Raw genomic sequence first — 72,089 nt, 5'->3', positions numbered from 1 at the left:
AACAAATTGGGGAAGGACCTGCGAACCTTCATAAAGTTGGCCATCCTTGCCCTTAATAGAAGAAATTAGCTTTTGTTTGCCTCTGAGTCGTTCTTTGTGAATTTGCACGATGTTAGCTTGTTCCGTGTCATCGGCCTGGACAAGTTTGCTTCTAACAAAAAAACCGCGCATGCGTTGTTTATGCAACGACAATAAATGGGCTTTGATTTCTTGAATTTGAGGCCTGACCGGACGGCCTCGTAATTGTTCTTGCATGTATTCTTTGAGAAGACTAGAGTAATAGTTGTATTGAGTATTGTATGCCTGGGTCCGTTGAATACAATATTGTTTACTTATGGATCGAAATCTAGGTTTAATTCTCTTGTCCCAAAAATACATAAGTTTGCCCTGATAGCGTGATATTAACGGAAACAAGATCCGCCATTCCTCTCGAATTAAATGCTGATACTCAGGGTCCATAAGGATAGAGGTGTTAAAATACCAAAGGGGACTACTTCTCAAAAATTTGGATACTGGTAGGGTTATTCTCATAATTAGAGCATAGTGATCACTGAAACAAACAGGTTCGAGCTTAATATTGCGCACTTGTGCAACAAGTGAGCGGCTTATGTAAAAACGGTCCAAGCGACTAGATGATTGTGAAGTATGAAATGAGTGACCCGGGTCAGCGGGTCGAAAATGACGCCACACATCCACTAAATCATACGTATTTACTATGCGCTGGAGTTCGGGAGAAAAGTTAAAGTTCGGAGTCTGGTCAATGGGTTGTAAAACGGAATTAAAATCTCCACCTAATATACAAGGGTAAGTACCATTAAATAGAGCCTGAGCAAGGTCAGTATTGAAGAAATCTTGGCGCTCTCTCTTGTTATGAGAACCAGAGGGGACATAAATATTGCATAATTTGATGCTTTCAAGCATACCAAGGGAGATTCGTTCATTTGGGTAATCATTAATTGTCTTAAAAGCTAGATCACTACGATAGATAATTGCTGTACCTAGCCCATTCTCTGTAAAACGAGAATAGCATGTATGATTGGAAAGAGAACCATATTCTGGAAGGGCCACTTCTTGAGCGAACAACACATCAATATCTGCTTTGTAAATAAAATCTCTTAACGCTTCTTGTTTAACAGGAGAAGTAAATCCATTTAGGTTAATGGTGGCAAAACTAAAACTATACATAAACAAAAATAAAGTGAAACGAAGTGGTAAACACTGCATAAAGGGCTGAAAATGATACCACAATAATACAAAGAAAATAATTATAAATCTTCCCCAACAGGGGTACCAGCTTTCAACTTTTTCAAGGTGGCCCGTGTTCGTGCACCTGAAACAGGTGTAACATCTGAAGAACGACCTCCTTTAGAAGTTTTTGAAACTCCAGTAACAGTTGCCTTTAATTTGGAAAGTTTACGTTTTTCATATACAGGGGCACTAAGATCGGATTCACTGGCGGAATCACTTGTGAGTGATTGCACATTCCGGTCACGGGTGGTATTCGATTCGGCTACCAATGGCACAACAGACTGATTATCGTGGTCCAAGGGAGCACTAGAATCCATTTGTAAGTCCTTTACTGACTGTTGGTCACCTACCTGAGCTAGTTGTCCTTCCTTGAGAATTTCTTGGGCCTTACATTCAGGAGTAGACTGAGGTACTGCAGTAGATTCCAGAGGGGCAATAACTTCCGGGTCAGTAGTACGATCTTCTTCCATTTGTAGGTCGGGGCGAATGACGGGATCGTGGGATGTTTCAGGTGCTGGAACGTCAGGACTTGAAGAAATACCAGGGTGAGCAGAAGTGAGCAGAGGAAATTCCGTATAGTTATCAGTATGCAGAGACACCTTTTCATGTGGGAGATTATAAGGGGTACGAAGCGGTGGCAGTGGAGAGCTGCGAACTGGAGGGTGAACTTTGAAGGGCGGACCTTTTTTTCGGGGGCACTCTTGAACAAAATGGTCCTGTGAATTGCACAACGCGCAAGTTTGTATTTGACCGGAATAACTACAGAAGAGGCGCAAACCACACACAGTAATAAATGAAGGAATATTTTGTTTAACCCTCATTTTAATTAATTTACGTCCAGTACGGGTGACATAGACATGATCCGCAGAATACTGTTCGTCTAGGATTGACTGTATTTCACCATACTGAGAAAACACTCGTGTTAACTGTTGATTACTAAGTTCCATGGGGCACAAAGACACCTTAACGACGGTAATACTGTTGTCAGCGAGATCAATAGGAAGTAAATATTCCTTGTCACTATCGGTAAATTTGACTTCACCATGAGTAGAAGATAGAATTCGTTCACACAGAACCTTGTTGACTAACTTAATATACAGTTGTTTCTTGATATAGTCCAGTTCAATGCTGTGGATTTGATCTATGGTTAATTTAAACGTGTTTCGGATCCATTCATGGACAAAAATTGTAGAAGGCTTTTGACTTACTTGACCAAAATTTATGCGTAAGGTATTTTCACGTAAACAACTCATGTCGAAATTTCGTCGTAGAACGACCACAAAATCACTCGAAGAAATAAAGATATAAAGAGCTAGAAGACACTAATAAATTCAATATCCCACTAAGATAATCGCACAGTACACAAACTTAAATCGACTCGTCGTGTGTTACAACACTAACAGTGAGCGAGAGACGATGTGAATAGCACGAAGTCTCACGAACGTATATGACAGCGAAAAATACGAAGAGGGGACTACCTGTAGCGTAAAGAAGAAATATTTTCTCTCAAATGGATAAAAAACCAAGCCGAGATTGATTCGAACTCGCATGGACGGCGCGAAAAGCCAGTGCTTTGTCCACTTTTTTTTTTTTTTTAACTGACTCACCGAACGTGTTTCAGTAACTTACTTATTGCTAATTTTACTTGCTTCACTCGTTTAACTTGCTTTTTCTAATAACTTATAACGACAGGGACACGAACACGGAAACATCGAGAACAGTTAAAAATGTAAGATGCTCTCCCGCCGGGAATCGAACCCGGGACTCCATACACCAAAGGCGCACGTGCTAGCGACTAGACCAGCGGGAAGGGCACCGTTCTCTCCCTGTGTCGTTAGGGATTACGACCACTGTATTGCCAGCTATTACTTCTGTGGGTTGTATACTATGATCACATGTTTCTTCTTTGCTGGAAGAGTAAAACCTACATTATATGTAAGACATGAGGTATTTAGACCTACATGCTCTTCATATAATGTAATAAAAGGGTCATGCTGGGAATAAGAAAAAGAACATTCCTTGGACAAAACGGAAACTATTGGCATCAGAAATATTTATCTACGAGGCATGCGCAGTAGTATATTTCAGAATAGTTTCTGTTTTGTTCAGTAAACGAAGAAAGGGGTATTAAAAAGCAAATATGTCGCGTCAACGAGATCGACCAGATTTGACAGGGGCGAAAGCAGATGTATAGTAATACAACAACTTCGCTCAGTTGATACGAGCCGAGCCGGTTGATATCACTACCCGAGTTGGTCTTCTGCTTGGGCTCAAGAATTCGACCGTGCAGGTCTCAGCCTTAATTTTAAGAACTACAGTATAATTTTAAGTACTACAAGAAAAATACCTTTGACTCGACTCGGATTGAACTCGAGTCGAGTCGAATTTTGGCTCGACTCCTGCTCATCCCTATTCGTATTTGTATTTTGTTTCCACTTCAACAATTTATACTCTTTTTTTCTTCGTTTACCTATTGTTTCTGGATTTCTCTGTCGGTGTCGTTTTTTATTAACACTATGCACTATTCTTATTCCCAGCTTGTGACCCGCTTCAATGTCTTATTCAGTTTAGGCTTTTCTCCTTACATTGACTTCACATGTGATTGATTTAATTCTCACTTTCCGCGCACGACCGATGAAAATGTTTTATTATTATTATTATTATTATTATTATTATTATTATTATTATTATTATTATTATTATTATTATTATTATTATTATTATTATTATTATTATTATACTATTGAACTTGCACGGCGAAATTACTGTATAATACGATATCATTTCAGTAATTTTATTCCATTATATGTTATTTAATTTATTAATGGGCACTAAATTGTCTCCAGATCAACGAATAAATTAACTACGGCATGCACTTTGGTGGAAATATCATTACATGAACATGTTTGGAACGAACCAATAATCTTATTGCAACGATATTTCCACCAAAGTGCATGCCGTTTTAATTTATTCGTTGATCTGGAGACAATTTAGTGCCCATTAATAAACTAAATAACATACAATGGAGTAAAATTACAGAAATGATATCGTATTATACAGTAATTTCGCCGTGCAAGTTCAATAGTATAATAATAATAATAATAATAATAATAATAATAATAATAATAATAATAATAATAATAATAATAATAATAATAATAATAATAATAATAATAATACATTTTCATCGGTCGTGCGCGGAAAGTGAGAATTAAATCAATCACATGTGAAGTCAATGGAAGAAGAAAAGCCTAAACTGAATAAGACATTGAAGCGGGTCACAAGCTGGGAATAAGAATAGTGCACGGTGTAAATAAAGGACGACACCGAAAGAGAAATCCACAAACATCAGGTAAAAGGAGAAAAAAGAGTAGACATTGTTTAAGTGGAAACATAAAATACAAACACGAATAGGGATGAGCACAAGTCGAGCCAAAATTCAATTCAACTCCAGTACAATTTGAGTCGAGTCAAAGGTAATTTTCTTGAATTGAGTTCCGAGCCAAGTCGCTGTTTTCGAGGTCTAGTTTCGAGTTGAGTTGAGTTTGATAATGGCTCTCTCGCTCGTTCAGCTCGTTTTAACTCGTTTTGAAATATTGGCCTGATCAGACTGGAAAGCAAAAGCCATGAGAAATGTAAGCAGTAATGTGGAATACTTTTAGTGTTGCTCATGACAGAGGTGCGTCTCATCTCGTAATTTTAGTGCATCTCATGGGGCAATTTTAGTGTATCTCGTCTCGTCTAGATAACGAGAAGACAAGAGTTTATTATTATTATTATTATTATTATTATTATTATTATTATTATTATTATTATTATTATTATTATTACGAGACAGCCTCAAATGTCGTAATCACCAATATAAGTATATACTGTAGTTCTTAAAATCAAGGCTGAGATCTGCACGGTCGAATTCTTGAGCCCAAGCAGAAGACCAACTCGGGTAGTGATATCAACCGGCTCGGCTCGTATCAACTGAGCGAACAGCTCGAGTCGGCTCGGTTGGGATGAGCCGATGACCCGAGCCGGCTTAGTTGGAACAAGCCATCGACTCAGCTCAATTGAGCCGATGGCTCGAGCTTTCTCGGTTGGGATGGGTCACCTACTCGGCTCATGTGAACCGGTTCGAGCCAGCTAAGTTGAAACTAGTTCATCAGCACGTTTCGACTCAGCTCAACTAAGCCGATGGCTCAAATCGGCTCGGTGTGGTGAGCTGTTGGCTCGGCTCACTTCTCGATTCGGTTCGATATTGAATGAGCTGTAAGCCGAGCAGCTCGAGCCGTTGAAAAGCCCAAACCCGGTCCCAGCTGTTTTGAATATGTTTGGATGAAGCCTATAACTTTTAACAATTTTTTGCTCGAGCCCGAATACTTGCCCCTTCGGAACTCAAACCCAGAACGTGACCGATGTCCTTGCCTCCTGAAGACTTCCAGACGACCGAGATCGACAGTCAATTAGCTTTTACTATTCAGATACAAACCGTATATCTTTTAAAGATTATACATGGAGTTGATATAATAATAATAATAATAATAATAATAATAATAATAATAATAATAATAATAATAATAATAATAATAATAATAATAATAATAACAATAATAATAATAATAATAATAATAATAATAATAATAATAATAATAATAATAATAAAAATAATAATAATAATAATAGTTTTAAACTTGCCCTGAAATTTGGCAAAACTTACTTAAAAGTAGAGATTTCGGGGAAAGGGTTCCGTACCTTCAAGACACACCTCTGCAACTACCAACATTTTAAACTAGAACCTTTTATTGAAGTTTCATGTAGAAAGTATGTTTTGAGGAAAATAACTGTAATAAATATAACTGAATATCACGCGACAGTAAGGCATATAATAAACTAATTTTTAGAATATGCAGAGGTAAATATAAAAGCTTTGCTACAAAAATACCTACACAGAGCATAATTCAATGAGCTCTGAAATACAATGTAACGAAATAGCCTACGAGATTCAGTCTACAGAGCAATTGTTACTTAAAGAATGGACATACACTATTTCGAGAATCGAGACAAGACGGGAAATGTTTACGATACTTTTCGTCTCGTCTCGATTCTCATCTCCAAAGAGAGACGAAAATTTTGATTTAGCCCTGACCCGTCTCGAATGTAAAATATTAATTCTCATGTTATTTTATTTGTTTTAGAAACGAGATGAGAAACTCCTCTTCTCGTGAGCAACATTAAACCAAACCGAAATATTCTTTCCAAATGTCACGTTTCTCCTTGTAATGGTATGACCTGAGCGATAATTTAGCTTCTAGCTTTTAATCTTCTACGAGATAATAATTATTATTATTATTACTATTATTATTCCTGAAGATTTGATAGTTCAAGTATTGAAACATCCGAGTATTCAAATATCTGAATATAATAAAACGTATGTTATCGCTGATCAATCGCCATCAAAAATTCTAAAGTAAGAAAAAAAAATTGCAACGTGCATTCGCAGAAGCACCTTGACCACTGAACCGCGATCGCTACGCGGTAAACGATCCGTCTTTAGTCTGGTTACGTTAGGTTTCTTTGTCTCCGCTTTGCAAACTTGTATGTTATATTTTTCGATTCAAAATGTCTTTCGTATTTCTTTTATGAAGTCGGCAAAGTTTATATTAATAACTTGAGTTTTTCTTAAACCACTGGTTCACAAGTTCGTTCTTTCTCCACACGAAACTACAAATATGACAGATTGAATTCTCATACTCCCCATTTCTTTCAAAGCAGTCGCCATTACCTGGTCAAAGACTTATTTCCGCCACGATTCATATTAACCAAAATAAATTCATTTTTCGGAAGCGGAACTTTCACTTTCCGGATTTCGCAAAATTATGGAATTCAGTTATACTCCGGAATTCAGAATAATTTCGGAACTCGGAAAGAATCCAGAATTTAGAAAATTCCGGAGTTGAGAAAAACTCCGACTTTCGAAAAAATCCGGATTTTCCGAATTCCGGAATGTTAACGAAATCAGAAATTTCTAAATTCCGGATTTTTCCGAATTCCGAAATTATTACAAAATTGGAATTTTCCGAATTCCGGAATTTGTCCGGCTTTACTTTCGGGAGTCCGAAAACTAATAATTCCGGAACGGGCTATCCCCAGTTTATACACAACCTTTCAGAACACTAAGCTAGTAGCTGTCTACAAACAAACAAGTAATGCAAAGCATGTTGTATACTGCAATACGTCATGTATTAAAATCCGACACCATGACCCTTTTATTACATTATATGAAGAGCATGTAGGTCTAAATACCTCATGTATTACATATAATGTAGGTTTTACTCTTCCGGCAAAGAAGAAACATGTGATCATAGTATACAACCCACAGAAGTGATAGCTGGCAATACAGTGGTCGTAATCCCTAACGACACAGGAAGTGAGCGTTGCCATCGCCGCTGGTCTAGAGGCTAGCACGTGAGCCTTGTGTGTATGGAATCTCGGGTTCGATTCTCGGCGGGAGAGCATCTATCATTTTTAACTGTTCTCGATGTTTCTGTGTTCGTGTCCCTGTCGTTATAAGTTATTAGAAAAAGCAAGTTAAACGAGTGAAGCAAGTAAAATTAGCAATAAGTAAGTTACTGAAACGCGTTCGGTGAGTCAGTTAAAAAAATAGTGGAGAAAAGCACTGGCTTTTCGCGCCGTCCATGCGAGTTCGAATCAATCTCGGCTTGATATTTTATCCATTTGAGAGAAAGTATTGTTTCTTTTCGCTACAGGATGGATTTTCTCTTTGGTTTCATGTCAAACATGCTCACGTAATGAAAAGACGCTGTAGATGATAATAATAATAATAATAATAATAATAATAATAATAATAATAATAATAATAATAATAATAATAATAATAATAATAATATGAAATATTAGTAGCTAACTCGTGTGTGTATTTCGACAATATAATTTTATATTATTATGTGGAAATAAGTAAGGCTGGCTGGCGCCCGCCTCCCTAATTTTTTCGATGCGCCTTATGGGTCCACGGTGTCCAACGTTGGTCCCATCCCAGTATCACCTCCTGTTTTCTCGATATAAGCTATCGACATTTTGCCTAAAGAGGTCTCTGCCGTGGCCCCATGAGTACCCATGACAATGACTCTTCGTTCATTTTGCATTGAAATCGCTTACTTTTCTGAGTACTATGAGTGCATACTGTCCAACGTTGGTCCCATCGCTCTACAGTTTCCCGTTCTCTCGATATAAATTGCTAATATTTTGTTTGTAAGGGAGATATGGCGTTACAATCATTACGTTTGAAGAAGAACTGAGAAAGATATTGCCTTGCCACAAACAACACCTATTATTATTATTATTATTATTATTATTATTATTATTATTATTATTATTATTATTATTATTGTTGTTGTTGTTCTTTTTTTACTTACCACTAATGTTGCCTACCTTTATTTGCAATGCAATGTGTTACTAAAAAGCAAATCAAATAACACTCCTCGCTATTCAGGCTCCCGAACTCGAAATACATGAGTTCTCTGTGTTAGAGCAATGCACATTTATTATATTATTCTTTCAAATAACACGTTACACAAGTTACTTCACTTTCAATGTGTAATTTCATATCATCAGTAACAATCATCTTGTTCCAATAGGAAGATAACCCCCTCCTGCAAAAAAAAAAAAAAAAAAAAAAAAACTGACCGTAGCGAAAGGGCGTGAACCTTCTTTAGGCGATTAATCGGGTCCAATATTTCAATAAGTTTCTGCACACAAATATTTCAGTAAAAGAGGAAAATTTATTCAAACTTTCTGAATACCTATTTATGGGCGAAATTTGGTTCCCTTGGAACTTTTTAAGAGTTTGAAGGGTCACCATTTTGAACATTTTCATCTCATTATTCTGGTTAACGAACTCATCAAGATATTTCAACAATTAATGTTTGTGCCAAGTTTCGTCTCAATCCGCTGAAAATTAGGGTGGTTATGGCATTCACAAATAGCGTTATATATATACAAATAGATAGATAAATAGACACACAGAGGGAGAGAGAAAAAGTGTTTTTCTCCCTTCTCGCACCTGTGGTGCGTCAGAGCTAAACCGGGCCCCTTTGCAAAACGTATTGACGAGCCTAACCTAAACACAAGCCTCTTACTTGCTAACGTAGAAACGTGGTCGGGAGGTGTAAGGCATGTAGAAATTGTATTTTTAATAACCATGAGTATGGTCGACTTCCATGTTTTTCTTTTTACTTTTTGCAGCTACTTCGGAACGTTCAATTTGTATTCTTTACTAATTGCAAATGGCGTTTACATTCAAAATATGAGGAATTTTGGTGTAATTTGTTCGGATATTCTTCTCTTTCGAAATGAAGACAAGAACAAAAGCAATACGCAAAGACAAAAAGTATTATCAGTACTAAACATTACCAATAATAATTGCTACGAAAAACTAAATACGACCTCTTTTACTATCTCTCATGAGTTGTATGTATTATTAACAAAAATTTTTAAAATGTCCTTGCAGAGGATTCGAACTTGCGTCCTTTGCATCTGTAAGCCAGCACCTTAACCACTACACCAAGATCATGGCATGGTGATCGTTTAGTTGTCGGCGTATTTGTTGTATTTGTGTTTTATGTTCCCACTTCGACAATTTTTACTCTTTTTTTGTAAGTTTAACAGCTGTTTCTGGCTTTCTCTTTCGGTGTCGTCCTTTATTTACACAATGCACTATTCGTATTCACAGCATGTGCCCCACTGCAATGTCTTATTCAGATTAAGCTTTTCTTTTTGTCCCTCAGTAAACATTTGATTGATTTAATTCTCATACTCTCCACGGATGGAGCGCAGGAATGCCAGACTCGAAAAATAGGTGTACATTTACTTTCCTGACAGATCATACATACAACATATTCGAAAACACTCGGAAGTACTCGAATCTTTGAGACAACGATCAGAATTTTTCCAGAACATGCTCTAGTTCTGCTACTCGCTACTAGATGGCGCTGTACTAACTGAGCTTAATTGAAGTTTAGCATAATTCCGTCGTTTCCTATAAAGGGTGCTGGCGCTACAATATATTGGTATTATGAGCTAGTTATGTCTTGATCATTAGGACTTACTTTTTAGTGGAAAAGTCAATGTAGTCAATTAGGCTAAAAAGTTTGGAGAGTCCTGCCCATAGATGTTCATTTTACTTCGACCTCACTCACCCTCGCCCTCGCAGTAGCAGTTGGCCCTCACCCTCGTTCACCCTCGCCCTCGCGAATGGAATTGTCCATCGCCCTCGCGCGCCCTCACCCTCGCTGTCGAAACTTGTCCTCGCCCTCGCGCACCCTCGCCCTCGCCGTCGAAGCTTTTCCTCGCTCTCTCGCACCCTCACCCTCGCCATCGAAGCTTGTCCTCGCCCTCGCGCACCCTCACCCTCACCATTGAAGCTTGTCCTCGCCCTCGCGCACCCTCGCCCTCATATCATTGAGGGCGAGGGTAATTGAGGGTGAGGAGACCTCGAGAGGGCCTCCTTCGTGAGGATCAGAGCATCAATTATTCAACCTATTTGTTGAATTATTTCCTTATCGTCAGTGGCGGATCCAGGGGGGGCGATCGCTCCCCCCCAGAAGAGGAAACTTCTTTATTTTATATATACAAATAAAACGCATCCCAGAGTTTGGAGCTCTTAAAAGTAGCTCTAAGTAGCAGTATTACAATCCACCACCCCCACCAGAAGTCCGTTCTGGATCCGCCCTTGCTTAACATACGTCCTAAAGAAAGGAAACTAAACATATCATCGTATAACTTACTGTGGAACACCTAAAATGGAACAACTGTTACAATGGAGATCTCGGTCGATAGTGACGTTTACATCATTTATCAACAGTATCCAATGCCTTTACTTCAAAATGTTCCTTGAACTACGATGCAAGCATAAGTATTCAGCCACACAAGGGCGGCTCTCATGAGGGTGAGGGTGAAATCAAGGTTTGATGAGTGGCGGTAGAGTGACTGCTGCGGACTATCTGTCAGAATTTGACAGTCAACACGTTGGCCATCCCTGATGTATGTAGCGTAACTGAGGAATTTGAACAAATTCAAAGGGAAAGATCTAAAGAGCTTAATTTTGAAACTTCGTCAGCAAACAAATAAAATACTTCAGAACACTATTGTTGAATTATCACTCGGAAATATATACCCACTCTAACCTATAACATGAATGACTTCATTGATTTGAATATGAATCTAAGTTAATTGGTATTTTAAAATATAAACTGAAATGTGTCAACGTGCTTGTAAGGTTAATTTCGATGCTCAATTATTGTTAATATTCACCACTAATAGAGATACATTTGTCCTACCTTAACAATGTTAAAATTTTGAATTTTTTTTCAATAATTGCCATAAATATGAAACTTTGTCTTAAGAAACTACCCTAGGGACCAATTTGTGCACTTTATCACTTTGGTCTTGATTCATTTTTGGCAGCTATCATTGTTGGAAAGTTTATTTTCAGTAATTCCCACAATTATGAAATGATATCTTTCAAACGTTGTCTCAAGGATTCCTTACACTACAAATACGTAAAGGCAAATGAATAATGAAATCTTTAGTTTAAGATCCCACGATTATGCAAGCTAAATGCTAAAGGAGACAGAAGTGAATGATGAAAGAAATAGTTGAATGAGAATGTGGTAGGAAACTGGAGAATCCCCAGAAAACCCACGAACACGATGTTCTCCCCACGAACTTACTTGGACGGGAATCGAACATGCTACCCTTCGAACAAAGGTAATTTCTTTATCGCTGAGCCACCGTTCCTCCCTAAATGGCACGCTCAGAGCTTAGCGCCTCCAGGGGCCTTGGAAAGATTATCGAGCCTAAAATGATTTAGCACTGACTTTTATAAATCCACCAATTCAACAATTAATAATGTCGTGCAAACTTTAATACGTGCAAACTTTAAGATTGTAGTAATGAAAGAAAAGATTAAATCTTTAGTTTAGCGCCCCAGAGTTATGTAACTGCTAAAGGAGATGGATGAAATTGCAAGTGAATGATGATGAAAGAAATGGTGGAACGGGAAAGTAAGAGAACAAACCTTTATTTTCTTTAGCACAAATAATTAAATGTGTAGATTAATTGATTTCCAGAAATTTTATTATAATTAGCAATTAAAAACTGAAAGGGCGATCACAAACTTTTCTTGCCTAGGACCTCGCAACAATTTGTTACACGCTGCCATACGGTACATCATTAAAACAGGAGTAGAGTGACTGAATTGTTTTGCTCTGTGGTTGAAAAGTAATAATGCAAAACAGACAATTATTGACTTGAAGAGATAGGATAGTTTAAAAATTCTGACTGGGGAATAAAATCTTCATTTTTACGTCCTACGATTATCGCAGGCTTGTAGCCAACCTGAAACGAAAGAGATTCAGCCCACTGAAGATTCTTTGCGAATATCATTTCAATGTGAATTTCGAACAGAGATCTAAGCTTATCTTCATGCTTACGTTACGTCAAACAACTAACATATAAGGTGGAAATTATTCAACTTTTTTCATAAGATGTAATCCAGCTGACTAATTAAAATTTTATAAGCTTTATGTGTTATATGTTGATTGATTAAATGTTGCACCTGATAATATGTAGTCGTTACTGCTTGTTACATAGTATTAGCGTGTGTAATGGTTGTATGGGGGAGAGGAGTATTTAAACGCTAATATTCTAAAGTGAAATATTTACATAAAAATTAGGATAATTAAACATTATCAATAACTCCCTCTTAGACTTCGACTCTGGTTATAGGTCGATTACCGGTGATTACTGAAAGTTAATGATATTGAAATATACAAAGGAAGTTAGTATAGTGTCTAGCAAGCATGTCTGCTTTGCAGCAAAAGTCTCAGGTTCGATTCCCTTGAGTGAAGTTTGAACGCATTATGGTGGTTCGGATCCTACAATAAACTATAGATTCACGTGCCATTTAGCATCGGCATCGGTGATGAATTATAAAGGGACATTAACTCTAATACGTCAAAATACAGACAGATCGACTGATTCCCAGATATTAATTTCCAAAACAGCAAATTACGTTAGTAGAGTGCTATTTTTTTCTAAATATAGATCATGAACGGTTTGAAATTGTTTATTCTGTTGTGTGAGAACGTTTCTCTATAGTTAGAATTGAGGACATCCTCGAAAGTTCCCCTTCGGGAGGATGAACACTAAGAATCATGAAATTATAGGTGTAAACCTGAATGCAGTTTTACCCACTTATCTCAATAGTAATCTATGTAAATGTAAGGTCACTTGACCAAAGGCTTAGATAATGTCCCCACAACCTCCACGATGCGGGGCCACCAACTCCAGGGATGTAAAATATATAGAAAATGTTTAGAAAGTAGAGGCGAATAACTAGGGGCTGCAGCGGGCAGGGGCTGTGTTGCAATAATAGACTATCAAAAACTTCCTGCTCAAGTTCTAAAATTTCACACGGCGTACACTATAGTCTTAAAATTTTCACAGAGTATACGCTAGTCTTAAAAATTTCACAGGTTATATATGCTAGTTTTGAATATAGTACTACACGCCTTGAAGCAGAAAGTATGCGCAAATGACTAAGATTGAGCAATACACCTTCGTATACTCTCGACTACACCCCTGAATATATGCTTTTATTGTCTTAGTTTGCTTACATACGTGTGACGAAAATCTGGGAGGAACGCGACCACCCAAGCCCCTCGTTACGACGCCCATGATTAGATGAACCATAGCCGAATACTTCAGGTAGTTTTGCTTCTTTATTTCTAAGTTTTCCTATGCTTTGCTGACTAAATATCGGTTGTCAGGGAGCTTTAAAACTTGCGATATAGAACCAAATCATTCTATTTTAATATACTATTTTGCAAAAAAAAAATAATAATAAATAAATAAATAAATAAATAAATAAAATAAAATAAAAAATAAAAATAATAATAATAGTAATAAAAACGTCGATAATGAAGGGTAACAGATCACAGAAAGAAGCCTACTGGACGCCCAAAATAGTCTCCCTTTTCAAGACTGTACGCTGCATATTCTTACACTATATTAAAAACGCTTTCAGAGATACCAATCTTAAAAAAATAAAATAAAATAAAATAAAATAAAATAAAATAAATCTTTAGTTTAACATCCAACGGTTATGCCTTCGATGGCTAAAGAAGACTGATGGAATTGCAAGTGAATGATGATGAAAGAATAGGTGGAATGAGAAAACGGGAGGAAACGGGTAAATCCCGAGAAAACCCAAGTATACGCTATCGTCCTCCACGAACTCACTTGGCCTGGGATCGAACGAGTGACCCCTGAAACCAGAGATTGGCTGTAGCACTGAGCCAACGTGCTCCCGTCCAATAATACCAATCGTGTTAATCGTTTAATTGCAATAAATATTTTCGTTTTTAGTTTTCAGTATTGACTTAATAGTTTTGCAACTGGGTACTTGGAAAACGGATAGGATTTCAATTAAAAACAGTTTGTGGGCTGGTCTAGATAGTTGCGATTTACACTTAACGTAATTATCTTAGAATGAGATTTTATTTACAAAATTGACAATTCAATTAAACCATTAACAGTAGTGATTTATAAGATAATCCTAATTTAAGATCAATTAAAATTATTGATCAACTAATAACTGACTTCGATGAAGTGGATTACACTAAGTGTTATCAATTTACGGTGTCTACATTTAATTAATTTAAAAAGTTCGTTATTGAATTCTTCGCCCTCGCGCCTTCGCTTTTCCTCGCCCTCGCGCACCCTCACCCCCGCCATCGAAGCTTGTCCTCGCCCTCGCGGATCCTCACCCTCGCTGCCGAAACTGGTCCTCGCCTTCGCGCACCCTCGCCCTCTTCGTCGAAGCTTTTCCTCGCCCTCGCGCACCCTCACCCTCGCCATCGAAGCTTGTCCTCGCCCTCGCGGATCCTCACCCTCGCTGCCGAAACTTGTCCTCGCCCTCGCGCACCCTCGCCCTCTTCGTCGAAGGTTTTCCTCGCCCTCGCGCACCCTCACCCTCGCCATCGAATCTTGTCCTCGCCCTCGCGCACCCTCACCCTCGCGGCCGAAACTTGTCCTCGCCCTCGCGCACCCTCACCCTCGCTGTCGAAGCTTTTCCTCGCCCTCGTGCACCCTCACCCTCGCCATCGAAGCTTGTCCTCGCCCTCGCGCACCCTCGCCCTCGCGGCCAAAACTTGTCCTCGCCCTCGCGCACCCTCGCCCTCGCGGCCAAATCTTGTCCTCGCCCTCGCGCTCCCTCGCCCTCGCGTCACTGTGGGCGAGGGAACTTGAGGGTGAGGATGCCCTCGAGAGGGTCACTCTCGCGAGGGTGAACATCTCTGGTCCTGCCACATAGCAACGGTTTTCAATCTTTTGGAGCCTAGCTTTCCCTTGGGTGAATACGATTAGATGTCCTGAGTGTCCTCTGTTATCTTAACCCAATCTACCCATGCACAAAGTTCAACGTACGACTTGGACGAAGAAAAGCAGACTAGGAATCAGAAAAAGCTTTAATTCTTAAAATCAACCTTAAAGAATATTTATATCTGTATGTGAGGACTATGAAGTACTCATACTTAAGAGTCTTCATACCGGCGAAATTAAAATACCGCTAATTTTACAGTAATTATGCGATATCTTCAAATAGATAAAAGATAAATGAAATATGGAACAAGAGCGCCTTAGACAATATTATTTTGCGTGAGGTACCGTTATCACAAGTCAACTAGTGGCTTTCCGTTTTCAGCTGTTTAGAAACGCGAAAATAAATGCCGATTTTCAAAATGGCTCGAAATCGAAAGCAGATAAGTGAGTCGTGATAACAGTTTCTCATGTAAAATAATATTGTCTAGGGCGCTCTTGTTCCACATTTCGATTATCTTTTATCTATTTGAAGATATCACATAATTACTGTAAAATTAGCGGTATTTTAATTTCGCCGGGATGAAGACTCTTAATAGGTGAATAAAATTACACGGAATGAAATTAGAAGCACGAGGGATTTCAGATTCAACAATACTGTTGCTTTGTTGACTTCACAGCACACCGCTCTATTATCTACCCACTTTTCTATTGTTCTGAAGGAGGTGTCATTTCCTCTCCTGATATATTCTTACAGAAACACTAAAGACAACATTGCAGCAACAGCAATACCAATTGCTCATTATTGAAAAGTACTAACTCACCTGGCTTTTTCCTATTTCTCAGAATCATTAAATCTTTAACTGCTAATTCGAAAATACTGCTACTACCAATAATAATAATTTGTAAAAACTAAACTTTTGATAATTTGTAAAATACACAATGGCTTTCTCCCAATAGTGAGAAAAATCTAACAGGTCATGGTATCTCAAACATCTAAATAGTCTATCGCCCACCAATTTCCCCTTTTTGTTTCAGCGCCCTCTTTGGAAACGAGAGTGCCCCCGAGTGGGCGTTAAGCCCACGTTGAGAACCGCTGCTATATAGGGCGAGTTTTACAGTTTAAATTGGAATTTCATCCACCGATAATTGAATTCTAGTCCCAGTTCAGCAGAAGCATGCGCGCTACACTAGGAAGTAAGGCGCCTATGATGTGAATAGTTCTGAGTTTGGTTAACTGTGAACGCGTTGACTAGATATTAATCTTAGAGCAGATATCTTAGGCGTTAAACCTATTCCACTTGTTTAGTGCCTAGCCAGTGCGTCTTTGCTACACGTAAGCTCGATGGCAGCGTATAAAAATTTGAATGTATTACGGTCCCAACCGAATAAAAGTAGAAACCGCTATAAAGAAATTAAAGAAACTCAAATCTCAGGGTGTAGACGAAATTCCAGCTGAGTTAATTTTAGCTGGAGGCGAAAAATTGTGAAACAAGATACACAAACGCATTCTCCTTATCTGGAACAAGGAAGAATTGCCACAAGAGTGGAAAGAATCAATCATAAGAATGTTCCAATTCATAAGAAAGGCGACAAAACTGACTGTAATAATTATCGAGGCATTTCTCTTCTGTCAACATCCTTTAAAATCCTTCCAAATATTCTATTAGCAAGACTGACACTATACGCAGATGGAATTATTGGAGATCATCAGTGCGGATTTAGACGAAATCGATCAATTATCGACCAAATATTTACAATTCGCCAAATACTCGAAAAGAAGTGGGAATACAATACCCCGGTACATTAATTATTTATTGATTTTAGAAAGGCTTACGACTCGGTTAGAAGAGAAACATTAGACAACGTGAAAGCTAATTAGATAAATTAAGATACTGTATGTTTAAATGAATCCCAAACTTAAAGTCAGGGTAGGAAATTTTTTGTCCACGAGCTTTCACGTCAAAACTGTCCTGAAACAAGGAGATGCGTTGTCGCCATTATTATTCAACTTTGTTCTGGAATACACTATAAGGAAAATCAAAGATAAGGAAAGACTGACACTATACGCAGATGGAATTATTGGAGATCATCAGTGCGGATTTAGACGAAATCGATCAATTATCGACCAAATATTTACAATTCGCCAAATACTCGAAAAGAAGTGGGAATACAATACCCCGGTACATTAATTATTTATTGATTTTAGAAAGGCATACGACTCGGTTAGAAGAGAAACATTAGACAATGTTCTTACAGAACTTGAAATACCGAGAAAGCTAATTAGATAAATTAAGATACTGTATGTTTAAATGAATCCCAAAGTAAAGTCAGGGTAGGAAATTTTTTGTCCACGAACTTTCACGACAAAACTGTCCTGAAACAAGGAGACGCGTTGTCGCCATTATTATTCAACTTTGTTCTGGAATACACTATAAGGAAAATCAAAGATAGCAACCAGGCCTACAGTTGAACGGTATTCACCAGGTTATGACATATGCTGATGATGTAAATTTAATAGGTGATGATAGGAGAACAATAGAAGGAAATGCCGAGATCTTATTAAACGCTTGAAGGGACATGGGTTTAGAAGTAAATGCAGAGAAAACTAAATAAATACATGGAAGTGCGTCGGAACCGTAATACGGCAAATTATGGATGTGTTAAAATATTAAATAATACCGTTGATAAAGTGGATACTTTCAAATATCTAGGATCAATATTAACAGACGAAAATCATATTCACGAAGAAATTAAATGTCGACTAAAAGCAGGGAATTCGTGTTATTATTCAGTTCAAAATCTCTTGTCGTCGCGAATTCCGTCGAGGAATTTCAAGCTTAAAATATATAAAATGATAATCATGCCTATTGTTCTATATGGTTGCGAAATATGGTCGCTTACTCTGTGAGAAGAACGTAAACTGAAAGTATTTAAGAACAAGATCCTGAGAGGAATATTCGGACCCAAGAGGAACGGGAATGGGGAATGGCGGAAAGTTCATAACGAGGAACTACATAATTTATATGGCTTACCAAACATTGTTAGGGTCATCAAGTCTAGGAGGACAGGTCATGTAGCTAGGATGAAAGAAAGTAGAAACGCTTTCAAAGTCTTGTCTGGAAGACCAATCGGAAAACGACCTTAGGAAGACCTAGACGCAAATGGGAGGACAATATTAAGATGAATCTCGCAGAGATAGGAATACAAAGTAGAAACTAGATCCAGTTGGCTAAGGATAGAAGTCAGTGGAGAGCTTTTGTGAACGTGGCATTGAACCTCCAGGTTCCATAAGCCATAGAGTTATTTAGTTAGTTACTTAGTTAGTTTAGTTATTACGGTAGTTCGTTTTCCACCGTAGACTGCAGGTCCAACGTCTCACATAGCTTTGGTGCTGGCAAAATATGCTAATCTTCAATAAATAAACAAACAAACAAACATAGGTGAAAGGATCAATAGTAGCAATCTCACACAACACATGGTACATAATAAGCAATTAAGTAAGAATACATTGTAAAAAGAAGCAAATAACAGTACACTTAGTTTTTAACATAATACATCTACTGTATTTCACAAATATTTCAGCTACCAGTAATAGGCTACGTCAGAATGCCGCAAAGTTTGACAGACAATAATTGGCCGCCCTTCTTTTTCTTCTTCTTTAATAGTATTTATGTCAGCAAAGGAAATAATGCCCGTTTGCTTTCGTTTTACTCGATGGAATTTAGCACATTTTTGAGACACAAAATGGAGTTCTTTTTATGGAAAATTATATCAAATTACCAAGTCGAGAATACCATGGAGTGACATGTTATGCATTGAAAGAGTTGCTCAACAGGTGTTGCTGAGCGTGTAATAACATTTAGAAGGCTTTCTCGTAATTTTACAGTCCACGCTTTTGAAATGCTCGTACGTAAAAAGCTTGAAAAATTGAAGGCAGCGAAATGTGTGCTCCTTGTGGAAAGAAATGACAGTAATTATTTATTTGATACTATATAATTTAAGAAGCATATCGACTTAAATTATGTAATATGATATGAGATTGCGACATTGACACGCATCCAAAATTTTACAATAACAAATGAAGTTTATATCTCTCAACAAATAAATATTAATCAAGAATAAATCATCACTTCTTAGGACTATTTCCCCTTTTTTCTCATTTCCTAGGTCCCACCCCATCTCCGGCGATCGGGTTCCCTGGTTCGATCTTAGCCTATGTGAGTACTGGTTTGTAGTGGACAACATAGAATCCATGGATTTTCTCGTTTTCTCCCGCGTTTTCATTCCGCCATTGACTTTCATTAATTATCCGTCTTCTTTAGCCTAAAGAGGGGACGTTAAACTAAAGACTTTCTCTTTCTAGTTCCCATCTTCATTCTTTCCTTAGAGAGCAGAGATCGTAACCAGAGTCGGATTTAATGTTTTGCAATGATAAATTTCTAAGGAAAGGCAACAGATCCAAGCTCGAAGGGAACTTAATATCTTCGTGTTCAGTATTATAAAAGTTTAGTTGTATAAATCTTATTTTCTAGCTACAGTGGCATACGCCAACGGGAAGACTGTTCCCCTCATTTTTCTTCTAAACTTATTTGTTTTTTGTGACACACAAAGCCCCTCTTAACAAATAAGTTCTCGGTGGGAGCACTTGGTCGGAAAAGTGTAAAAGCTTTTTCAGGCCAACCATCTGAATGAGGTTTTCCTCATTCACACCAGACAAATGCCGGGATGGTACCTATCTATACAGGTCCCAGGCCGCTTCCTTCCCTCCCCAATCCTTTGTTCCTTCCCTTTTCTCGGATAGTGTGATCGCCGAAAGACGTCGTTCCTCGTATGTGATGTGCTAACATGGCCTTAGATGCTAAAGCCCAGAAATCTATTTTCTAGTTCTAATTCTCAACTAATAAGTTATTAGATTAATAGGGTTCCCTACAAACGATAGAGGTGTTGACTTTGATAAAAGTTTTTGAATTTACTAATATTTCACCACCACTTTATTGTGTTTTGAAGTAAAATTCCGTATTTTGAGCCTATATTCATTTTCCAAGGGGTAACGCACCCCTTCCAATCGACCCTTTAGGATCTTCTAATATGTCGATTATCTTACAAGGGACGTATGTGAACCGTGACCATTAGATATTTATGAAAATTAGTATACTGAGTAATTATTGATCGCTAATTATCGTAATGATAGTCACTTGATACGGAAATGCCTTGTTTACCCGCTACGTATAATACATATACCAAGCAGTAAGCGGTTGAGGCTGTGCCGAGTTATACCCCCAAAAACGCTAGAAAAAGGCAGAAAATGAAAAATATATGAAGGTAAGCTGATACCCACGGGAGCGGGATGCATGACCAAGAATACGGTAGTAGTATCACACAAAGTGTTGCCATCCCAATACAAATTTATAGTTTTTCAGATAGAATGTATACCATTTCATGGCATTAAAACAATGAGCATAAAACGTGAAAGAAAATAAGCAAAAAGTGGGTTATCAGTATTGCCAAATAAGGGAGATATAAGGCTCTAAAGTTGAGGAAGTATGGGGTCCGTACAGAGAAATGAACAATGTACAAGAAAAAGAAGGCTGCAGAAGGACCAAATGTACAGTAGAGAGTAAACTACAGCTGTACAGCATCCAGGACTAAAGGGCTTGATACAGGATTCTCCCGAAAAGGGCACATGGTAGAGTTGCTGTAGAAAGAAGAAGTTCCATGAGGCATTACGCGGAAATGAGAACAACAAGTCTTCCTGTAGTGCAGCAACTCTAACAGTGTTTGTGTGGAATCAATATCTCGAAACGTTCAAGAGAGCTGTAAAACGAACTATCTTGGGGGTGCAACACTGTATAAAATCCTGCATACCTTCCAAACCACAGAAACAAAGGCGTAGCGTCTGAAAAGAGTACAGAAAACCTGTGGGATGAAAGGTACCATATCTACGTACACTTCTCGTCCTATGCACACTCGACGTATCAAGCCCGTTAGTTATTGGATGCTGTGCATGCTGTGTTTTACTCCCTACTGTACATTTGGTCCTTCTGCAGTCTTGTTGTTGTTTTACATTTATTCGTTTCACTGTATGGACCCCATAATTCCTCAACTTTAGAGCCTTATATTTCCCTTATTTGGCAACAGTGATAATCCAATTTTTGCTTATTTTCTTTCACGTTTTATGCTAATTGTTTTAATGCCATAAAATAATATACGTTCTATTTGAAAAACTATAAGTTTGTATTGGGATGGCAATACTGCTTGCATGTTCTTGGTCGCGTATCTCCCTCCCTGTTTGGTATCAGATTACCTGCATACATTTTTCATTTTCTGCGTTTTTCTGGCGTTTTTGGGGTATAACTCGACACAGCCTCACCCGCTCACTACTTGGTATATGAATTATACGTAGCGGATAAACAAGGCATTTCCACACCAAGTGAATATCACCACGATGATAAGCGATCCACAATTAGTCAGGGTATCAATTTTCATAAATATTTAGCTGTCATGTTTCGCACACGTCCTTTGTTAGTATATTTTTTGTGAAATATCTGCTAGTATATTTTTGTGAAATCTAAAAAATGTCATTATTTTTAAAATCTGTCATATCGTAACACTAGTCGCATGTAGACTAAATTAAATATGTTACTAATATTTGTAATGCTCAATTAACTATCGGTATTTCACTCACTTTAATAAAGGCTTTGATAGTTCTACGAGTAAATAGATACATACGGAATATCCGCTACTTTTTCAGAGGAAAAGAGACAAAAAAAATTGCCTTCATCATTTTTTTTTGTTTTTCTTTTTTTAATAAACAAACGCTCGTTGGACATGAGAATGTTGGGCATCGCCCTTTTTGAAATGTCCCATTATTCTCTTCTCTCTTTCTCTGTCTTTGGTTCACGCTGTTAAAAAAAAAAAATCTCGGTCGGCTAGGTAACCACGTTGCATCTCTCAAGCAGAAAATTATCGTTGAGTATGTTGTGCACGCGGGAATAAAGAAAAAGAGTTCACGGTGGGTCACACCCCACGTTCTGTTCGGACGTGAACTGAATTGCTAAATCTCAGTCGCTGACTAACAACACAACAACAAAATGTGATCACCTACCATGTTGAAGCTTAGGTCTAATGTTTTTTGTTACCTGCTTGTGTTTTGCAATATCATTTCAAAATCTGCTGCCAGTTTTCAAAGTTAGTACAAATTGTCGATAGTATTAAAAGCATTAATTCTTCCCACAAGCTTTTGGCTCGTCTGCAAATTGCCTGCACGCTAGCGTCAGGTAGGAGGCAGCACAGCTAGCGACAGCTATTAGGCTGACTGTGAATTATTAAGAATTAGCGTGACTGTCAATTATTAAGAATTCGCGTGACTGTGAATTATTAGGAATTAGCGTGACTGACAAACTGAGACATCTTGGATTTATGATAAGAATTAAGAATATCGCAATATTATTGCCTAGATGCTTATGCAGCCCGTTCAGCTCTTAAATACTTTGCATATTATTAGTGTTATAGTCAGATTTTTTTGTGTTATAAACATAATAGGATTAGTGCAGGTTTGGTAAAGTTATTCTTTCTGTACAGATGATATGGCTATTATAGTTAGAAAAGAAGAAGGAGTACAGGAGATGATTGACAAAATAGTTGACATTGGGAAACTATATGAAATGGAAATCAACATCAAAAAATTGAAAGTCATGAGAATATCCCGTGGAAATGCGCCCTTACGGGTCAGAGTAGAACAAAAAGTACTTGAAGAGGTCGACCATTTCAAATATTCTGTATTTTCATCAGAGTATTCATTGAAGTATTTTGACGTAAGGGCGCGTACTACACCAGAGAGATCAGGTCGAGAATTGCTATAGCCAAAGAAACATTCAAAAACTAAAGATCACTCTTAACTAGCAGCCTTAATATTGGACTAAAGAAGAAATTGGTCAAGTGCTATATATGGAGTTTTAGACTTTATAGTTCAGAGACTTGGACATTACGGAAGTTAGAGAAGAAATATTTAGAGAGCTTCGAAATGTGGCGTTGGAGAAAGATGGAGAAGATAAAATGGATAGAAAGAGAAACAAACGAAGACGTTTTAAAACGGATAGGAGAGAAGAGGACGCTTCTAGTCACCATCCTTCGTAGAAACGTCAATTGGATTGAACATATCTTGCGAAGAAATTGTCTTCTTCATGCCGCCCTAGAAGGAAAGATGGAAGGAAAGCGAGGAATAGGAAGAAGAACACAAGTGATCGATTATTTGAAAAATAGAAGGAAATATTGAGAGTTAAAAGAGGAAGCTGAAGATCGAGAAACATGGAAGAAACATTTCCAGGCCTAAACTGAAAATTAAGAAAGTAAAAAAAAAAAGAAAAGAAAAAAGAAAAAAAAGAAAGAAACTCATTAGTCCCAGGACCTGCCAAAAGACAGATTACTTAATAATGATACAGTACGCAGCAATGAAAGTGTTACAAAAAGTTTAAGTCCAAATTACTAACAAACTCTTGCGCCGTGTGCTTATGCAATTAGAAACACACGTCTCGATCAACTAAATGCTCCTGATGTTCAATCCAACTCGCCCTCCTCCTTTGCTTGTCTAAAGCAGTCTGTGTGACTTAATATAGCCTACTTTTTCCATTTAGGCGAAAAAAACAGGAACCATGTTTACAAGCATTGTAGCTCTAAGACCGCCTCTTTCATTCGTTTGATGTGAAATGCCTTTTTAGAGCCTGAATTAGAAAAAAAATAATAAAATATTCCCATAGCTTCATAAACGTCTTTATTTGCATTATTTCCCTTCTTTAAAGATTGCACATCACGTCAAGCTAGGAAGATGCTCCTTGTGAAATCTATGGAGATCGTCAATCACGGCAGTAGGTTTTATGCTTCTCGAAGTCTGTAATGCGGGCGCAGAGCTCTAAAACCTACTGACGGAAATGAGTGTTATTCAATGATTAATTTCATTTTGTTTCTCAGTAATTGCAAGCAAATGTTCCAAGGACATCGTTTGGGCAGGACAGGAGGATGTAATTCCCTCTTCCTTGAGTGATAAACACATAGTGTTTAGTCAAAGGTAAGGTAAAACACTGATACAAAATGTAAAACTCTTAGGTCGACAAAGAATCCTCTCCCCCGCCTCGGGCCTGAACAAAATCTAAAATGACGCTGCTTTTAGTAGAGATACGATAGCACATTGTTAGAGCGCTTACATTTGGTTTCAGGAGTCGAAGGTTTGATCCCAAGCCATATGCGTTTATAGTGGGCGACATTGAGAGAGAAAGATACAAATGGAAACAAAGAGGGATGATTTACACATGCAAGTTTAGAATTGGAGAAAAATTCGTTGTTAACTTCACGAACGTGTTTTTAATACGGAAGTTTGCACCAAGCATTAATCAAGCTCTTAATACGTACAGCGCTAAAAACGACTGTGCATAGGGCCCAATAATTCCTGTTCCTCACCTAATATCTGACGTCAGTAAGCCTCCACTTAAAACAGTACCAAAAAGATGAAGCTTTTAATATGTCAAAATAACACATTAAACCTGTTTTGTTTGTATGAATTTCACTAAATATAACCGATTCACTGTTTCTTTCCTGTAAATTTTACATATTTTTCATAATTTTGGACTTAATCTCCTTCACATAACCCCTAAAATTTCACAACACTCCAGTAGGGAAATATGAGTTACAGGAAGGAAAAGATGATATTTGTTATGATATTTAGAATTGTTTTTATGCCAAGGAATAGCGCTGTTAGCAGATGAAAAGGGCTGTGATGTTGCCACGTCTTGTTATAGCTCAGAACGAAATGTATCTACCTGCTCCTTCTGAAGTTCGTCTTCTTAGCCACACACCTTTACCTCATGACAACGTCGCATCACGGCCTTCGTTTCGTTTGTCTAGCCGACACGCTTTCGACTGTGTCCCATGGTTTAATTATACTGTACTGTTCAGGCATTTACCACTTTCCTGACTACATTGTATGCATATTTTCTTATCCTTTTCTTAACATATAGGACCTCGGAAGAGCCAGGACCACTATTACCGACTAATATCGCACCATGCTTCTTAATATGTATTTTTCCTTTATTTCTTCTTTTTTGACCTATACAGTGGTCGAATTATGCCAGTATGGCATACCGGTAGTAAATTTAGATATAGGAAAGTATACTAACTGTAATAATAATAATAATAATAATAATAATAATAATAATAATAATAATAATAATAATAATAATAAAAGCTCTGCTAGGCTGTATTCAATTGAGCCCTTACTCCTAATCTAGTGGATAGCCTGCGCGCCGGTGGCACACTTGGTCTCGAGTACGATTTTTGGTGGGAGAGCATTGAAATTTGTAAACTACTACAGTGAAACTACAGTGGTTCATATTCCATCTTAGAAAAGTATGCGTGAACGTCTCATATATCCTCCGTGCTGAAAAGGGACGCAAAACTTGAAGAAATATAGCAAACAAATACTGTATACTGGTTGGAGGAAGGGATTATATTTCCTTTCAGCAGTGATGCTATATGGCACGTGGACTTAGAACTTAACGTAGGAGCTTCCGCGGAGGATCGAACCCGGGTCCCCCGGGCCGAATTGGTTGGATTTGATAGAATTTGAGTTTAGCGTCCCGTTCAGCACAGAGGCTATATGAGACATAAACTTACAACTTAACAGGCGTGGGATCTGAACCTCAACGAGCTTCCGGGGAAATCAAACCCGAGCTCCCCAGGCCGAAGACGCCTAAGCAAACCGTATTACTACTAGGGAACTTTCAAACAAATGAAAGGTGCAAGTGTACACTTGTTCATATTTAATACTGTACTAAGTGAACTGAGCAAAGTAGATTTCATGGACTTTTTTTTTTAACGTACCGGTACCAATTTATATCTAATTCGACAAATTGTCTCATAAGATTGATTTTCGTCACACAGGCTTAAGCAAAATTCTCTATGAATTTTAACTCTTCCCACTGATCTAGTAGCTAGCGCGTATGCCTTTCGTCCACATGGTTCTGGGTTCGATTCGCGATGGTACAGGACAAAAACTTAATTTCAAAATCATTCACTTTAATTAATCATCTGCCTCTTTTAACCTAAAGGACATAAACGTTGGACGTTAAACAAGAAACTTTCGGTTTTTTTTAACCTTTTCTCTTACTTTATAAAAGCGAAAAACTAGCGAGTGAATAGCAAACTTTAGGCCCATATTGTTCCATGGGGATTTCCAGTAATATTTCTCCATACACTTACATAGACACAATCCGGTTTCTGACCCATTCCTTTTCAGGAGGCAAAAGACTTCAACTATATACAATAAATGATGATCACGCATCAACATACAGTTCAGGTAATCACGAGTTAGCTTTCTTTCTTTCTCTTGCTTGTAAGACGGAACAATGAAAGAATAAAACTAATAATAAAAAAATATATATTACGGAAAATGGCCGCGTGACTGCAACGATGGAAGCAAAACAACATAGCTAAGTCGATGACCTTGAGGTGGCCTCTTCTTCAATGGTTGAGCTTCAAAAGGGAAAATCCAATGAAAACTGTTGAGTCAAAATAAGATTACGTGATACGCAATCAAACATGTACAAAAGGACAAGCAGGTGAATCACTTTCATCTGAGTATTTACCATACTGCAGCACTCATGTTTGTTAACCTTTCTTCATCAATCAGGATATAAACACAGCAGAATGGCACGATACGGTACTGTCGCTAGATGCCATATAATAGTCGATGTTGTATTTAAAAGATGACACAGGAGATTAGTGGTACAGCACTATTTCGCGAGGTGCTGGGTCGTAGGTTCGATCTCAGGCCATGTGAGTCTTGATCAAACCTTACTGATAATCTTTTACCTGTACAATTTCTCTGGGTACTCTCGTTTCCTCTTAAGCTCCTCCGTGACTAAGCGGTTAGCGTACGCGCCTTTGGCGTGGGAGGCACGGGTTCGATTCCCGGCGGGAGCTCATGTGGTTTGGATTCCACGTAGTCCACGCCTCATATAGCCTCGCTGCTGAATGCAACGTTAAACTCAAATTCAACTCTCGTTTCCTCTTACTCATAACGTCACCAATAAACTCTATCATTCACTTCCTTTAGCCTAAAGGTAAAGTGACCAGAAATATTTTCGCCAGAAACAGTATATGGATGTAAATCAACAGAGAAATGTAGACAGTCATATCTTGATAACTAACTCGTGTTCAGTATTACAGTGATCCCAATAATAATAATAACAATAAAATACATGAGGTCGGTTGGTATATGTTTGGTTGTTTGGCCACAGAAAAATAAGTGCAATATAGAAGGACAGAAAATAGATCCAATTTTAGAATCCATAATAAACCACTTAGTAACACGTTTCAATTATTCCTAAATATCAAGATCCAAACATGGAAATGGTAAAAAGTATTATCTTCCAACATAATTAGGAGAAAGTCGCGTCATCAACCCCTTCTTTCAGTTCAGTTCAGTTCGAATTTTTAACACTGTCACTCTTTGCTCTCTCTCAAAACTTCAGCTATTCTCTTAAGGAGGGAGAAGGGAAATAGTGCTAAAAATTCAAAGGAGCTTAAAGGGGCCGCGGTGGCTCAGTGGTAGAGCGTTCACCTCTGGTGCTTGGGGTCCCGGGTTCGATCCCAGCCCCCGCCAAGTGAACCTTGTGGTGGACAAGCACCGTGTGCGTGGGTTTTCTCGGGGTTATATGGTTGGGGTGTAGAAAAACTCAAAGAAGCCTTGAAAATCTTATGGAGGAACAGTTTCTGCGTTATGGGAGAGAAATTAGCAAGGACCAAGGACGGCCTGAGCATAGGATCGAGAATGAGTCCGGTATTGATGGAGATAGTGATAAACCGGTGGGAAAAGGAAAAGAGGGGACAAGCTTATGTTTTTCAGCAGGTATGTCGTAGGGATATGGAAGGGTACTCGGAGGCAACTTAACAAATTTGTGAAGGAAATAGAAGATCGGAGAAGGACATAGAACTCGAATTGGAAGTAGAAGAGGAAGGGGCCATTGTGTTTCTAGACATGAAAATAAGCAGGCCGGGAGACATATTTGTCATAGAATGCTTCCAGAAGAAGTGTGCATTAGGGAACTTCTGTCATAAAAGGAGTGATGTTGATCGACAAACAAAGAGAAATTTCATAGAAAATATGGAGGAGAGGATCCTGTGGATTAATAATGACAGAAGGAAGGCAGAGGAAGACAGAAGAATTTCACAACCAATTGGAGACCAGCGGATATGATAAAAGAAAGCTAAGGATGAAAAGGTTAAGAAGAAAGGAGCAGACTAGTAAGAAGAAAAAGAAAAATAAGTAAGAAGATGGAGGGTAAGAAAAAAAGGTATGGTGGCGAATAGAAAGTATGGGGAAGACTCTGAGATAATTAAGAGAGCTGTAAAGAAAATAGGGAACGTTTCAGCGTACAAGAAAGGGAGTACGCATGGGAAAGGGAGCATGAGAAAAAAAGAAGAAAGAGAAGAGAAAAGCCAAGAGAAGCTCATGGAAAGAAGAGGAGTGGTTTGCAAAATACAGTGTAGTGTGTGTAACAGTTGTTATATTGGTGAAACGGGGAAGAAACTGAAGAGAAGTTAAAACACACAAAGATGATGTAAGATTGGAAAGAGAAAGGAATGCCATTTTTAAGCACGCTGGACATGGGACATGGTATTAATTGGTGTGAGGTTGAAGTACGAGAACAAAGGACGTTAATAACAAAGTGAAGGAGGCCAGATTTATTGAACAAGAGCAAAGCTGTGTTATGAATTGGAATGCAGAACTTAAAATTGATAAACAGTGGGGCAAGTTACTGGAAAAATTTAATTTGTAGTTGTTTTTTTTTTTTTTTTTTTTTTGCCGTACCAGGGAGGGAAAGGAATTTATGGTGTTTAGTTTCACCTTTGGCAACTTCTGTTGTAATTGGTTGAGTCCATTCTGTCCAGCCAATCAACGTTCAGAACTAACTCCTAGGATCCTTTTATATTTATATGCAACTCCTTCTTGTTTGTTACAGTGTCTGATGAAGCCAATATGTTCTGTTAGTTGGTGAAATTGTTACACATTTATTATTTTCAAGCCAATATGTTCAGTTAGTTGACGAAACTGTTACACATTTATTAATTTAAGCCAATATGTTCAGTTAGTTGACGAAACTGTTACACATTTATTATTTTTAAGCCAATATGTTCAGTTAGTTGGCGAAGCTGTTACACATTTATTATTTTTAAGCCAATATGTTCAGTTAATTGACGAAACTGTTACACATTTATTATTTTTAAGCCAATATGTTCTGTTAGTTGACGAAACTGTTACACATTTATTATTTTTAAGCCAATATGTTCAGTTAATTGACGAAACTGTTACACATTTATTATTTTTAAGCCAATATGTTCAGTTAGTTGGCGAAACTGTTACACATTTATTATTTTTAAATAAACGTTACTTTGCTCAGCTATTTATATTTCTAGTTTAGGTTATTAAGGATAGCAAAGCTAGTGTGAACCAGTCAGTTATTTGCATGTCGTTCATTGCAAATAACAATTAGTAGTTCTGGAACTGATTATTTATTTCTGTATTCTGTATGTAAACGATACACTATCAGAAGTGTCCATCCTCTCCAAGGGATTTGAAGTAATCCCATCCCCATCGCAAATTTACCATTCTTCCTTCCATTTTTTTTATTTTCTTCCCTCAAATTTACCATTCTTCCTTTTAAATCTTTTAGTTTCTTCGCACAAATTTACCATTGTTCCTTCCAATTCTTTATTTCCTTCCCTCAAATTTATCATTCTTCTTTCAAATCTTTTATTTTCTTCCCCCAAATTTACCGTTATTCCTTCCAATTTTTAAAAATTATCTTCTCCCAAATTTACCATTCTTCCTTTCAAATATTTTATTTTCTTCCCCCAAATTTATCATTCTTCCTTCCAAATTTTATTTTCTCCACCCAAAGTTTATCATTCTTTCTTTCAAATATTTTATTTTTTCCCCCCAAATTTACCATTCTTCTTCTCAAATATTTTTTCTTCCTTCAAATTTACCATTCTTCCAAATTTTTTATTCTCTTCCCTCAAACCTTCCATTCTCTATATTAATAATGCCATTTTTTTAAAAAAAGTTATGTCACTCTAGAAAAGATTAATCTGCCCTCGAAAACCCGTCTGTGGGTCCTATTAAATAACCGATTGATTGTATTAATGTTTTCTTGTTTTCTAACGATGACGCAAATACTACTTATATTATAACAAAAAAAAAAGTCTCATATACGTACTTCAATGATAACCAAGAACTCAGAGAACCCACGTCTCTTAATGAAATCTTTACGTCTTGTTCAGCTTCTGAGGAAGAACCACACAGTCTCTAGTTTGTCAAGAAAAAGAAAAGTTTTTTCTTTAAAAAAAAAGCAACTTTCAAAAAGACTCCTTTATGCCATTAGCAGGAGCAACAACGTTGTATCTGCTGCTGTGAATTGTCTGCGTTTTCCGTTAGACAGATTTCACGGTTCAAGGAATTGTTAATTAATAGTCGCTGGGCAACGAGCATCGGTCCTTAAAAAGACTTCTCACAGACAAAAATCACAAGATACAGACTCGCCAAACAAACGGATAACGATTCTTCAACTGTTCATTTTCTCTTCCAGAATTATTCTTTTCTCTCTCTCTCTCTCTCGTATATGTTCTTTTTACGTACAACAAGATTCTTCTTTTCCTGTTAAAAAGTTCTTTGCAATTAATCAGAAGGTAAAATTTAAGGAGGGAATGAAGTTACTCTTGATCTAAGTACAGAGTGATCCACATAGATTGTTACAATCTTCCAGCTGTCTTTCTTTCTCGATGAGTGCACTAATATTACCTGCTGATCATTGGAGCAATTCATCCTAGATACCTACTACCATTAAGTAACATGGCAGTGTTGCCAAAACGTTGACACAAAAAGTCGCTAAACGAGAGATAAAATGAATTCAATTTGAGGTGAAAAATCGCTAAAAAAAAAAAAAAAAGCCATGATATTTCTGTCACAGTTAGTACTATAAAGTACTTAAGTTATACGATTTTTTACAAACACTGTTCATTCTAACTTATGATTTACGTAACTCTCATAAAATGCAATAGGGGATCTAGCCCGGGACCGGGGAGCCTAGGATTCCAGTTTTTCGAGTGACGAAAATAATTTTAGCTATTGTTTATATATTTTTGAAAGTTTATAGTAACTTCACGACATACCTATCATAGTCTGGGTTCTGGCTCCCTCCCGGTTCTAGATCCGCCACTGATAAAATGTCTCTGATTAAAGGAACTGTATACTGTAGAAACTATTACATAGATTTGTAATAGTAAGTATTTACATTGTTGAGATTTTGTATTTTTTTAAGATGTTTAAAAATACACAAAAATTAAAACTGTACAAAGGAAAAATCTAAAACTCACTTCACTGTAAGCTTTTACAGCTTAACTTCTTGCTATTAATGCTGTGTACTTATGCATCTCAGTGGCAGCTATGGAATTGAAGAATATTGAAGGATGTGATTGTTCTTCGTTAATGAGCAATGAATAGCAGAAAATAAACTAGTATTGTAGAGGCATGGTCACGCTGTTGGGGAACCAACTTGTTGCAGCTTGTTCTGATTGAAACAAAAATAAAGAAAATAATACCAAAGCTGCTTCGAAATCATTACAAGACAAGTTGTTGCAGCATAAAAGTCGCTAGATTTATAAACTGCCAAATTCAACTTTAAAAAACAAGGCACCGATCGGAAAAATTATCTTTTGTCGTTATCTTGAAGGTCAAATCCCTAGATTTGGCGAATTTCCTTCCAAATTTGCAACATTGTTAGATGGTTATCTTGAAACTTGTAGCACTATCTTATCCTGAAGGGACAAAGAAACTTCGTCGTTTCACAGTTTAGAAATTTCTTTACAGCTATTATGCAATACTGTTTTAAACGCCTTATATATTTGTGTAGTCGGCAACATTGCAAATTAATTTGGTATGACAGGGTTGACAGTTCCAGAGGCATGAAAGGCATGTCCCAAAGTTTTGTACGAAAACGGAAAGGACAAGTTGAATCTAGTTTGAAGATCTGTATGAGAGAAGTTTTGTACACACTTCAGCCGTTTTGCGTCGAATATATAAAACTGTTTAACTTGGAATCAAACATTAAACCATTTAGGTAGATATTTGTATGATCTGACTCCTATAACTCCAATATGAAAAATTGACTTTAAACATTAAAGAATATTTGAAAAAGTGTTAACACTGATATATATTTGCGAACACTTGGGTTATGCCGAACACCCAAGTTTACACTCAAGGAAGCTTGTTAGAAAACAGACGATTTTGCTCCATGCTAACGGAAGAGACCTGGAAAAGTGTAGCATAAATTTGATGACAGTTAGTTGAGTGGATTGCCAGGAAGGAGACGTTTTGTTGTATTTGTCGATTCCTTATAACGTTGATTCAACAATCTGGGCAAGGTAAGTCGGTTCTTATGTTATCTATATTATTACAGATAAGGCTATGTATTCCCCTATATTTGAGCATTAGTTCTTTGTAATCTTACTAGCCTGTATGCAGTCAACAAGTAGTTTCAACTTTAACAATAATATGGTATCTCATGGAGAAATGCCAGACAGAATGTTTATCATTACCCCAGAGTTTTGGGGATAGCCCCATGGTGTGAAATAAATTTTCAATTTTTTAAATATATTTTAAATTGAAAAGTAAGTACTTAGTTAATGAAATTGGTTTGGAGAATAGGTCATGTCTTGGTAATAAGCGTTATTAGCTTTATTAATTAGAATAATTAGTTATGGTTATTATTTTAGGACATTAGTGACCTACTTCATTATTCTATAATCAGTAGCCCTATTTTAGATATCTGATCCTTCACCATAGGCTGCAATTTTTTCTGTGTATGATTCACAGAGCGCTTTACAAATTTATTTAGCCTAGTAGCGTCCATTAGCAGTTAGCCAATTTTGTTCAGCCTATGAACAGCATTTGAACAATGGACTAATAAAGAATACTGCCTTTGGGAGCAAAACATTAATGCGTATATCTGTGATTACTACAAAGGCAAATAATGTTTTCATTTTAATGAATATTTTACTTAATGCATCGTTATTTCTGAATTTATTTCCTAAGAGTACATTTTGTTTAGCCTGTTACCTATTAGTTTTCATTTGTAATATTTCAAAGATGATGTGGTTTGGTCATGTTTCTCATTAACTTGAGTTATGTTTGTAATTATACTTCTTATTAAAGATTTAAATACTAAATTACGGTATATTTTTAATGTACTTTAATGCATTTCGCTACTTTCGTAAAGGAAAGTTTAAAGTAAACAATATGTTCGGGATTACCCCGACCACTGGGGCAATCCCGAACATAGGTACAATTTTAAAACATCTCACTAATTTGTTGAAAAAAGTTACTTTTGACTTTTCTCTGGACTTAAGTGAACAGGAAAAACTCCAAGCCTTCTATACACAAGAAATCTTACTTTTATCTCCAATAACAGTATTCTAGTACCTAGTATCATACCAAATTACGTTTACTGGAGTTTCCATTATTATATTGGCGATTGTTGAGGCCTCAACAATCGTATGCAATAACAAAATACTGTAAAAAAAGAAGTGAAGTGAGTCTATTAACTGTTCTTATATACTTACAACCCTGTAAAGCAATGCAGAAAAACTAAAAGTCTCTAACCTTCTAATCCCTTCAATCAATTACATCACCTAAATACAACAGCAGCAATCCTACAAAACAAATGAAGTGACTCATAATACAAGGTTACTCATTATTAGTGTTACCACCAAGACGAGATGAGAAAACTTTATTTCACGTCTTGCCTTGATTCTCGAGAACTTTTCTCGTCTTGCCTTGTCTTGAAAATATATGTACACTCCGCATAAAAAAAATTGCGACAGCTAACGCCGTGTACTTAGGCCACCCAATATACGCCTTCTTATCCCATAATCGTCTCAGGTAAAGAGACCCACTCTCTCTCCTACTTTCTTCTCTCCCATACTAAAATGAACTAACAACATGAGCGCAATTCTAATTTCAAACTACACATGTATTAGCTTCGATAAAATGAAATAACAAAACGCAGACGAAACAAGATACATAAGTTGATGTAGGGAGAAACTGAAACACACACAATGAAAAGTTGAAACCAATGGATGTCTATTACACAGAAATTCAAAAATCAAGCAGAGAGAGAGAGAGAAAAAAAAAGAACAAGAAAAAGAAAAAGAGAACAGATAAAACTGTAGAATTCAAACGTAGAAAGAAAAGAACCTAACATTATAAAGTTCCGTTTACAGAAATCCAACAGTAATATAGAAATAACGTTTGTTTTCACATATTTTTTCAGAACTATTCGAATATATAGTGGATGCTTTAAACATTCATTATGTCACTTTCATAATGGATAGCATACTCAATTTCCAGTAGAACTGTATATCTCCGAGACACATTTAGGATAATGTCAAAAGTTTAACACACATGCTTTGTTTCCTCGTGGTTCGATTGCAAATTCGGTAGTGTTCATTAGACGTACTGATCCAAAAACACATTTTAATATACTCAGTAGATAGCGTTGGTCATATCCTCCATTTCAGACTACTAATACAACTGAACCAAAAAATAAAAATAAATAAAATCGAAAAGAAAAGGAAAGAAAGAAAGAGAAAATTGAAGAGTGCTATTTTACTACTAAATTTCTATCAGAAATACCCTACATTAGAAGTCCAAACTGTATCGTAATGAAAAGTTACGAATGTTCGAAAGCAAAAGTTTATGTTCCTCATAGACGTAGCATGTTTCAAATTTCAACGTGAATAAAACACATTGAATTATAGGATGGAAACAAATTTTGTGCCGAACTAGTATAAATAAAATTCTGTTTTCAAATAACCAAAGAGGTTATCATTTTCTGGTCTTTTCCGAAGATTTATCTGTTCCGAACATCCAGCATTGATTTCATCTCTTCCGGATATAACGTAATTTGCGCACATAGAATGAACACGTTAAGAGCTCAAACGTATCATGGTGTCAGTCGGATGATGTAGACCACGACTGGGTCGAGGATTCAAATCCGTAGTGACCCAGTAATTCGTAATATTAATAATAATAATAATAATAATAATAATAATAATAATAATAATAATAATAATAATAATAATAATAATAATAATAATAATAATAATAGACAACTACTATGAATGTGAACATTTATTATTATTATTATTATTATTATTATTATTATTATTATTATTATTATTATTATTATTATTATTATTCACGTACTTTTGAACTTGAACGGGAAATTACTGCAAAATATGTTTTATTTCTGTAATTTTTCCTGAATTGCATGTTTTTCCTATATCAGTGGGCACTAATTTCTCTCTAGGCCGTCGAATAAATTAATTTCGTTGTGCACTTTGGTTCGTTCCAAAGATCAGGGCTAAAGTAAGTGATATATGGCTTGTAATTTCAGGTGGCCCGATAGTGTAGGGGTAACCTAATAGCCTTATGAATAACACAGCTATCTAACATAGGTTCAGATCCTGTTCACCCCAAAGTTAACATTTTTACAAAGTTATTGTGAAGAATCGACTTATCATACTGGACAAGGAATACATAAGAATGTGAAAGCAAACACCTGTATCATGATAGAGATGATTTACGAATGTTGGTTGGGAAAGGGCAAGGGAATTACCAGGACATTCCAAAGACGTCATTGATCTGCAGTATACACTTTTCGTGTTATCCTTCTCAGAAAAAAAACACTACACCATTTGTTAAACAAAGTTTAACTAAAGCAATCGTGGTGTAGTGGTAGCGTGCTAGACTTAGAAATGGGAAATCTTGGGTCGATTCGCCATCAGGTAGAATGATTTTTTCGCATAAAATAATGACTGCAAACAGAGAGATTCATCTTCTGGTGGAGAACTTACAAAGTAACACTGGCGATAATTCGAGTAAACAGTGTGTGCGTTCTACATCATACACTGTAATGATAAGTATGTTTCATATTTATATTCGTCTCCCCTCCCTCTCTCTCTTTCTTGACGTTTTCCTATCCTGTCTTTGCATCTTTCACTTCTCCCCCCTCTCCCATGCAAACACGCACTTCATGTTCCAAAATTAAAACGGAGCAAGAGCTCGATATACCTGGTCTGGAGAACCTAATTAACTGGGAACTTCGGCGTCGTGTTTTTCGTGCTCTGAGGATAACATCTCCAGTCCTGGTCATCGACAGAAACACTGTTTAAACGCACGGAAATAAGTAAAATCTCTTTTTTATTCTCTGGATTAGCGAGTCTCAGTCGAATTATCGGGTCACTACGGATTTGAATCATCGACCCAGTCGTGGTCTACATCATCCGACTGACACCATGATACGTTTGAGCTCTTAACGTGTTCATTCTATCTGTGCAAATTACGTTATATCCGGAAGAGATGAAATCAGTGCTGGATGTTCGGAACAGATAAATCTTCGGAAAAGACTAGAAAATGATAACCTCTTTGGTTATTTGAAAACAGAATTTTATTTATACTAGTTCGACACAAAATTTGTTTCCATCCTATAATTCAATGTGTTTTATTCACGTTGAAATTTGAAACATGCTACGTCTATGAGTAGGGATGCATTCGAGTCGAGTCGAGTCGAGATTTAAGCCTGTCTCGACTCGTCTCGAGAAAATGTTGTCTCGACTCGTGTCTCGACTCGAAAATATGTTTCTGTCTCGACTCGTGTCTCGACTCGACAGTCTCTGTCTCGACTCGACTCGAATTCGAGTCGAGACGTCTCGAAATTCGAGTCGAGACAAAATGTACGAGTTAAAATATACGCACACATCAGCCAGACCATCATGACTACCTACCTAATTGTCAGTATGTCGACTTTTGGCATGGATAAAAACGGCGACACGTCTTGGCATACACACAATGATCCTTGATAGGTCGCTGGAGAGAGCTGGCACCATATGTGCTCACTCAGGTCACCTAATTCCCGTAAATTCCGGGAAGGGGGGCGATGTGCTCTGACGTCACGTTCAATCACATCCCACAAGGGACATCACTCAAATGTCCGGCTCCAATTTCAATGAACCTTTTTTGCTGATAGAAGGCATGTATGCATCATTACTTGTGATGACAAATTTTTGCCATAGTGCATGTTTTCTATTTTTTTTAATAACTTTTAAGAGTTGTGATGTGGTTATTAGAGATTACTACAGAAGTCCCTTACTACCCTTTGTAAACGGAGCGTTAATGAAGAAAAGTGAAGAAAAACCATGTGGATACATATGTCCTGGGGGGAGTCGTATGGTAGATATGACCTTGATGGCAGCCATCTTGAAATCCACCATTTTGAATTAAGGTCAAGTTTTCAAAATGGGAATAGGGTAATATGATACATAATTTCGGGCTAGAATTTGATTAGAAAAATAATGGTGAGGTTAGTTTTAAGATACACCCATTTGGGGGAAAGTTACAGGCATATTAATTGTTTTTACTTACTGTGTGCGTAAGTCCCTTCTTACTTTCGTCTCAAGACCTGTAAATCGATCGCAACGGCAGAGCCCGGTTTCGCACTAGTGTTTAGAAATCTTTAAACTCACTTGAGGCAATATTTGTGGATTATTGTATTGTATTTTGCCTTTAATTAAATTTGAACCCACTTCATGATCTTGTGCAAAGTATCACTAAAAGAGAATTTCTGTTTTTATGGAGAACGTAAGCATGGCAATTATAAAAGGTGAGTAAGGTGCGTATGTATTTATAAGAAAGTCTTTTGTGGTTCCGCCAACCTATTCTTTAGTTTTTTTTTTCTTCAAAATACTCATATCTCATAAATAAAAGAGTTATTATAAAATCTCTTACCACTATTCTTTAATACTTATAAAATTTTATTTATTGTAAAAGCACTGGCGAGATATTTCTTAACGCCCACTAAAATTATGGTGGAGCTCGTTTGGCTAACGGTTAGCGTACTTGCCTTTGGCGTGGGAAACCTGGGCTTGATTCCCGGTGGGAGTTCATGTGGTTCGGATTCCACGTTAATCAGTAGGTCCACGTCTCACATAGCCTCGCTGCTGAACGGGACGTTAAACTCAGAATCAATTCAACTCAAAATTATGGTTTTGACTTTATTGTGATGTCATTAGTTTAAACGCCCAACTGCCCAGTAATTATAAACATTGACTACATTATAAAATTGTAATTTATGACGACTAAAATATCAGAAATTAAAGATTATTCTTTGGGTTTTGGAACATTTTGAAAAACGTGAAAAACTGGTACTGTACCGATACAACACACCTTTTGGATTTGTCATAACATGTCTTACATAGCTTTGGCTCGATTCTCAACACGGACTGCAACTACCCGTTAAATTGTGCATCCGAAAGGCACTCTTTGTTAAACCTCGCTTATCACCGCTCATCTTAATAATATATATAACTTCACCGCGAAGCAAATGTTGCATTTCTCTCTTTCATCCTAACACAAAACAAAACTAACCACAGCTGTGACACAAAGGAGCTATTTCGAAAAGAAACAAGCTGTGCTTCATAGAGATGTGTACCAAATGATAGAAGTATAAAGTATTGTTTTCTTTCCTGTTTATTGATATCAGTTGGTGTTCTTAATGAGTTTACTCATTAGTTTAGAAAGAGCATATATGGAATTTGGACATGTTGTACGTATTCTCCTGAGAAATTGATGAGACCAGAAAAGTTATAAGGACAGATGGAATAGGTTTAAGCGCATCTACGTGACTTTATCAAATATTTATTCTCCGTAATGGTACCACGCGGAAAACTTGGTATAGGCCTACTTTTATCTTTGCCTCCCTCTGTTAGCTGTTTCGTATCATATATATCGGATGGTTTTGATATTTCTTCTGATCATTAAAATAACAATGGTACCTGTGTGCGTGCAGAAATGCAAAAGCACAAGGTAACTTCCTATTTGTTTTGGAAACAACAAACCCATTTCACGTGTGCGAGAGAAATTGAGCACAGCGAGATCGGGTGTTTACTCACGGTCAGTTCGCAGCAGGAGTCCATGGTAAAAGATTTGGCTATCTCGAAAACACTCGCAAAACCTTACAAATACAAAAGACTGCGCTTCAAAGAAAGTTTAGACACAGATGTTTCAATTTTCTTTTAGCATCTTTCTTCAGCAAAAGAGTCGGTTCATTGTATTCGAAAACGGGAAGGGAGAACGGGTGAATTTATATTTTATGTGGGGGGTAACGTTGTAAGTAGTATAAACAATACATAACGCTTCCGACTCTGTACTGAAGCACTTCCTTTAGCGGTATATCACTAGATCTATCCTGACCCTCATCCCACCTCAAGTTGTAAAGTAGAAAGGGACAGAAGTATTCAACATGACTGCGCACTTGAGTTTCAGTTCACAATACGAAAACCAGTGAGCAAGTAAACAGTCTTTTGTAGGATCGTGTTTTACTTCTTGAATTTATTTTTGAACATTTCTGTGAATTCAACAACAGAACGCAGTAGAAATACGGACTAGTTTTTACTCCAACCATTACTTTCGCTCCAACCCAGGGATGTCACATTTATGATTTCGTACTAGATTTAGTGATTTTACTATTGAACTAGTGATCTAGTACGTACTTTGGGTAAATAGGCACATTCTAGTGATTTTTTTGCATTTTTTTCTGATGCAGACAAATGAGAAGGAAATGGTTCTTAAAATAAAAGGAAGAAGTATATTGCAGTTCAAAACAAATGTAGAAACCTTAAATTATTTTTTATTTTCCCTCTGACTGAATGAAACCCCTGCTGTGTAACGACCTTAGGTAAACAACGGCTATCTTTGGTCCGCTACCTCCTTTTGTTAGCCGACATGAGATGGGTTACTTTTTTTTTTCTGGAAGAAAGTGAAGAAATAATTATCCAGTACATTTACGTTTTGTCAGGCACACAGGCGCAGTCTGTACTTGTTTCCTAACGAATTTTAGCAACATAACATAAATGAAACATATGTACCAGAAAATAGAGGCAGTACAAACGGAAATTTTCATCTGTGACACATTTGATGAGAAATATAATTAGATGTCACGTGCAAGCAATCTAAACATGTCCTATCCTGTAATACTATTCGTATGTTTATGTAGGTGAGACTGAGAAATCAAGAAACAATTTCTGGTTTTCTTAATTTATTTTAATTTATTTTAATTCTTGGGGAGAGGAAGATGGAAGCGAACCCTCGTAAGGACCTCTGCAAGGAAACATGAATACTATCCGCCACTGTTTGTTACATTACACAAAATAGTTTTATATATATATATTGAGTTTTAGTCAGGGTTTTCATTCTGCAGGAGAGGGGGGGGATAGTAATACCTGACGAACATTTTCTATTCTCAGAGTGTTGCAATGATAGCATTTCCTCCATTATAACTTGGCCAAGCTAGTTGCATTATATGTAAGGATTAAGTTAGCCTAAAAAGCTTAAATTTCTATGGCTGTTTTACTCTGTACCCATGTTTCTCATTTTCGGTCTACGGGACTCTGTGTCCGGAAATTTTCGATGGCTTCCAAGTCGGAAAATAAGTGTATCAAAGACATATATATTATATCTATGGTTATATGAGGCATGGATCTACAGTTTAAAGTGGGATACCGGTAACAACTTCATGAGCTTCCACCGTAAATCGAACCAGAGTCTCCCGCGACCAGACATACAGCCACGAGGAAATTCACATAAGCACACACACATATATATTGTTGAGTTGATTTTGACTTTACCGTCTCTTTCAGCAGCGAGGATATATGAAATGTAGACCTACTGATTAACGTGGAATCCGAACTACATGAGCTCGCGCCGGGAATTGAACCCGAGTCTTACACGACAAAGACGCGTACACTAACCGCGGAGTTCACACACACACACAGAATCAGAGTCCTCACACACCAAGGGTGAGAGCAGTGCCACTGAGTCACAGCGGCCACGGGGCTAGGTCGAGTCCACTTTACGTTCATAGTTTCTTAGTACATAAATGTTACGATTATGAAATAGATTTTCCTTAATGAGCTGCATAAAAACAAAAGCTTTCGAAATGCATTAAGCAATTAGCTCGATTTGAGTGTGAACTTAAAGTTATATCAGAGTGTAAATACGGATACGCACCAAAGCTCGAGAACTTAATACACTATTTCTCCTATATAGTCAGCATGTATCAAGCAATCGTTCAGCTTTCATTTGAGAGGATGGAAATCGAAGGTCCCTGAACAACTATGTTACTAATGTGCGGAATGTATTTATCTTACAGTGAACTGCTTTGATGCCAAGTGGCCTAACTCCAAAATTGAAAGTTGAAGTTCAATATCTCATGAACAATCCATATTTCTTTTATGTTGGGAACCAAAACCATAACTACCGTATGTAGTTCATTGTTTTATAACTTAGTGTTTACAAAAATCCTTTTAAAAAATACCTATTCATAGAAGTGAATGGTACTTATCTGTACTAGTTCTTGGCATCCAAGCAGTCCATTTATTGTAATACTAGCTTAATATACCCATTCTTCGCATGGGGGCTGTATTTGGAAGTCAACACCTGTGAAAGTATCACCATTCATTTCAGTGACCGCGAAAACTATGGATTTGACACTAGTATCAATCAATATGGGCTATTTATACATGTCTCGGTATTCCTAACCCGCTGACACCCGGCCCGCATACAGTAGTAGCTGAATTTGCAAGTCATCGCTGATGGAAGTGTCACCATTGATCTCAGCGACCGTGAAAACTATGGATTTGACACTAATGTCGATCAATTTGGATTACTTTTACTACATGTCTCGCTAAACGCCCCCCTGAGACCCCCAGGTTCCAATTTTGACAAAAACGCTTCGCCTTAGACTGGGACCTGGACCAAGGTATCCGTGACCAAAATTTGGTAACTCTCGGTCAACTTGTCTGGTCCCCAGGTCGGTCCCAGTAAACGTCCCCCCCGAGACCCCCCTGGTTCGAAATTTTAAAAAAACGCTTCGTCTTGATCTGGGGCCTGGACTAAGGTACCCGTGACCAAATTTTGGGAACTCTGGGTCCACTCGTCTGGTCCCCAGGTCGCACACAGACAGACAGACAAACACACAAACAAACTCTTTATTTTATTTATATTAGATAAGATATACTATGTAAAATAGTCTCGTATCATAATATGTGATTTACAACAAATGTTACATTATATATTATCTGTAGCTCGTGATATGCTGCAACATATTAAAGACTCAGAATAGTTGGACAAGCGAATAATCCAGAAGTTACGTAACCCTATTGCGTTCATGGGAACGAAAACACAAAAATTATAACTATGCTAAATTACTATAGACTACCAACTGCTCATTCAGAGAATTTATGAAGTTCACTTTATCGCAATAGTTTTATACAAACTAGATTTAGACTACGGATAATAGTTTTATACAAACTAGATAATCAATTATTATTATTATTATCATTATATTTGCAGTACAACCAAATACAACGACATTAACTATTAGTTCTAATTAACTGAATTGAGCTGAAAATTAAATCTTGATCTTTAAAGATTAACTATTAATTTTATGCGTTCTGTACCTTTCTGAAGGAATAAAAGCTGGAATTGGTTTCAAGGCTGTTTCTGAGTGAATGCTTTCTTCAAAATAATATTAAAAATTATAGAAAGATTTTCGAGACATTCGAGTCGAGTCGAGATTTTTAAGAGCCGTCTCGACTCGACTCGTGTCTCGACTCGAAAATTCGAGTCGAGAAATACGTTTGTCTCGACTCGTCTCGAATTTTACAAAGTGTGTCTCGACTCGAATCTCGACTCGAATTCGAGTCGAGTCGAGTCGAGATTCGAGACATGTCTCGACTCGAGCGCATCCCTATCTATGAGGAACATAAACTTTTGCTTTCGAACATTCGTAACTTTTCATTACGATACAGTTTGGACTTCTAATGTAGGGTATTTCTGATAGAAATTTAGTAGTAAAATAGCACTCTTCAATTTTCTCTTTCTTTCTTTCCTTTTCTTTTCGATTTTATTTATTTTTATTTTTTGGTTCAGTTGTATTAGTAGTCTGAAATGGAGGATATGACCAACGCTATCTACTGAGTATATTAAAATGTGTTTTTGGATCAGTACGTCTAATGAACACTACCAAATTTGCAATCGAACCACGAGGAAACAAAGCATGTGTGTTAAACTTTTGACATTATCCTAAATGTGTCTCGGAGATATACAGTTCTACTGGAAATTGAGTATGCTATCCATTTTGAAAGTGACATAATGAATGTTTAAAGCATCCACTATATATTCGAGTAGTTCTGAAAAAATATGTGAAAACAAACGTTATTTCTATATTACTGTTGGATTTCTGTAAACGGAACTTTATAACGTTAGGTTCTTTTCTTTCTACGTTTGAATTCTACAGTTTTATCTGTTCTCTTTTTCTTTTTCTTCTTCTTTTTTCTCCCTCTCTGCTTCATTTTTGAATCTCTGTGTAATAGACATCTAATGGTTTCAACTTTTAATTGTGTGTGTTTCAGTTTCTCCCTAGATCAACTTATGAACCTTGTTTCGCCTCGGTTTCATTATTTCATTTTATCGAAACTAATATATGTATCGTTTGATATTAAAATTGCGCTCATGTTGTTAGTTCATTTTAGTATAAGAGAGAAGAAAGGGGGAGAGAGGGGGGCAAGGGCGCCCATCAGAGAGGAGCAAAGGGGGGCGCTCGCACCCTCTAAGAGAAAATTATACTTGGAAATATCGAAAACCCACTAGAATTTTTACATTAGTTACAGCAACATTTGAAACTATATATTGGAAATGTCGCTTATACTTGCCCCCCTTGGAAACCACAACATGGGCGCCCTTGGAGAGGGGGTCTCTTTACCTGACACGATTATGGGATAAGAAGGCGTATATTGGGTGGCCTAACCGCACTTCGTTAGCTGTCGCAATTTTTTTGATGCGGAGTGTACAATTTCATGTGCTGTTTTTTTTTTTAATTTCATCTAGAAGTTATCAGATTTCTTCCGCATCAAGAGAGGTCCCCGAAGGGTATGATATAACGACATTTGAACCATATTTATTATTGGAGTAGATTGTATATTGTGCCTTGTATATCTTTAAATTGATAAATACTCTTCATTGAATTCGTACAACCACTTTCTAGTCCATTTATAGTTTCCATAGTATGAATCATGTAACACTGAAACAGTGTTTAAGATCTATTAAGACCCGGGACCAACTTGTAACCGTCGCATTTGCCCAAGAGCAAATATGAGGATACACGTGGCCATGGAAATACATGTGGCATATTGTCGGAAAAAGTGGTTTAAAAAAATGAGAAAGGCAAAATAATTTGCTTAAGATGTACTTATATTGAAACTGATTAATTACAGTGGATGAGCCCAGGGGTAAAAGTGGATCTGGAAAGATAGAGGGACGGACAATGTTACGCCGCCCCCCGTGCCTGTCTTTGCCCACTGTATTTTTTTTTAAAGGAAGTGGGGATGCCATTGATATTATTTTGGAAATGGGGCAACGGCGTCCTCCAGCATTCGCTCTCTCTTTTACCTCTGGATGAACCCCGTACGAACTGTACAATGTGAGAGGTCCATGCACTGGTAGTCAAATTTCACGCGTAGTGTCCTTAAGCTCTAAGCAGTCAAATTTCTATGTGACGGGCTTCTCAATTGTAGCAGGAGCTGAAGGATCGACATCTTAAGAGATGCAAGGGAGTGTGGGAAACATTGACATCTCATGTATTCACTCTAAATATTATGAATATGATAGGACAAATTTAGGTTAGTTAGAAATTTAATATAATACTGTAAAATCCTTTGACTTTAGCTACCTGTACATTGTAATTACTGGTGAGTCCGTTATTTATGTCTTATACCCCATTAGGACGTTGGCAACATACCAAAATCCACGGAAAGTTTCGCATCAATATCATCCTATAAGACATAGACAAAAAACAGGCAATGGTTATTTCACTTACAAATACCACCAGAAAAGGATGAAAAAGCACTCTAAACTCCATGTATTAGTAGAAAATAGAAATGTATTTCTTGGTGAAAGAAAAAAAAAATATTCTCGGTGAAGATGTTTCTTACACATTGATTTCCACAATATCGTTTTCATACATTTCACCATATCATACAAAATATATATTTATATGAATATTATATATAGGGTGCCCGAGAAGTCCCTAACTACTACTGAGAAGAAGCTCTTGAATTCAAATGAAGTGTTTATAATATCAAAACAGACACCATAAGTCAAAGAAATCACATCAGTTTGATATGACAGTCTTTCATATCCAAGCAGAGTTGCCATCTCTCCGCAGTGCAACTGAACAAACGCTGCAACATTGCTGGAGTAGTTCTACGCACTGATGCCGAAATACGTCCACACAGGTGTGCCAAATCTCTAATCTTCATCTTGTAAATTGACTCTTGATGTGACCCCATACAAAGAAATTAAGGGTGCTAGATCAGGCGAGTGTGTTGCCCAGAACTGTGATGAGCCTCGTCAAATCCAGCGTCCTGGTAAGGTCACGTTGAGGTAATCACGCACAATATGCGCAGAGTGCGGTGGGGCGTCGTCTTGTTGAAACACCACCGAATTCAGTATGTTGTCGGCAAACAATTGGAGCAATAGGAAGATGAATGGACTGTGAAGTCGCTGTTGGGTGATGCCTAACCACTCGTTCACCTTGGGAGTGTTATCTTCCAATTCCATGATGATGTTTGGTTGTTCTTCATGACGAGACCACAGGTGTGAAAGATAGCCTCATCACTGAACAAGACGTATGTCAACAAATTTTCATTGTTGACTGCCTTAATTAAGTTGTGTCACATGACCATGCGTACTGCACAATCCTCAGGTTTAAGATGATTGAGCAGCTGGATGTGATAAGCCCTTATCTTGAGTACGAAGCAGAAGGTTTCCACAGAATGGAATTTGGGATGCCGTGTTCCCGACTGACACGAGATGTCGACGCTTTTGAAGTCTGACCCATCGCCTGCCGTGTGATTTCCACAGTAGGGCTGTTCCTAATTCCGGAATTCCGGAATTTTTCGGAACGGAAATTCCAATTCCGGAATCGGAACACAGTTTCAAGACGTTCCGGAATTTCGGAACATTCCGGAATTTCGAAACATTCCTGAATTTCGGAACATTCCGGAATTTCGAAACATTCCGGAACTTTTTATTGAAAAAATAATTTTTGCTGTTACCCCGAACTGAGAGGTGTGCGCAAAGCTTAGCTTTGAAACTGGATATTGATTCCGCTGTGCTGGAAGGAGTTTTGGTCCACGGCAACTGGTTTGTTTCATTCTCTAGATCCGTTCACTGTGAACGATTGCGCATAAGATTTGAAACTTTGTCTGGTTATCCATAAAGTCTCAATCATAAGTGATTCAGTGTAAATTCCGTGATTTTGTTGCAGAAATCGGAACATAGAAATTCGAGCTAGTTCTTCCCTTTAGTTTGGCTTATCTTCCGAGAAACACCTTTTTTATAAACCACTTTGTATATGCTTTTTAAAATGAATACCGACTGTACCTTTTCCATTTATACGAGGCAACCCTAACAAGAAATTGAACTGCATATCTTTTGATGTATGGCCATTGTTAAGTATAAGTACCTGAAGGAGGGGCAGAGAATCATTTAAAAGAAAATATGATTTTCAGTAATTAAAGGGATAGGATAGTCTGAAATAAAAATGTACAATTATTATGCTGCTGTCCGTATTATGTAAAAATATGCATTATTGATGTTACATGAACTTTTTGGAAACTAGAATTAGTATTTCATATTTCAGGTTCAAATCACGCAAAGCTAAAATTATTAATGCATCGCTTGTATTGTATTTAGTATACTGCATGCTGCAAACAGCAAAAAATTTCTTAGAACAAGGAATTACTGTTTAATGTTTTTTGTAACTTCTATAATCATGATGCTACTGCTGTTTTTTTTTTTTTTAATGAAAGCTTTATCAAGCATTATTTGCATAACTTGTCAAAATGTACAACGAGAGTAAATCGAATAGAGGTGCAAACTTTACATAATATCTTATAATTATTCACATGTACGCGCTACTCTTTTCTTGTCCTGCGACACTTATTTGAATAACTAACTAAATAAAGGTGTCTATCAGTTAAATACTAAGCATTGGAACCTACGTATGAAGATTAGTTCTAACTCTACTAATCAAAATTTTATGCAAGGTGATAAATGAATTGTGTGAGTGAAAAACATTTAAAATTGGTTTGTTGAGAAATTGTATTAATCACCAATATATTATCAATGTTGTGAAATTCTGATGTAAAAGCATGTTACTTTCTTTAAACAATTACATTGATACAATCCAACAGAATATGTACATTTTCATACAAAGCTGCAATATGAAAGGTTATTATGCATTCAGATGAAAGGGTCTGCACAAATGACTAACTAACAACAAGAAAGGTAAATGTTCAATTAGTATACCCGAAATTGTGAGTAGCGATGGTAAAAGTTAAAAATGAAAGAAATCATTTCGTAAATGTTAATATTCACATTAAAAGTATTAGCCTAATGTTCATATTTCGCTCTTACGAAATAATTAATTTGTATCAAAAACTATTCGTACTTCGCGTAAATTGATCTTTACAAAAATGGTAAGCGACTTTTCGGACACCCTTGTATATGATCCCAAGTTTTTTTTTTTTTTTTAATTTATAAACAGTTAGCTTACTTATATTATTTTAGCAGAATTAAACTTTTCACATTTCACTTAAATCAATTTAAATTGCCTGTTCTTGCTGGTTAAAAAAAATTCTCTAGTTAAGAGTCTCCAGTTCCTTCAATTGCCCCTTAACATTGGTGCTTGGTTGGTATTCTCCAGTCTTTTCCCATACAGTTTATGTTGATTCATTACAGAATTTGAATATCTCCGCCGATTATTTTAAATATTGAGGATTAATAACATCTCACACGTGTAAGTGAAACACAACGGCACAGATAAAAAGAGGATAATAACGAGGTCCTTCTCGCCTTTTGCCGGAGAATATATTATTAGGTGCACTATGATCTCGAGGAAAGACCAAAAGTATAGACCAACCTGGGTGCACAAATGCTTCCTTTCGGAGTTATAGCTGCCGAAAACATGAAAAAATGAACTTTAAAGGTCCATAGCTGATAGCTCCAAAACTGTGGGGCCTACCGTAGTCGGGTGAAGAACTAATATGTGCCCTATACAAAAATACATGTTTCAGAATCCTGCGGTACTCATGCAACAATTTTTATAGAGGGAGTTTGGCTAATGCAAATAATTTGAAGTACTCACCAACTGCCTCTGTAAAAACTGTTGCAGAAGTACCGCAGGATTCTGAAACATGAGTATTTGGTAGAGATGCAAGGGCTCGGAAAAAAACCGGCTTTTTTTGAAAAAAACTCGGTTTTTTCTGCTTTGCTTTTTTGCTTCGGAAATTTTGGGCTTTTTTCAAAATACTGCTTTAAATTGATAAAACAGACTTTGTATCGCTTCTCTATAACACAAAAAATCATTTAATTAGTAGTTGATGCTGATAATAATATAAAACATCGAAAATAAACTATGAATTTCGAAAAAATATTTCAAACAATTTTTCTTCAACATATTTACATTATGAATTCCACAGGATTAACCAATGTATATAATAAGAATTTTTTAACCTCCTATATACAAAAGTAAGCAGAGTTGGCAAGAACCGTGGTTGTTTTTGAAAATGCCAAAAACCCGTTTTATGGGGGATGTTTAAACCAGGCTTTTTTGACTCCTTACTATGTATGCTTTTTATGCTTATGATTTTTTGCTTTATGTATTTATATTACATATTCACAGAAATAGCCTAAGTGTGTTTCGCCTTGATGTTATTATGCAACAGCGGGGTTATGCCGGAAGAACTCCCATAAGCTTAAAGAAGTGCGGTCATAAATTTCTTAAGTTGAGAATCTCCCGCCCTAGCCATTGGGAAAATCCCGTCATTACTTGAAATGTAAGACAATAACGGGAAAATCCTGTTATTGCTTTGCATGTAAAATTTAAAGGTCAACGTACCATAATCAGTACGCTAAAACTGAGGTATTAAATTACAAATTTAGTACCGGTACGTAGATATCATTGAAAGTCCAATCCAAGGTAATGTTGGAAGCTACGTAGGCAATCGATAAATTTTGCCAATTTCTATCTATATATTTAAGCAATATTGGCTTCTTTATAAAACAACACGCATTTAGGCATGTAGAAATATACAATTTGGTTTGTTTCGTATATTTAGGCTTAACACCCTTACGAAATACCGATGTTATCAAGGAGAAGACTTTCGCTTAAACTGACATCTGAACCACTACTTGGGTTACGCATGAAAGAAGGATTGTGGTTCGACCGAGAATTGAACATGGGACACCTTGATTAAAAGGTGAAAGGGAAATAAAACTATTGCAGGTGGTTTGATATCTGGAAACGTTACCATGAAGTTCACACGATTCGCATTTTTCATTCCTTTTATTTTTGTGGTTTAAACCAGTTATTAAAAAAAAAAAGTTGGTGTAAATCAGCCAACCCTAAAAGTAAACACTTCTTTTTAAAGAATACCCAAATAACTAGCAAAATAATATGTAGTATTTTTACTTCAAAATATTCCATACCCTCTTTTTGAAACAAAATAAAATTAAAGTAAAACATAAGAGAAATACTTAGATTTATATGATACACTTAAAGGCTGCACATCTAGAGCTTTTGGTTCTGTATATTCTTGAAATTCTACAGTTAAGTTTTATAGAACCACCATCACAGTTTACCCAATCCTCAAGTTTTCTGAATTTTTAACAAGAGGGATTCAACATATCATTACGGAACTCCCCCGCCAAAAAAAAGACTACGGAATATATTTAAGTTAAGCTAAATACAACTGCACAACAAACATGACTGAGTGATTAGCTTTTGCGCTTCTATCGGGAAGTCCGGGATTCAACCAGCATTCGACCATTCTGACAAAGCTTTTCTTCATTCCATCTGTGAATGTAGAAATAGTGCGTGTACTCTGAGTTGGGCGACTTCCTTTTTTATTGTTTTTAAATCGTTATTATTACTAAATACCAGCAGTGACGGTTTTGCGAAGGTTAGGGGGGCGGTCTTTCGGAATGTCTGCAACAAACGAAATATCTATTATTTATGCCTTTACTCATAAACTTTAAGCTCCCGTCAAATAAAAATTACGAATGTTTAAAAAAACTAAACATTAGTAAGAAACCCTTCCCAAAATATTTTTCTAAATCCGCCACTGATTCTCAGTATAAAATGATTTTTAAAGTTGTATCCGGAAGATTATTGCTAAACATATAAACGAAACGAAATATTAGTTATACCTGTACTCATAAACTTCAAGCACTTCCCAAATAAAATTAGGACTTTTTAGGAAACGAAACAATCAGAAAAACCCCTCCTAAAGTACTTTTCTAAATCCGCTACTGATTATTTGTATAAATTGGTATTCAAGGTTGTGTCCGGAAAATTATTGCTAAATCACTTCACAGCTACAGTATAACAGAAATGTGGAAATACGGTTTGACGGATATATTGAAAAACGTACGCTTTGATGGATAAATAGAAAAACGGGCAAGTTTAACTTTTGCACTAGAAGCTAGAGTACTAAAAGCTCTTAGAAATGAAACACGGATGACAAACTAAAGAAGAAAAAAGATGTCGATAACTCAAAAGTTAAAATAAAGTTAAAAAGCCTCTAAAATTACCCTCAAATACTACATTCTTCATGTTAGCTTTAATTCGTAAAACATGTGCTCCATCCATCTTGATGGTGAATTTCAGAGTGAAATATCACATTCAGGTCATGGAATTCTTATCTAACTATAGAATATACTATAAGAAAGCTATTTAGATAGAAAAATCATGAAGTTGAAAAAAGCCAAAATTTCCAAAATTCTCGTTTTTTTCCCCAAAAAACCGGCTTTTTATGTGAAAAAAACCATCGATTCAAAAAAGCCGGCTTTTTTGCATCTCTAGTATTTGGATAGGGCACATACTAGTTCTTACGTGAAATCTTGACCGGCTGCGGTAGGTCCTATAGTATTGGAGCTTTGGAGTTCATTTTTTCATGTTTTCGGCAGCCTATAACCCCGCAAGGAAGCATTTGTGCACCCAGGTTGGTCTATACTTTTTGTCTTATCTTGGTATCAGAAATCCCCTCCCAAACGTTGTCGGTGTTGTTTTGAAACACCCTGTAAATCATTGTTCGAGTGCATTCACTCTACCATAGAGAAAGCACTTCTTTTAGCTTGTCAAATACAGCTCTATATTCTACAATATTATGTTATTTGTAGCTTATCACTGGAAATTATCTAACGTGATCCTGCGATCCTGAAGCGTAACACTACAAATTAGCGAACTACCGGTAAATAACTAACAACCAAAACGATACATTTGTTTTGTTCTGTTGTTATTTTATAGCAGGCCTATTCTATCGGTTATCTGACGAACTCGTCAGATACGTAATACCTATATGACGAATCACTGCCTTGTTTTGTGGAGTCAGTGCTTGGTGCTTATATGCTGTTATTGGTTGAAAAAATTGTTGGAAGGGAAGGTGTGAATGTTTTCCTATATTGCTTTACAGGGTGGCCACAACATACGAGGACTACAAATCAATACATAATTTGTTGTGTTAAATACAGTGTGTTTGAAAAAGAACTCCCTAGTTTTTATGTGTCCTAGAATCTGTACAAAGTGACATACACTATTCTAGTTTGTGGTGTTTGATTCATCAACTCTCCAAGTTTGACTCCCCTGCAGTTGGCAGGTCTGCTTGACCTTGAGACGGCACCAGTGCTGTTTTTTTTACTGTGTATCCTTAGTTCAGTCCAGCAGGCGTGCAGTGCAGAGCAACTCAGCAAAAATGTGTACTCCGCACCAGAAAGCGCAATGTGTTATTTGGCTTGTGAAAACTGAGTCAGTTATAACAGTGCAACGTAATTTTAGACGTCAGTATGGTGGTGAACCACTTACAGCAAAAACTGTCCGTCATTGGCTAAAGTCTTACAAGGAAACCGGTAGTGTTTTAAAAGCAAAATCACCAGGTAGACCGAGAACTTCTGAAGATGTTGAACAGATCCGTGTTTCTTGTGTTCGGAGCCCGAAGAAGTCATTGGCCAGACGTAGTCTACAATTAGGAGTGCCTAAAGTTACTGTGTATGATGTTATCCGTGAAAGACTTAACTTGCGCGCCTACAAATTGCAACTATTACAGGAAATTAAACCTACTGATAAAATCGAAAGGTTTGCTGCTGATTTTCTACACAGAATTGATGATTATGTCATTTTTTTAAAAAAAGATTCTCTTTTCTGATGAGGCTACATTTTATGTCAGTGGAACAGTTAATCATCATAACTGCAGAATTTGGGGGACAGAGCATCCACATGAAGTTATTCAGCATCAACGCGACTCTCCCAAACTTAATGTCTGGTACGGTTTGATGGAAGATCGTGTGATTGGTCCTTTCATTTTTGTGAAAAAGAAAACAATAAACGGTGACGTTTACTATGATATGCTGACAGAGTACGTCTTTCCCCAAATGGATTATATTGAGGCGGAAAAGAGGTTTGTGTTTTCCAACAAGATGGCGCCCCACCTAATTACAGTAACCATGTGCGTGCGGCTCTTGACAGTCGCTTTCCAGGAAGGTGGATAGGGCTGGCCCAATACCTTGGCCACCACAAAGCGGAGACTTAACCCCACTGGACTTTTTCTTTTGGGGCCACATAAAAAATGTTGTGTACAGTGAAAAGATCAGAGACATCAATCATTTACGGGAAAGAATCTTCGCGGTGGTTGGGACAGTTACACTTGAAATGTTGGTGAATACGGGGCGAGAAGTGGAATATCGTCTCGACGTGTGCAGGACCACAAATGGATCCCACGTTGAAGTCTACCAACATTAAACAAAACTTGAAGGAATTCTCTTTCATGATATGTACTCATTGATGTAAGTTTCAATTCATTTCCCAATTAAATTTATACTTAAAACTATTTAGTTCTTTTTCAAACACCCTGTACAATATTGCTGAAGTGATTGTTGTGCTTTGAAGTGGAAAATGGAAGAAAAAAATCACCACGTAATGTAATGCATTCCGATATTAAAAGGACTACCTCGTATAAAGTGTTAAAACTTTGTAGGAAAGAGAGAAAAAGAGATTGTCACATACTGTATTTAGTAAAACAACAGAAACAGCTGCCTATGCAGTAGATAGAAGTGTGAAAACTACTATTAAAATTGGTACATTTTATTCAACAGTATTATTCAAAGTAAATCCACCCTGTAGATCAGTGGCCCAGGAAAGGGGCTACTATGGTATTTATCATAGACACATTAAAAACTATACCTAGGTAGTATGTGAGTAAGCAAGTCGAATATGTTTCGGCATGTACTTCGAAGAACATAGGAAGGGGCTCTCTCCCTTTATTCCGCAGGCAGCCATGATGTAGAGACTAGAGGACGGGAAGTTCAACGTAAGCCTACAAAATATTTATAGTAAAAATTTCAAGAGATATCACGGAAGCTCTGCTATATATATATATATAAAAAGGAGAATTCATCAACATTACCCTCAAACAAATATGTCAAAGATACCAAATCACCACATCCATTGAAAAAAGTGGAAAATCGTAATTTTCACTCAAGCATTTGTATGCAAATAACTCATATAATCAGCTATAAAGATACAGAACTGGCTGTTTATTTCTATTACACACTAAACAAAAATCAAACAAAGAAAATATGAGTAAATACATTATTAAAAAGAAAGAAAAAAAATCACTCGTTGGTTGGAGAGAAGACGAGAAGCAAACTATCATGTCAGTTGTGAAGCAAGAAGTGGAAAGTGCCAGTTAATAGCATAAAAATAGCAGCCCATACTAAAAATACCGTGTTGTATAAACTGAGTGGGAGTAGTTGGCTTCTACATTTAGTTTGTTTGGGCTTGTGAAGAGAAATTCCTCACTCATCACCATGTTTTGTAAGCTGAACAGACGGCTACACATGGAAAACAAGAACGCTGAAAAGACCTCTTTGTTTATGTACGCTACGAAGCATACTCTTCCTTGTCATAAGCAAGCAACTATGTTATGTAGGACTTCAAGCTTTTTTTTTTAACAACAGCTTCTGATTCTTTTCTTTTCTTTTTTTTAGAAAAAAAAGAGAGAAGCAAATCTTTTACTTGCAAATTACATTAACTCCGTCTGCATGAATGTACAGTATTTATTCAACGAAATATTAACCTGTTTCATCCTGTTTTATAAGACAATTTTGTACAATATAGTTATCGCGGTTAATTGTTAGACTACAAGAAAACATATTAACTGCACATTAAGACTATTCGCTGAATTTTAAACAAGATTACAACACTGCCAATTGATCCAAAACAATAGATTTATCCAGGAGTAAAAGTGTATCAGAAAGGTAGGGGGACGTATGATGTCAAGCCGTCCAACTTGCCTATCTTTGCCTATTGTAATTTTTTAGAAAGTGGAGAACCCATAGATATTTTATGGAACTGGGGAACGACGTCCCTCCGCGTTCCCGCTCACTTTTACCCCTGTATTTGTAGTGAATCAGTTGTCTCGTTAAAGGAAATTCATTCTATAATACTGTTAGTGTTAATAGAAAACAATACCCAAAGATAATTCCTGTCTCATCAATATTTTCTTTCTTCTTGTATGCAGTATGTAATAAGCAAATACATTGCACACAAAATTAATTATAATGTCAGTGATATATGGTGTTCATTGAGTAAAACATTCCAAACAATAAAGATTCATTTTAGAGTGGACAAATGGATATCCTTCGTTTTTGGATCAAAAAATCAAATATATATTTCAATTAAAAATTTTCTTGTAGGCCTTATATCTGGAGAAAGCAAACCCAAAGTATCAGTTAATTCAATATGATGTACTTATTCCGTAGAAAATACGAAAACTCGATTCAGCAGCTGTTCAAAAATGTTGTGCCCTTAATCCAAAAACTAAATATTAGCTCACAAAAATTTTCCTGTACACCTTAAATCTGGAAAATTACATATAATGTAGCCAAACCCAACATATTAACTCAGTATGATGTGCTTATTCCATAGAAAATAGAAAACTCGATTTAGGGAACATTCAAAAATTTTGTGGCCCCAGATCCAAAAATTAATTATTGGCCAAGATCGCAATCTCTTTATCCATTTTTGTTTTCCTAAAATTCTCGTTCATTATCATTTGTGCATAAACCAAACGCCTGGAAGATATACAACCCCAACATACAAATGTGTTTTGTTGGGATGTATAACTCGTAGGCTATGATGATCTACTTTTTTAAAATTTCAACACATGCAGTGTATCCCTAAAAAATGTAATAAAGAAACAACGGCCAAGTTTTTTTTAAAAACGTTTAATTAGAACTAAACAATCTACACAAAATTTGCAAACGATCAGTGAAAATGGCATCTTTCTAGAGTCTATGGTTCCCGAGAACTCACTGTCGAAAGGATTGGCCACAAACATATAAACGTCCACAAACATATAAACTTTTCTAGCATTTTAATATATAGACTAGCTGAACCTGCGCTCTCTACACAGCGCATCATTCACATATGAGCATGAATCTCCTTGTTATTCCTCACATCTGTACATACCCCTCTACAAACACAAGTGAAAGACGTCTTGATAAAAATTGGCAAGATACCATAAACGGGAGATTTTTCGATTACTTTTTCAATATCTCGCACCGTTTGCAAGATTTGAGCCTACTTACAGTTGGAGTTTTTAATTCATGTATGATCAACGTTTTCTTTCTTCTTGCATGCAGTATGTAATAAGCAAATACATTACACACACAATTAATTATAATGTCGGTGATATATGGTGTTCATTGGGCAAAACACTCCAAACAATAAAGATACAACTTAGATTGGACAAATGGTTATCCTTCGTTTTTCATTATCATTTGATCATGAAACAAACGCCTGAGAGATATGCAACCCATATATACAATTATGTGGTGTTGGAAAGATAATGCGTAGGATATGATGCTTTAGTATTTTTTTCTAATTTCAACACTTTCAGTGTACCCGTAAAAATGTAATAAAGAAATAATGGCCTTGTTTTTTTTTTTAAATATTCAATTAGAACTGGACAATCTACATAAAATTTGTAATCGATCAGTAAAAACGTCATCTTTCTAAAGTACGGAAGGTATAACGTCGTTGGCTTCCCGCGAAAAGTTGTAGTGACGTTTATGGGAAGTGGCTAGCTTGGTTACTCGTGGCTCGCTGAGCGCGGTGAATGGTGGATAGTGATTGGCTACCCTCTTACCACACCCCCAGTGACGAGCAGCTCCAAGCGCGGGAAGCCAACGACGTTATACCTTCTAGACTACAGAGCCTGTTGTTTCCGAAATCTCATTGTCGAGAGGATTGGCCACAAACATATAAATGACCACAAACGTATAGTTTAAAAGAACTCCACAGATGACAGCACAATTCATTTGCATTGATTTTGGAAAAGGCTTAATAAAATACAAAGGCTTTGAACAATAATTTTAAAAGGATAAACTTGATGAAAACGGATCTACTTTTATAATTTATTTAAAGTACACATACTTTAAAATATTTGTCTTTATTAAACGTGAAATCACAAATAACCGTAAATCAAAGTTTTGAAATTCAAAGTTATAGGTTGGACCTCAGGCGCCTTTGTTGCTATTGAAGCATTTTAATAGTTAGAACCTAAACACTGTACAATATCTATGCATAAAAATGTACCTAGTGCTGAAGTATACAAATATCAAGGTTCTTATTGAGATACCCGCAAAATGACAGTACACGATATAAATAATGAGATATAACCCAAAATTATAGTTAACTTACTTTCATTTCTGGTTAAGCAAAGCAATCCAAATGAAAAAGTTTGTCCACAGGTAAGATGTTTATCAGTCGATATATCATGTCAGGCTGAACAAAATGTTACGTTCTCCTCAGTGGTATAGTGGCTAGCAAGTGCATCTTTCATGCACGTTGTCCTGGGTTTAATTCCCGGTAGAAGAGCATTAAAATTTGAACGCATTACGGTGGTTAAATTCCACCTTAAAATGTAGTTCATCTGTCAGATAGTTTCGGTGCTAAGCTCTAATAAACAAACAAAAAAAAATGATGTGTTTGAGAGTAAATCATTTAATCAGTAACAGTGACATATACATTCCGGTAGTAGTAGAGGCAACTTGCAAACTGCTTGCTGTAAGCTTGAATTGCAAGTTGGCCAAGCTTGCATCTAGCTTCATTGGAAAATGTGCAAGCTTGCCTCAAGGTGGATTCCAGTAACGAAGTTACATGGAGGCAATCTTACATTCACTGTTCTATTGAAGCTTGACGCAAGTGTTTTACAAGTCAAGTCAGGTCAGTAGTCAATGAACGGCAAGTGATGCTATGACGCTCTGCGAATTGTCTAAAGCATCGCTTGCAAGTGCAAGCGTAGAAAGCCAAAAGCCAAGTATGCGTCAACTGGCCGAAAGCTTTCATGCTACTAGAGTCGTAACAGTGACACAATACTCCTAATAGTGATACATACAGTCCTAACAGTAAAACATTCAGTCCTAACAGTGACATACATACTCCTAACAGTAATGCACATAGTTCTAACAGTGACACTCATACTCCAAACAGTGACATATACTCTTAAAAGTGACATACATACTTCTAACAGTGAACTCATACTCCTAACAGTGATACACATACTCGTAACAGTGACACATATAGTCCTAACAATGAAACTCATACTACTAACAGTGGCTCACATAGTCCTTACACTGATTCACATATTTCTAAAAGTAACACATTTATCCTAACAGGGGAAACATATTCCAAACAGTGACACTCATACTACTAACAGTAACTTACATAGTCCTACTAATAACAATAACACACGTAACTTCTAATAGTGATACGTGTAGTACTATAGTGATCGCAATGAGTTGTTAAGCTTGACCTAGATGTACCGATTTCAGCATTCAATAGAACGCGAGGGTGTGTTCCGATTATCAACCCCATTCATCAAATTTTGCCACTTTCGATTTCTCGCGGTACGCGAAGAGTATGTCCTGAGGGTACAGTGTTCTCGAATTGCTGCTAATTTTTGTTTTGTTTATTTTTGTGTTGTTTTATATTTTTGCTATTATTATTGTTACCATTTAATTCGAACAATTGTTAATGTTCGTGTTATAGTTCCTTAAGTGCTGTTTTTTGTTGTTCGTTTCCCATGTCCTCTAAATTTGGCAACATTGTTGGTGCATTTCTTCCGTTTCACCTTTTCTCAAGTGTATGTTCGGAAGGCAGCTCCACGAATCGTACCCAATTCTTCTGATGCATCGCACGTGAAGCAAAGTTGTTCTATGATTGGTGTAGAGCCGGTTGGTCACTATACAGTGACATCAGGGCCGTGCCGTGGGGGGGGGGGACGAGCGGGGCGCCGGCGCCGGGCGCCGAAGTAAAGGGGGCGAAAATTCGGGAGAAGAAAGGAAAAAATATAGGAAAAATTGCCTGAAATATATGTATAGGGGCGCCGTCGTATACTCTCGCCCGGCGCTGATTTTCCACGGCACGGCCCTGAGTGACATACGTACTCGTAACAGTGGCACACATACTATTAACAGAGACACACATAGTCCTAATAGTTATGAGCTTGTTCCTAAAAGTTACAACGTGTTGTGTGTAAATTTTAGTGAGATAAATTAAAGTTTAATTAGGTAATACAGTAAAACCTGTCTTCAACGGACCCTTTATTAAACGGAAAACTGTCTTAAACGGACACGGTCCCATGAATTTTGGAGAACAAAACGTGTAAAAAGTCCCTTCATTAAGCAGAAACTGTGTTACGCAGACAACGGAAAGAAAAATAAACATTTAACGGAAAATTCTGAGTTCCGGACTACAGCGTTTAGAAGATGTTTAGACATTTTGTGAGACATATACATTACACTGTCTGCGATAAAATGTTAGTTCTTTTGTTAAATATTTCTGGACAGTGTTTACCTTCCCCAACCAGAAGAGGAATACGATACCGATTTCGAAGAAGAGTGTAGAATAAATACATATCAAGATGCTCTCAGAAGTTTAACTAAACTAACTAAGTAACTCTATGGCCTATGGAACCCGGAGGTTCAGTGCCGCGTTCACAAAAGCTCTCCACTGACTTCTATCCTTAGCTAATTGCATCCAGTTTCTACTTTGTATTCCTCTCTCTGCGAGATCCATCTTAATATTGTCCTCCCATCTGCGCCTAGGTCTTCCTAATGGTCGTTTTCCTATGGGTCTACCAGTCAAGACTTTGAAAGCGTTTCTACTTTCTTCCATTCTAGCTACATGACCTGCCCACCTAAGCCTCCTAGACTTGACGACCCTAACAATGTTGGGTAAACCGTATAAACTATGTAGTTCCTCGTTATGAAGCTTCCGCCATTCCCCATTCTCGTTCCTCTTGGGTCCGAATATTCTTCTCAGGATCCTGTTCTCAAATACTTTCAGTCTATGTTCTTCCCTCAGAGTAAGCGACCATGTTTCACAACCATACAGAACAACAGGCATGATTATCGTTTTATATATTTTAAGCTTCAAATTCCTCGACAGAATTCGCGACGACAAGAGATTTTGAACCGAATAGTAACACGAATTTCCTGCTTTTAGTCGACATTTAATTTCTTCGTGAATATGATTTTCGTCTGTTCATATTGATCCTAAATATTTGAAAGTATCCACTTTATCAAAAGCATTATTTAATATTTTAACGCCTCCACAATTTGCCGTATTACGGTCCCGACGCACTTCCATGTATTTAGTTTTCTCTGCATTTACTTCTAAACCCATGTCCCTGCAAGCGTTTAATAAGATCTCTGCATTTATTTCTACTGTTCTCCTATCATCCCCTATTAAATTTACATCATCAGCATATGCCATAACCTGGTGAATGCCGTTCAACTCTAGGCCCTGGTTGCTATCTTTGATTTTCCTTATGGCGTATTCCAGCACAAAGTTAAATAATAATGGCGACAACGCATCTCCTTGTTTCAGGCCATTTTCGACGTGGAAGCTCGTGGACAAAAATTTTCCTACCCGGACTTTACTTTGGGATTCACTTAAACATATCTTAATTAATCTAATTAGCTTTCTCGGTAAGTTTAAAGGAACTGAAAAAATTTGTCTTACGGAAAAATGATTCTGATTCACTTAGTATAATTTCTCAGGCTAAAGTGTATGCGGAAAGTCAAGCAGCCAAGCAGCAATGTACACAAAAAACCCTGCTTGGCTATTAGAAAAATAAAGAAAACGTGTGAAGAGTATATTTTGTATTTATTTTAATTTTTTTGTGTATTTATTCGTAGAAGAAAGAAGTACTGCAATCGAACAATGTACGTAGAACAATATATTTTCTCAGTATGCCCCTTTATAAGCATGTATTTTTTTTAAGAGGAAAGATCTACCTCCACTAAGCGAAAACCTGACTTTAACGGAAATTTTTGCAAGTCCCGTTCGATTCCGCTAAAGACAGGTTTCACTGTATTACATTTAAGGTTGTCAACTTTTCTTAAGGAAAAATCGGAACCGGACAATCGATGTTGGAGCCCTTCTTTTTCACCCCGCAGACGACTACACGTACGGCGAGTCGTTGAAAACAACGTAAATAATCAACTGAATAACACGAACCTGAATAAATGCGGCATCTTATTTTATTTTATTTTATTTTATTTTATTTTTACTTTCCTGCATGGAATATACTCTAATCATAATCGGCTGGTGAGCTCCTCCGTGGCTAAGCGGTTAGCGTACGCGCCTTTGGCGCGGGAGACCCGGGTTCGATTCCCGGTGGGAGCTCATGTGGTTCGGATTCCACGTTAATCAGTAGGTCCACGTCTCATATAGCCTCGCTGCTGAAAAGGGATGTTAAACTCAAAATCAACTCAACTCAATAATCGGCTGGATTATAAACATACCACATTGACTTGACACCCAGTCTTCCGTTTCAGGCGCTGCTATCGGCTAAAGGAATTCCACTCTCTTTTGCTAAGGCTCTCTCGCTTAGCAGCTGCTGAACCCTTATTGGCTCAACGCGTGGATGTGTCGGGGTGTGAGCTTTAGTTCGCATTTTTGCCACGGCTCAAGACATTTTGGCAGCACAATAACTCAAAACAATTAGGGTCTAGGAACAACTATAAATTAAAGACGAGGTGCTAACTATTTTTTCATCATGACTCAAATTAAAACACAAATTTATTAAATTGATTCTATTCATAAAACTGTGCGTGTGTAAAATATTAATTAATTCCTTTGTAAAAATGGCCCAGTAAAATATTAATTATCTTTGAAAATCGATAAATCGGGACAATGTGCGTCCCGACGAGTGTCCGGTCGAGACACGGGACAAACAAGTCAGAAATTGGTACAGTCCCGACAGAATCGGGACAGTTGGCAACCCTGATACGCTGGCAACGCTACAATAATATAAAGAAGCATTTTAGAAAACCACACTGTTCAACTCCATTATATCGATTACAAACGATCGGATTCTGGTACGAAACATGTATTATCTTGTATCGTCCGTTGCTAATGACGAGACGAGATAAGGTGGGAGGTGAAATACATAACAGTGTTATAAAACCATTTGACGCGCTTGAATTCTGTTGCAAGAGAAACTTCAAGCGTATCGAATGAAGCCTAAAATGTCGTTACTAAATTCCTATTTAAAACAAAGTTTGTTTGTTGTCCGTTGCTGTGCTAGTTTTATTAAATTAGATCAGTTGTAGCGCATCAGAATTTGTCAAAATTTCTTCAAATCGCATCTCTAATTACTTTGTCTGACTTTCTAACAATTATTCGTATGACGATTCTGACGAACACAGTATGCGTATCATCTTGTTATATCGGACAAACTTTCGTGAATCATTGTAATAGATATCGCATATAAAGTCACAAATTTGTAGCTTTACCTCCGCGTCAGAATATTAACGTAGACAATAATTGTATATACAGGGTTTTCATAAAGTCTGGACGGATTTAATTTGCTTATACTTTTCATAAAAATGCTCATAATGAAATCAAATAAAGTGCAAACGGTAGCGGAAGGATTAATTTTAGTTGGCAACACTGTTAGATGCAGCGGCAACTCTGAACACGTTGAGAGAGGGAGAGGGAGGGCAAGGGTCAGTTTCTTACCAAATTCCATCCATTGTTGTTTCAATGTTGACTGTTACAAGTAAGTTGTAAGCTGTATTGGTGTGTGTGTCTTTTAAAGAAATAAATAAATGAAAAACTCCTCTGAGAAGACTATCTTTTTTTTACCGTATCAAAGATGGCGTTGGTGAAAGAGAAAGCGCAATGTGTTCTGTAGTACGCAGAGCTAAAATCACCAATTCTGGTGTGTCGAAAGTTCACCAAAGAGTTCAAAAAGCCGGCACCGACTGAGAGTGCAATCCGAAAGTGGCATGCTAAGTTCTTGGAGACAGGAAGCGTCCTGGACCGTCCTCGAAGTGGGAGGCCGCCAACATCGCCTGCAACAGTGAGCAGGGTAAGAGAAAGCATCATCAACAGCCCACAGAAGTCGATTCCTAGACGGTCCATGGAACTCGGAATTCCACAGACAACCGTGTTTAAGATAGCCAAGAAGACGATCAAGGCCAAAGGTTACAAAATCAAGATAGTCCAGGATCTGCATGATGAAGATTTGGACATCCGGTTCAACTTCTGTGACGCCATGCTCAAGCAGTTGGAACATGGCGACGTTCTCCTTTCAGCCATCATGTTCTCAGATGAGGCAACCTTCCATGTCTCCGGGAAGGTTAACCGACACAACTGTCGCGTTTGGGGCACGGAAAACCCAAAGGAATTTGAGAGACATGAGAGAGATAGCCCTAAAGTGAACGTTTGGTGCGCTGTGTCCTATGATCATCTGATTGGACCGTTCTTTTTTGAAGAGGAGACCGTGAATGGAGATTCGTACCTGGATATGTTGCAGAAATACCTCATTCCGGAACTGGAGGCACGTGGAATCCAGAACGACATCGTGTTCCAACAGGACGCGGCACCCCTTCGCTATGCAATCAAGGTGAGACAGTTCCTTGACGAGAAATTTCCTAACCGATGGATTGGCCGCGGTGGCCCGACCGCTTGGCCGCCAAAAACACCCGACCTTACCCCCTGCGACTTCTGGCTTTGGGGTCATGTAAAAACGGAAGTTTATGCAAAGAAGTCAAGTGGTTTGGAGAACTTAAAGGACAAAATCAGGGCGTCTGTGGCTGGCATTTCGGATCAAACACGGCGGAACGCTGTGAGTGGATTCCAGCGCCGCCTACGCGAATGTGTGGACGTAAATGGCGCCCAGTTGGAGGTGTGGCGGTGAATGAACTGAGCTGGTGCAGATTACAGGTAAAAATTTAATCCTTCCGCTACCGTTTGCACTTTATTTGATTTCAATATGAGCATTTTTATGTAAATTATAAGCAAATTAAATCCGTCCATACTTTATGAAAACCCTGTACTATTATCACATAAATAAAATGCCTGAAATAAAGTTATACTACAGGGTGTCCAATATGCAATGCAACCCGGAGTTTGGGATAGTAGAACTTTTGAACCTGAAGCTATACACGAATAATGGTTATACCAAAATGAAGCCGCGGTGGCTCAGTGGTAGAGCGTTCACCTCTGGTGCTTGGGGTCCCGGGTTCGATCCCAGCCCCCGCCAAGTGAACTTTGTGGTGGACAAACAGCGTGTGCGTGGGTTTTCTCGGGGTTCTCCCGTTTCCTCCCACTTTCTTCATTCCACCATTTCATTCCTTTCTCATTATCACCGTCTCCTTTAGCCTAACCGGCATAACCGTGGGACGTAAAACTCAAAGATTTTATTTCATTTTCAACGCCTATGGAAGTATCACCATTCATTTCAGCGACCACGAAAACTATGGATATGACACTAATATCGGTCATTTTGGATTATTTTTAGATGGCTCCGTAACCCCACCCCTTGCACGTGACCCCCGGTCCGCATGCAATGGTAGCTGAATGTGAAAGTCATCGCTAATGGAAGTGTCACCATTGATCTCAGCAACAGCGAAAACTATGGATTTAGCACTAATATCGCCCATTTTGGACTATTTTTACATGTCTCGGTATCCTCCCTCCCCCGGTGAACCTCAGCCCGCAACCAAATGAGGTGAATTTGGAAGTTAATGCGATCGGAGTTTCACCATTGATCTCAGCGACCGCGAAAACTATCAATTCGACACTAATATCGGTCATTTTCTACTACTTTTACATGTCCGGTAAACGGTCCCCCTGAGACCCCTGGTTCGATTTTTTTTCCTTTTTAATAACGCTTCGTCTTTGTCTGGGGCCTGGACCAAGATACCCGTGACCAAAATTTGGTAACTTTCGGTCCAATTGCCTGGTCCCCAGGCCGCACACGGACACACAAACAAACTCTTCATTTTATTTATATTAGATGTCTCATTTGTGTCATTGCACATATCAGTGGCGGACCATTGCGCAACGTCTAACCTTACGTGAGTGGGCTCGTCCGGCATTTCGGTACAAAGTATGACAGTCCGTGGTACAAAAGATGGTGGTACAGTGTGAAAGTTAGTGTTAGTGATTTTCTACAGATTACAGTTAGAGATTTTTGGTTGACCATGCACTTTATGTATAGCATTCAAGCTTTTTGGGGAAAACTCTTTTCCTTGCCACGAAAAAAATTGTAAAAAATTACAGTATTATAACAGAACATAGAATAAAACAAACCTGTTATAAAACAAAATAGAATCGGCACTGAAGTTGTTCGTAAAATTACAACGAATGGCTGACAAACATATCATCAGAACGTTGAAAATTAATTACAACTTGGAACGTGATTGTTAGTGAGTCTTTGCAATGTAAGCGTAAATATTACAGCATACCTCTTTATTACAATCTCGAACCTTCGAGGATCTTAGACAGAACCATAGATAGGATTTGGCTTCTTGAAACTTTTTTTTTCTTTTTTTAGTTAACGTCCCCATGAGCATGTATCGAAGCTAAAGGAAACGATGATGATGAGATGGATGATAATTACAAAGTTCACTTGGCACGGGGTGGGATCGAACGAAGGATCCCATGCACCAAAAGTGAACTCTCTACTACTTAGCCACCGCGGTCTCAGTTGTTTGTTGGCATATATGTATGAATGTAAGGTAAACTCAAGTCACTCCCTCTACTCCCCCCCCCCAATAAAAAATGATATCGGTCTCTGTCTCAGTATTCACTCAAAGGGTCCTGTTCTTAGGAAATAGTTTGCTATGATAACATTCGCAATGAACTTTATTGCTATAGTTCTTTACCGGTTTTCTACGAAAATTTGCTTTAAAGAATTAGTTTCAATTTATAGCTAATATTTACCCTTTATTAATTTCATTCTTTTTTCTTTTATTTAAAAAGAACTACGTTAATTGTAGGAAGATATTTCTTATTATATGAGCACTGATTAACTATGTTTACCTTCCATGTAGAAGCAATAAACTTCCACATACGAGGAAAACTGAACGCAATGGTTTTGTGCTGCTGTCATGATCTAGCAGTTGAGCAATGAAGAGTTGTCAAATACACGCTCCCCCCGTCGGGCGTACGATTAATAGCATGTTCATGGACTGAAAAGAAAGAAGATGGAGAGGGGAATTTTCAGCAGAGAGAGTTGGAAGTTTCTGAAGCGTAGGGGGAGAAAGAGGTAGAGCGAAACCTAAGGCTAGCAAAATAACCAAAACGACTGACAATCTCAGACAGTGATCACAAATAGTACATATATATATTTTAGAGGATATTATTATTAATACGACTGCTGAGTGTAGTGCTGAGATATCAACTGAACATGTGAATATAAACGGGATCCCCATGAAAGCTATTTTATTTATTTGGAGTCCTAGCATAACAACTAATATAGGTGTCGCCATAAATTTAATCAAACGAAGAGCAAAGAGAAAATTCCTACATTTCTGGTTAGCCCTTTGTAATCCATTTCTTACTGCTAAGCGCATCTTCTCCAATTCCTTTTCTTTAACCAAAAAGAGATTGGTGGATTGGTTGTAATTATTGTTCAGTTTTAGAAGAAAAAAGCATAAATACGAATTCACCTGACGATTTTTAGTGTCTACTGTACTTTAGATTCTATATAAAATAATTAAAGTGTATTTGTTAATAATATTTTTGAGTGATTTATTTAACCCTTTAGAGTCGGGAATGGTAAATAAACACACAGAAGATCGTTCCGTTGAGGACAGGTGTGGTATATAAACACAACATCTGGGCGGAGAGGGAAGGTGAGATTTATAAACCTCAATTGCGTTTAATTTGTTAAATAAGTAGTTCTATGTATTTCAAATGTAATAAAAATTTAATTTGAAAATTGTATATTTTTTTCATTTTTCATTTGGGTATGGACCTTGATTAAAGAACTTGCATTATATTATCTGATAAACGGTAATTATTCAATTTATCCCGTATACAGCATTTGAGTTTCCTCTTACTAAGTGTAGAATTCTACCAAAAACCACTACCAAAAGTCAAGTACATAAAAACGAGACGAGACGAGAAAAGCTTTTCGAGTATCGAGACGAGACTAGGCTTCTACAAAATATACGAGACGAGACGAGAAAATGTTATTCCACGTCTCGTCTCGTCTCGTCTCTTGGGCAACGCTAGGCTTACTGCAGAACTGGAAAGCATAGCAACGCTGGAAACATGTGCTTCACCCTTATAGTAGGACTGATAAGGAACAACAAAAGTATCAAGCCAGTGTGATATTTGTAGGTAAGAGGACGATTTCAGAAAAGATTATATCTGATCTAAGTGTTCGCTGAAGAAACTTAAGAAGTAGATTGAAATTTTTTGGAAACTGTTGTTCTAAAACCTTCCTATAGGGTTAAAATTTACATATTGAGGATAGATATTTAAAATTTTTGGTTCCTGTAAGACCTTCAAGATCTTTGATAAGTCAGGTTATGTTCAACGACTGATGGGAAGGAGAATATTGCACAGTCGTTTTGATGATTACGAAGTTCGGCCATTTACTGTGAATAGTAAGTTACTAATAAATGCAAATTTTAAAAATATAAAAAAGAAATTGAAGATTTGAGGTAAAATGTACCTAACTGCTATTTCATGAAAATTTAGTTTTTAATGGCAAATCAAATTCAAAATATATATCAGACCTCGTCAACTATCTCAAACTCCATCACAAACTATGTATTACGAACATTCAGAAATATGACAGCTAGTCTAATGAAGACAAAACTCCAATCGAAAGATCAAAAAAAGAAAGAAAGAAAGAAAAGAAAAGAAAAGAAAAAAAGAAAAAATACCGTCAGCAACACGGAAGGATGTCACAAATCACGATTTAGCTGTTCACAAAATAGAAACGGAATTCTTAAAAACGAAAGATCTTAAAGTTAAAAGATTCTGATTCTGATAGCATACGTAGGTGAAAATTGTTGTTTCATGATTATGAACTGAATGCTTCTGCCTTACGAACTGAAAATTATTCATTATCAGTAACGATTTTGGAAGAGACAGAGTTTTGGTATTGTGTGTTTGTCGCAACTGGTCTCATGCAGAATACAGAAAATTATACATGTGACTTTGTGATTTTCATATGAAATAAAATTAATTCAAATGCAGACGCGTTTTCCTTTATGCGTCTTTCAAAGGACCTTACTTTACCTTTAATGGAATTTCTACTAAGTATTTAAGTGGAAAAGTTTTTATTTGATGTGGTAAATTCCCACAGTGTGTTCTTTTGTTTCGATATTTTAGTTTGAATTAGTAAGAATAGTTTTGTGTTTTAGTTTGAATTAATAACAATAGTTTTGTGTTTTAATAACATCCATCTGGAAACTTTAAATAGTTATTGACTTGTTTACAAGTCTTGCCAATTGCGTGACATTACCCACCGGTATGTGCTGTATTACCCAGACAGTTATGTTATATCTTAGTATTTTTCATTATTATTATTATTATTATTATTTGGTCTAGGAATTAATTCGTGCGGTTTTACAAAAGATGGCGTAACGAGCTTATTGTCCCATAGTTTCGTTATTCCAAACATGCGTTGAAAACTACTGTCATTGAGCATCTTGTTTAGTATATGTCAGTTGCTTGAAGCGGAAACAACAACATATTTTCTTCAACTGAAAATGGCGCATTTTGTGCCTGATAAAGTGCTTTTGCGGGGAGTTATTCTTCATTGCTTTAACATGAAGAAAAGTGCTACCGCAAGTCATCATATTTTAGTGGAAGTGTTTGGTGACCATGCTCTAGCTGAGCGAACGTGTCAGAAGTGGTTTGCACGGTTTAAAGGTGGTGATTTCAGCTTGGAAGACCAAAAGCAATTTGGACAGCCAAAAGAATTTGAAGATGAAGAATTGAGAGCATTGCTTGATCAGGATTCGTGTCAAACGCAGGACGAACTTGCAGAAGCATTTGGAGTTGAGCAAACAACAGTTTCCAAACGTCTCAAAGCCATAGGAATGATTCAAAAGATGTCTTATTGGGTTTCACATGAATTGAAAAGAAGAACCGTTGAAAGAAGAAAAACCGTTTGCGAATTGCTGCTTCAAAGACAGAAAAGGAAGGGATTTTTGCATCGAATTGTAACTGGTGATGAGAAGTGGATTCATTACGAGAATCCTAAACGAAAAAAGGCCTGGGTGAAGCAAGGTGAACCAGGTCCTTCACAACCGAAACGAGATATTCATTGTGCAAAGGTTATGCTGTATATATGGTGGGATTTGAAACGTGTGGTGTACTATGAACTTCTGAAACTTGGTGAAACTATTAATGGACACCGCTATCGACAACAATTAACGCGTTTGAAGCAAGCTCTGGCCTGAAAACGACCAGAATGGAATAACAGGCATAATAAACTTATTTATCAAGATGATAACGCTCGACCACATGTCGCAAAACCGGTCAAAACCTATTTGGAAAATGTCGGATGGAAAGTGTTACTCCACCCGCCATATTCACCAGACACTGCTCCGTCTGACTACTACTTGATCGATTGCATGAATAACGATTTGATTGGACAGCGGTTCACTTCTTCAGAAAATATCGAAAACTGGATCTTTGATTAGATTGCGTCAAAAGATGAGGAATTCTTTCGACACGGAATCCGTAAATTGCCTGAAAGATGGGAGAAAGTAGTGGCTAGCGATGGAAAATATTAGTAGTAGTGGCCCGCGTATGCCCGAATGACTCATCCTCACTCTCTTTTACGACCAGGGTGAAAGGTCAATGACCTGGCCCAGGGTCAATGACCTAGGGGTACTTAGGACCACCCCCTCTAAATTTTGGCAGGGGTACCTTGGCCCACCCCCTAAATTTTGGCAGGGGTACATAGGACCACCCCCCTTAAATTTCGGAAATTGCCAAATCTAAAAATTTGGTATGGTAGCCTAGGACCATAGTATGTACCCCTATTAGTATTGGGTGTCTATGTCGTTCCCTTTCATGGGTAAAAAATTGCCAAAAATTCAAATTTCGGGGTTTTTTGACCTAATTTATCCCCTTTGATGAGGTGTTATTACCCTATATAGTTATATGGGCGTATACAAGGGTCCATTACCTTTCATAACATATGGGTATATTAATGCACCCCTTTAAATTTTTGGGAGGGGTACCTTGGCCCACCCCTTAAATTTTGGAAATTGCCCAATTTAAACATTGGGTATTATAGTATAGGACCCTAATATGTATCGTGATAAATTTGGGCGGTCCACCTTGTTTCCTTCTAGGGGTACAAAATTGGCAAAATATAAACGTAAGCAATACGTTATACCACGTGTTTGGTTTTCGACCTAATTTATCTCCTTGGATGAGGTCCTATTACCTTATATAGTTATATGGTCATGTATAGGGGTCCATTATCTATCATAAGACATGGGTACATTGGTGCACCCCTTGAAAAATTTGGGAAGAGTACCTTGGCCCACCCCTTAAATTTTGGAAATTGCCAAATCTAAAAATTTGGTGTGGTAGCCTAGGACCATAGTATGTACCTCTATCAGTATTGGGTGTCTATGTCGTTCCCTTTCATGGGTAAAAAATTGCCAAAAATTCAAATTTCGGGGGTTTTTGACGTAATTTATCCCCTTTGATGAGGTGTTATTACCCTATATAGTTATATGAGCGTATACAGGAGTCTATTATCTTTCATAAGATATGGGTACATTGGTGCACCCCTTTAAAAATTTGGGAGGGGTACCTTGGCCCACCCCTTAAATTTTGGAAATTGCCCAATTTAAACATTTGGTATTATAGTACAGGACCCTAATATGTATTATGATAAATTTGGATGGTCCACCTCGTTTCCTTTTAGGGGGTACAAAATTGCCAAAATATAAACGTAAGCAATACGTAGTACCACGTGTTTGGATTTTGGTCGATTTTATCCCCGTTGATGAGGTCCTATTACCTTATATGGTTATATGGGCGTATACAGGTGTCCATTACCTTTCATAAGACATGGGTACATTAATGCACCCCTTGAAAAATTTGGGAGGGGTACCTTGGCCCACCCCTTAAATGTTGGAAATTGACCAATTTAAACATTGGGTATTATAGTATAGGACCCTAGTATGTATTATGATAAATTTGGATGGTCCACCTCGTTCCCTTTTAGGGGTATAAAATTGTCAAAAATATAAACGTAAGCAATACGTTGTACCACGTGTTTGTTCTTTTGGCCCATTTATCCCCTTGGATGAGGTCCTACTACATTATATAGTTATATGGTTATGTATAGGAGTCTATTTCCTATCATAAGACATGGGTATATTGGTGCACCCCTTGAAAAAATTTGGGAGGGGTACCTTGGCCCACCCCTTCATTTTTAGAAATTGCCCATTTTACACATTTGATATAATAGTATAGGACCCTAATATATATTACTATAAATTTGGGTGGTCCACCTCGTTCCCTTTTAGGGGTACAAAATTGCCAAAATTTTAGTACAACCACGTGTTTGGACTTTTGACCTAATTTATCGCCTTTGATGAGGTGTTATTATCCTATATGGTTATATGGGCGTATACAGGGTTCATTACCTTTCATAAAACATGGGTATATTAATGCACCCCGGGAGAGGTACCTTGGCCCACCCCTTAAATTTTGGAAATTGCCCAATTTAAACATTTGGTATAATAGTATAGGACCCTAATATATATTACTATAAACTCGTTCCCGTTTAGGGGTACAAAATTGCCAAAATATAAACGTAAGCAATACGTTGTACCACGTGTTTCGTTTTTTTTACCTAATTTATTC

The sequence above is a fragment of the Thermobia domestica genome, chromosome 9 (assembly GCF_964235325.1).
Source record: "Thermobia domestica chromosome 9, izTheDome1.hap1.1, whole genome shotgun sequence".
Lineage (NCBI taxonomy): Eukaryota > Metazoa > Arthropoda > Insecta > Zygentoma > Lepismatidae > Thermobia > Thermobia domestica.
This window is presented reverse-complemented; position numbering follows the sequence as displayed.